The sequence below is a fragment of the Phyllopteryx taeniolatus genome, unplaced genomic scaffold (genome assembly GCF_024500385.1).
Source record: "Phyllopteryx taeniolatus isolate TA_2022b unplaced genomic scaffold, UOR_Ptae_1.2 contig_24, whole genome shotgun sequence".
NCBI lineage: Eukaryota > Metazoa > Chordata > Actinopteri > Syngnathiformes > Syngnathidae > Phyllopteryx > Phyllopteryx taeniolatus.
Window position 1 is genome coordinate 7,607 of NW_026903162.1, and position 72,089 is coordinate 79,695.

Below are 72,089 nucleotides of genomic sequence, written 5' to 3' on the forward strand. Positions count from 1 at the left end.
CAAAAAACTGCCTGTAACTAGTATAAAGGTGAGAGTTCTACTCTAAATAGCCAGAGATTTTACTGGGAAAGCATCCTTTTTGAAGTTATTGGTCAAAATAGAAAACGTGTACAGCAGGCGCTGAAAAGCGTTTTTAAGCAATAAAAAACTGCAAATGTGTGTAAAACTCCAACCAAAGCTTTGGGACTCAAAAAACTGCCTGTAACTAGTATAAAGGTGAGAGTTCTACTCTAAATAGCCAGAGATTTTACTGGGAAAGCATCCTTTTTGAAGTTATTGGTCAAAATAGAAAACGTGTACAGCAGGCGCTGAAAAGCGTTTTTAAGCAATAAAAAACTGCAAATGTGTGTAAAACTCCAACCAAAGCTTTGGGACTCAAAAAACTGCCTGTAACTAGTATAAAGGTGAGAGTTCTACTCTAAATAGCCAGAGATTTTACTGGGAAAGCATCCTTTTTGAAGTTATTGGTCAAAATAGAAAACGTGTACAGCAGGCGCTGAAAAGCGTTTTTAAGCAATAAAAAACTGCAAATGTGTGTAAAACTCCAACCAAAGCTTTGGGACTCAAAAAACTGCCTGTAACTAGTATAAAGGTGAGAGTTCTACTCTAAATAGCCAGAGATTTTACTGGGAAAGCATCCTTTTTGAAGTTATTGGTCAAAATAGAAAACGTGTACAGCAGGCGCTGAAAAGCGTTTTTAAGCAATAAAAAACTGCAAATGTGTGTAAAACTCCAACCAAAGCTTTGGGACTCAAAAAACTGCCTGTAACTAGTATAAAGGTGAGAGTTCTACTCTAAATAGCCAGAGATTTTACTGGGAAAGCATCCTTTGTGAAGTTATTGGTCAAAATAGAAAACGTGTACAGCAGGCGCTGAAAAGCGTTTTTAAGCAATAAAAAACTGCAAATGTGTGTAAAACTCCAACCAAAGCTTTGGGATTCAAAAAACTGCCTGTAACTAGTATAAAGGTGAGAGTTCTACTCTAAATAGCCAGAGATTTTACTGGGAAAGCATCCTTTTTGAAGTTATTGGTCAAAATAGAAAACGTGTACAGCAGGCGCTGAAAAGCGTTTTTAAGCAATAAAAAACTGCAAATGTGTGTAAAACTCCAACCAAAGCTTTGGGACTCAAAAAACTGCCTGTAACTAGTATAAAGGTGAGAGTTCTACTCTAAATAGCCAGAGATTTTACTGGGAAAGCATCCTTTTTGAAGTTATTGGTCAAAATAGAAAACGTGTACAGCAGGCGCTGAAAAGCGTTTTTAAGCAATAAAAAACTGCAAATGTGTGTAAAACTCCAACCAAAGCTTTGGGACTCAAAAAACTGCCTGTAACTAGTATAAAGGTGAGAGTTCTACTCTAAATAGCCAGAGATTTTACTGGGAAAGCATCCTTTTTGAAGTTATTGGTCAAAATAGAAAACGTGTACAGCAGGCGCTGAAAAGCGTTTTTAAGCAATAAAAAACTGCAAATGTGTGTAAAACTCCAACCAAAGCTTTGGGACTCAAAAAACTGCCTGTAACTAGTATAAAGGTGAGAGTTCTACTCTAAATAGCCAGAGATTTTACTGGGAAAGCATCCTTTTTGAAGTTATTGGTCAAAATAGAAAACGTGTACAGCAGGCGCTGAAAAGCGTTTTTAAGCAATAAAAAACTGCAAATGTGTGTAAAACTCCAACCAAAGCTTTGGGACTCAAAAAACTGCCTGTAACTAGTATAAAGGTGAGAGTTCTACTCTAAATAGCCAGAGATTTTACTGGGAAAGCATCCTTTTTGAAGTTATTGGTCAAAATAGAAAACGTGTACAGCAGGCGCTGAAAAGCGTTTTTAAGCAATAAAAAACTGCAAATGTGTGTAAAACTCCAACCAAAGCTTTGGGACTCAAAAAACTGCCTGTAACTAGTATAAAGGTGAGAGTTCTACTCTAAATAGCCAGAGATTTTACTGGGAAAGCATCCTTTTTGAAGTTATTGGTCAAAATAGAAAACGTGTACAGCAGGCGCTGAAAAGCGTTTTTAAGCAATAAAAAACTGCAAATGTGTGTAAAACTCCAACCAAAGCTTTGGGACTCAAAAAACTGCCTGTAACTAGTATAAAGGTGAGAGTTCTACTCTAAATAGCCAGAGATTTTACTGGGAAAGCATCCTTTTTGAAGTTATTGGTCAAAATAGAAAACGTGTACAGCAGGCGCTGAAAAGCGTTTTTAAGCAATAAAAAACTGCAAATGTGTGTAAAACTCCAACCAAAGCTTTGGGACTCAAAAAACTGCCTGTAACTAGTATAAAGGTGAGAGTTCTACTCTAAATAGCCAGAGATTTTACTGGGAAAGCATCCTTTGTGAAGTTATTGGTCAAAATAGAAAACGTGTACAGCAGGCGCTGAAAAGCGTTTTTAAGCAATAAAAAACTGCAAATGTGTGTAAAACTCCAACCAAAGCTTTGGGACTCAAAAAACTGCCTGTAACTAGTATAAAGGTGAGAGTTCTACTCTAAATAGCCAGAGATTTTACTGGGAAAGCATCCTTTGTGAAGTTATTGGTCAAAATAGAAAACGTGTACAGCAGGCGCTGAAAAGCGTTTTTAAGCAATAAAAAACTGCAAATGTGTGTAAAACTCCAACCAAAGCTTTGGGACTCAAAAAACTGCCTGTAACTAGTATAAAGGTGAGAGTTCTACTCTAAATAGCCAGAGATTTTACTGGGAAAGCATCCTTTTTGAAGTTATTGGTCAAAATAGAAAACGTGTACAGCAGGCGCTGAAAAGCGTTTTTAAGCAATAAAAAACTGCAAATGTGTGTAAAACTCCAACCAAAGCTTTGGGACTCAAAAAACTGCCTGTAACTAGTATAAAGGTGAGAGTTCTACTCTAAATAGCCAGAGATTTTACTGGGAAAGCATCCTTTTTGAAGTTATTGGTCAAAATAGAAAACGTGTACAGCAGGCGCTGAAAAGCGTTTTTAAGCAATAAAAAACTGCAAATGTGTGTAAAACTCCAACCAAAGCTTTGGGACTCAAAAAACTGCCTGTAACTAGTATAAAGGTGAGAGTTCTACTCTAAATAGCCAGAGATTTTACTGGGAAAGCATCCTTTGTGAAGTTATTGGTCAAAATAGAAAACGTGTACAGCAGGCGCTGAAAAGCGTTTTTAAGCAATAAAAAACTGCAAATGTGTGTAAAACTCCAACCAAAGCTTTGGGACTCAAAAAACTGCCTGTAACTAGTATAAAGGTGAGAGTTCTACTCTAAATAGCCAGAGATTTTACTGGGAAAGCATCCTTTGTGAAGTTATTGGTCAAAATAGAAAACGTGTACAGCAGGCGCTGAAAAGCGTTTTTAAGCAATAAAAAACTGCAAATGTGTGTAAAACTCCAACCAAAGCTTTGGGACTCAAAAAACTGCCTGTAACTAGTATAAAGGTGAGAGTTCTACTCTAAATAGCCAGAGATTTTACTGGGAAAGCATCCTTTTTGAAGTTATTGGTCAAAATAGAAAACGTGTACAGCAGGCGCTGAAAAGCGTTTTTAAGCAATAAAAAACTGCAAATGTGTGTAAAACTCCAACCAAAGCTTTGGGACTCAAAAAACTGCCTGTAACTAGTATAAAGGTGAGAGTTCTACTCTAAATAGCCAGAGATTTTACTGGGAAAGCATCCTTTGTGAAGTTATTGGTCAAAATAGAAAACGTGTACAGCAGGCGCTGAAAAGCGTTTTTAAGCAATAAAAAACTGCAAATGTGTGTAAAACTCCAACCAAAGCTTTGGGATTCAAAAAACTGCCTGTAACTAGTAGAAAGGTGAGAGTTCTACTCTAAATAGCCAGAGATTTTGACTGGGAAAGCATCCTTTGTGAAGTTCATCCATCCATCCATTCTCTACCGCTTATCCGGGTCGGGTCGCGGGGGCAGTAGCTTCAGCAGGGACGCCCAGACTACCCTCTCCCCAGCCACTTCATCCAGCTCTTCCGGGGGGATCCCGAGGCGTTCCCAGGCCAGCCGAAGGATGTAGTCTCTCCAGCGCGTCCTGGGTCGTCCCCGGGGTCTCCTCCCGGTGGGACATGCCCGGAACACCTCACCAGGGAGGCGTCCGGGAGGCATCCGAATCAGATGCCCCAGCCACCTCATCTGGCTCCTCTCAATGCGGAGGAGTAGCGGCTCTACTCTGAGATCCTCCCGGATGACCGAGCTTCTCACCCTATCTCTAAGGGAGAGCCCGGACACCCTGCGGAGGAAACTCATTTCGGCCGCTTGTATCCGGGATCTTGTTCTTTCGGTCACGACCCACAGCTCATGACCATAGGTGAGGGTAGGAACGAAGATCGACCGGTAAATTGAGAGCTTCGCCTTTCGGCTTAGCTCTTTCTTTACCACAACGGACCGATACAAAGTCCGCATCACTGCAGACGCTGCACCGATCCGCCTGTCGATCTCCCGTTCCATTCTTCCCTCACTCGTGAACAAGACCCCAAGATACTTGAATTCCTCCACTTGGGGCAGGATCTCATCCCCGACCTGGAGATGGCATGCCACCCTTTCCCGACTGAGGACCATGGTCTCAGATTTGGAGGTGCTGATTCTCATCCCAGCCGCTTCACACTCGGCTGCGAACTGCTCCAATGAGAGTTGGAGGTCACGGCTTGATGAAGCCAACAGAACCACATCATCTGCAAAAAGCAGAGATGCAATACTGAGGCCACCAAACCGGACCCCCTCTACGCCTCGGCTGCGCCTAGAAATTCTGTCCATAAAAGTTATGAACAGAATCGGCGACAAAGGGCAGCCTTGGAGGAGTCCAACCCTCACCGGGAACGAGTTCGACTTACTGCCGGATATGCGGACCAAACTCTGACTCCGGTCGTACAGGGACCGAACAGCCCGTATCAGGGGGTTCGGTACCCCATACTCCCGAAGCACTCTCCACAGGACTCCCCGAGGGACACGGTCGAACGCCTTCTCCAAGTCCACAAAACACATGTAGACTGGTTGGGCGAACTCCCATGCACCCTCGAGGACCCTGCCGAGGGTGTAGAGCTGGTCCACTGTTCCACGGCCAGGACGAAAACCACACTGCTCCTCCTGAATCTGAGATTCGACTTCCCGACGGACCCTCCTCTCCAGCACCCCTGAATAGACCTTACCAGGGAGGCTGAGCAGTGTGATCCCCCTGTAGTTGGAACACACCCTCCGGTCCCCCTTCTTAAAAAGGGGGACCACCACCCCAGTCTGCCAATCCAGAGGCACTGTCCCCGATGTCCACGCGATGTTGCAGAGGCGTGTCAACCAGGACAGCCCCACAACATCCAGAGCCTTTAGGAACTCCGGGCGAATCTCATCCACCCCCGGGGCCCTGCCACCGAGGAGCTTTTTAACTACCTCGGTGACCTCAAACCCAGAGATAGGAGGGCCCGCCTCAGAGAACCCACACTCTGCTTCCCCATGGGAAGGCGTGTCGGTGGAATTGAGGAGGTCTTCGAAGTATTCTCCCCACCGACTCACAACGTCCCGAGTCGAGGTCAGCAGCGCCCCATCCCCACTATACACAGTGTTGGTGGTGCACTGCTTTCCTCTCCTGAGACGTCGGATGGTGGACCAGAATTTCCTCGAAGCCGTCCGGAAGTCTTTCTCCATGGCCTCACCGAACTCCTCCCATGCCCGGGTTTTTGCTTCAGCGACCACCAGAGCTGCATTCCGCTTGGCCAGCCGGTACCCATCAGCTGCCTCAGGAGTCCCACAGGCCAAAAAGGCCCGATAGGACTCCTTCTTCAGCTTGACGGCATCCCTCACCGTTGGTGTCCACCAACGGGTTCGCGGATTGCCGCCACGACAGGCACCGACCACCTTACGGCCACAGCTCCGGTCGGCCGCCTCAGCAATGGAGGCGCGGAACATGGTCCACTCGGACTCGATGTCCCCCGCCTCCCCCGGAACATGAGCAAAGTTCTGTCGGAGGTGGGAGTTGAAACTCCTTCTGACAGGGGATTCTGCCAGACGTTCCCAGCAGACCCTCACAATACGTTTGGGCCTGCCACGTCGGACCGGCATCTTCCCCCACCATCGGAGCCAACTCACCACCAGGTGGTGATCAGTTGACAGCTCCGCCCCTCTCTTCACCCGAGTGTCCAAGAGATGCGGCCGCAAGTCCGATGACACGACCACAAAGTCGATCATCGAACTGCGACCTAGGGTGTCCTGGTGCCAAGTGCACGTGTGGACACCCTTATGCTTGAACATGGTGTTCGTTATGGACAATCCGTGACGAGCACAGAAGTCCAATAACAGAACACCGCTCGGGTTCTGATCGGGGGGGCCGTTCCTCCCAATCGCGCCCTTCTAGGTCTCACTGTCATTGCCCACGTGAGCATTGAAGTCCCCCAACAGAACAATGGAGTCCCCAGCGGGAGCGCTCTCCAGCACCCCCTCCAAGGACTCCAAAAAGGGTGGGTACTCTGAACTGCTGTTTGGTGCATAGGCACAAACAACAGTCAGGACCCGTCCCCCCACCCGAAGGCGGAGGGAGGCTACCCTCTCGTCCACCGGGGTGAACCCCAACGTACAGGCGCCGAGCCGGGGGGCAATAAGTATACCCACACCTGCTCGGCGCCTCTCACCATGGGCAACTCCAGAGTGGAAGAGAGTCCAACCCCTCTCGAGAGGACTGGTACCAGAGCCCCAGGTGTGTGTGGAGGCGAGTCCGACTATATCGAGTCGGAACTTCTCGACCTCACACACCAGCTCGGGCTCCTTCCCTGCCAGAGAGGTGACATTCCACGTCCCTAGAGCCAGCTTCTGTAGCCGGGGATCGGATCGCCAAGGTCCCCGCCTTCGGCCACCGCCCGGCTCACACTGCACCCGACCCCTATGGCCCCTCCCACAGGTGGTGAGCCCATGGGAAGGGGGACCCACGTTACCCTTTCGGGCTGTGCCCGGCCGGACCCCATGGGTGCAGGCCCGGCCACCAGGCGCTCGCCTTCGAGCCCCACCACCAGGCCTGGCTCCAGCGGGGGGCCCCGGTGGCCCGCGTCCGGGCAAGGGAAAACGAAGTCCATTGTTTGTCGTCATCATTAGGGGTCTTTGAGCCGTGCTTTGTCTGGTCCCTCACCTGGTGTGTAATGTTGATTTGACCTAAACTTATGTCAGTGGCCAATCCTTGAATTCCCCCTAGAGTAGAGGTCATTGGTGTTTTAACTTTTGTCTAAAATGCTAGAGAATTATTTGAGCTGGGATGGGCTCCAGCATGCCCGCGACCCTTGTGAGGATAAGCTGTACAGAAAATGGATGCATGGCAAGGGAAACCTGAGTCCATTTTTTGTCATCATCATAAGGGGTCTTTGAGCCGTGCTTTGTCTGGTCCCTCACCTAGGACCTGTTTGTCATGGGTGACCCTGCTAGGGGCATAAAGCCCCAGACAACTTAGCTACTAGAATCATTGGAACACACAAACCCCTCCACCACAATAAAATGACAGCTCAAGAAGGGGATTACCTAACACTATTATTTTTAACACCGTCTGCATATAACAACACCATTAAAGCATTGAGATTTTTTACAGTGCGAAGTCAGCTCCACTTCTGCAGAGCATCAACAAATTGAGATAGACTCTTGTTTTTCCTCCATATTAAAATCTTTCATAAAAGGCAAAAATTTATATAATCTGACAAAAAAAACAAGAGTGAATTTCTCAGGTAAGAGCGAAGCTGACTATGTCATTGTCCGCCATGCCATTTTAACAAACGGTCTTCAATTCAAAAGTGCCACTATTTCTTTTGAATCCAAATAAAAGTTCTTCATCGACATTTGACATACTCCAAAAGTCTCATCTTTTAACGCAAAAAGACCATTTAAACCTGTATCAACGCTTAGTTTTCCTGTTCTTTATCTAGATTGTCAACTGTTTTGACGCACAGCGCAGTCGAGGACATCCTGGCCTTTCCAATGATCTCGTGTTTGGGTGGCTTCGAAGCGGCTGTGCTTTCTTCCTGAGACAAAATGGAGAATGCAGCAAAACACAAATGCCAGGAAACGAGAAATGGAAAGTTAAATATTACAAAGATAATGTTTTTTTCAACAAAGGCAATCATATATTATTGTTTATGAACATGTTATGAGTCATAATTTGGAGTCAGAGTTCTGTTGAACTATTTGTTCGTAAAAATTAGAGCCCTTTTATAAATGTCTACTGTAATGGACATGAGGATGATTTGATAGTGTTAGCTCATAGCTAAATAGCTTTCAAGTTCTTTGTTTACATTCCATTTTCTGCCCCAAAACACAGTTCTTTGTGGGGTTATAAACAGATAGATAGCGAGATAGCGAGATAGATAGATAGCTAGATCCTCTGTGGGCCAAGACCAGCACGTATGATAACTCGATAGATGGATACTTAAGATAAGTAATAGTAAGTAATAAGATAAGTAATAATAAGTCAAAAAATGACAAGGAACAGGTTCTTCAGGTTGAGAAACTCACTGAAGATTGTCAATGACCTGGATGTAACAGAGGAAAGACATTATTTGGAGAGTCAGGCCTCTTCTGGACAGAGTAAGGCGAGGCTGCCTTAGCTTCCCGAAACCAGGAAAAGTCTGCATCGATGAGCAAATGATCCCTTTTACAGGCCGCTGTCCCATCAGGCAATTTGTTCCATGTAAGCCATACCCTACAGGCTTAAAGGTATTTGTCCTTGCTTCTCCTGATGTTGGACCGTATATCAAGGGAAGAATACATTTGCTGGTCAAAGGTTGAGAATTGGGGCAGCGGCAGTACTACGCAGGGTTGAAACTGTTCCCACAGGAAGTCCGCTGTACTTCGACCGCTACTTCACGTAAATTAACCACATAGATGAATTGCTGACCAAGGGCCTTCCGGCAATTGAGACCATAACAAAAAAACGTGTCCCAAAGCCATGTCGGTTGACTGATGACAAAAAATTGAAAAGAGAAGAGACGGGATCGTCAGTGATGATAGTCAGGAGAAGTCCAGAGTTGGCAATAACAAATTGGTTTGACAACAAGCCAGTTTTGATGGCTTCTACTGCACACGGGAAAAATCCTGAAGATGTCTGCATCAGATGGTCGAACAAAGACAAAGAACAGATCCAGGTCCAAGTGAGAAGACCCGCATTCATCAAGGAGTACAATGACAACATGGGTGGTGTGGACCTCTGTGCTCATTCGGTGAATACTGAGCTTTTATCGCATGGCAAGCAGAACCAAGAAATGGACCATGCGTGTGATTACTTATTTCTTTGATGTTGCCATTACAAATTCCTGGATCCAGTACAAGTCTGACATCAAAGTGCTTAACCGATCTGAAAAAAACTGAACAGTTCCTGGACTTGAAACTGCATCAGGCAAATGGCCTGCTGAACTACCTAGATCCTGACAATGCTGACAAGAGGGTAGAGGAGCATGAGGTAAGTGAAGAAGAGAATTCCACAACGAGAATCATCGTTAAGAAAATATGGGGCCAGGCACTTGCCAGAAATGGAAGACTGCAACCATGCAGAGAGGTGCCTAAACCAAGGTTTCAAGGGCAAAACATACATGCGATGCATAAGTTGCAAGATGTTCCTCTGCCTTACAAAGAAGAGAAACTGCTTCCTGGAGTACCATAACTAAGAACTTATTCATGAAGAAAAGAGGAAGCTGAGGAGAAGCAAACACATTGAAACCTGTGCTCCTTAGGCCTCCTGACTTGAGAGGACAAACATGTTAAAGCTCAAGTCTGTATGATATAATAGCCTTTTTGTTTCACAGTTGAACAGAAACACAGGCCAAATGTGCTGTTTTTTTAAAAAAAGATTGATATTTTTGATTTCATTTCAGCCTGTTATAATTTTGTTGTGTTATGGTAAAATCGTTCTGCTGTCAACTACAGTAGACATGCTATAAAATCAAAATTAAAAATGTTTTTTTTAAATCTCTAAATTGTGAGTTGTTGTTTTTGCTCCAAGGAGTCAGGAAATCACAATATAAATCAATTGAAAGACACTTTTTTTCCTTGATTCTCAGGAGGATATAGCGCATTTCATACACAAGCTAACTTAATGTGCTTTACATGACTAAAAGCATTTGAAAACAGTAACAAAACAGCTTATAAACATTTAAGCCATGCTAAATTACCACACAACTACATCACTATGGAATACAGAGTGTTCATTTTCATTAACCAACAATCAGGGAAAAGCGCAAACGCAGTCCCCCACTACCAGAAATTATGCAGTCGAGATTCCCACATTTGGGGAATTCGCAGGGGTCAGTACAACCAGAGTGCAATGGTTGAGCCTCACCCTGGGTGAACCACCTTCTTGATCACGGTGTCTCCTCTGCCAGGTAAGTATGAGTTGGACTGGGCACGAGCACACAAGTCATTCACGCGCACGCTATCTCAAGCGACGGTGTCATCATGAGCATGTGAACAACCACACCCACAACGGAACATACGCTAGATGAAACGCTACTGTGTGCTAATACATGAAGAAATATGCTTCTTCCAAACGTATTGTGATAGTCTGCTGGGTACGTCTGGCAGAAACCTGATCAAATGATCGTGTTCCTTGGTCAAGTGGTCCACGTCGATCCATTAGAATGCGGAGATTAACGCATATCCTTTAGCCATGTATTAAGTCTGAAACATCCATCCATCCATTTTCTGAGCCGCTTCTCCTCACTAGGGTCGCGGGCATGCTGGAGCCTATCCCAGCTATCATCGGGCAGGAGGCGGGGTACACCCTGAACTGGTTGCCAGCCAATCGCAGGGCACATAGAAACAAACAACCATTCGCACTCACAGTCATGCCTGCGGGCAATTTAGAGTCTCCAATTAATGCATGTTTTTGGGATGTGGGAGGAAACCGGAGTGCCCGGAGAAAACCCATGCAGGCACGGGGAGAACATGCAAACTCCACACAGGCGGGGACGGGGATTGAACCCCGCACCTCAGAACTGTGAGGCTGACGCTCTAACCAGTCGGCCACCGTGCCGCCAAGTCTGAAACAACCAAAGAAAGAATTTTTATTTGTAAATTATTTGTAATAACAATCGGTTGCTGGTATAATGTTGTGGCCACAAGCTGAATAGCTGTTTGCTCAACATTTTGACGAAAAAACATCAATGACTCTGCCTCGCTCAACTACTTCCTGTTTTTTTCTTTGCTAACTGACAGTAGGACTCTAGCGCCATCGTCGCAGAGGAGGCGAATTACACCCCTTCCACTAATTTGGTTACACAACGTTCAAATTTGTCATGTGATAAGTGTTAATAATCGATTAAAGACATGCCAGAAACGTCAAAAGACATGAATATTTGCCATTAAACATTTCAACTTATATCCAAAAACAGTAAGCATGCTCTGCACAAGAATTCATGCAAAAAAAAACAGCAGAGTGAAAGCAAAACCAACCACTCGTGAAATATTTAACTATTTTTAACCATTATTACTGAAAACATACAAAAAGTAAACAAATGTAGTTTGGTTATAATACTTAAATATAATAATCTTAAGAAATGTATGGTCACGAGTCGGCCCCGTGTTTCACAATTAGTTTTACCTGTTGATGTGAAGTGACATCATATCCAATTTAGCATCCTTAAAATCTTCTGACTAGTCACTCGGAGGTTGACAACTTACAGGAGTCTTTCTTCCGTATTAAAATTGTCTTTCAGTCGTTGAAGGCGAAAATGCAATTTTATCATCTAATTTGTTAAGCTAACCTAACTTGACCACTCGTTTTCAAAAGTGATGTTCAGGTCACCTGGGACATCTCAGTGTTCTTATGTAAGCGCTAAATGAGTGTTTCTATTGGACAATGACTTCCTTATTAAATTATTTTTAAAAAATATATATTTTGTGAGTCTTCATTGTTAATTAATTCATATTAAAATGTGCAAGTGCACATAATGTCAAAGAGAGAGCACTGAAGACATTCAGAATTTTTTTTTACAAATAGTGAGGAAATTAAGCAAAGAAGAAGAAGAATCACCTTAATTGTCATGAACATGCACAAAATTTGTTCTCTGCATTTTACCCATCACAGTGAACACACAAACTTGTTAGTGGAACACACTGGAGCAGGGGGGAACTGAAACGCCATGGGAGCAGTTGGGGTATCACTGTCTTGCTCAAGGACACCACAGCCGTGAGTCCGGGGGATGTTGGCGGATGCTCCGGTCGGGGTCTTGAATCAGAATCAGAATCATCTTTATTTGCCAAGTATGTCCAAAAAACACACAAGGAATTTTTCTCCGGTAGTTGTCTGCGACCCATTGAATCCCGAGAGCGACCAACCCCCGAAATGAGATTCATTGGTTTTACACTACATTCTGCACTTCATGTCATATGATTGTTGGGTGTGCACGGTTAAGCATTTCATTACTTTGACCAAGTTGTGGGTGTGCAACATTCCTGGAGGTACTGCAATACCAGGTCGATGCGTGGAGTGGACGGACCAAGCCCCTATTCCATCTCCCAGTTCCAAAAATAAATTTAATATATGGTCCCCGGATAGGAGACGTATCAGATATTAAACTGATAAGAACAGATCACTTTCTTTTCCCTTTTGAGCAATTTAATTGTTACTTCCAACAGAATATTACATGAGCTCTTTCAGTAGCGCGGGAATGCTGGAGCCTATCCCAGCTATCGTCGGGCAGGAGGCGGGGTACACCCTGAACTGGTTGCCAGCCAATCGCAGTGCAATTTGTAACTTATTTCTGAATAATTGGTAAAGTCTTCAGTGCTCTCTGACATTATGTCCACTTGCACATTTTAATATGAATTCATTAACAATGAATAATCACATTCAGCAATGGAGGCGCGGAACATGGTCCACTGGGACTCGATGTCCTCCGCCTCCCCTGGAAGAGCAAAGTTCTATCGGAGGTGGGAGTTGAAACTCCTTCTGACAGGGGATTCCGCCAGACGTTCCAAGCAGACCCTCACAATACGTTTGGGCCTGCCACGTCGGACCGGCATCTTCCCCCACCATCGGAGCCAACTCACCACCAGGTGGTAATCAGTTGACAGCTCCGCCCCTCTTTGCACCCGAGTGTCCAAAACATGCGCCCGCAAGTCAGATGACACGACCACAAAGTCAATCATCGAACTGCCACCTAGGGTGTCCTGGTGCCAAGTGCACGTGTGGACACCCTTATGCTAGAACATGGTGTTCGTTATGGACAATCCGTGATGAGCACAGAAGTCCAATAACAGAACATCGCTCGGGTTTTGATCGGGCCGTTCCTCCCAATCACGCCTTTCCAGGTCTCACGGTCATTGCCCACGTGAGCATTGAAGTCCCCCAGCAGAACGATGGAGTCCCCAGCGGGAGCGCTCTCCAGCACCCCCTCCAAGGATTCCCAAAAGGGTGGGTACTCTGACCTGCTGTTTTGTGCATAGGCACAAACAACAGTCAGGACCCGTCCCCCCACCCGAAGGCGGAGTGAGGCTACCCTCTCGTCCACCAGTGTGAACCCCAACGTACAGGCGCCAAGCCGGGGAGCAATAAGTATACCCACACCTGCTCGGCGCCTCTCACCGTCGGCAACTCCAGAGTGGAAGAGAGTCCAACCCCTCTCGAGAGGACTGGTACCAGATCCCAAGCTGCGTGTGGAGGCGAGTCCAACTATATCTAGTCGGAACTTCTCGACCTCACACACCAGCTCGGGCTCCTTCCCTGCCAGAGAGGTGACATACCACATCGCGAGAGCCAGCTTCTGTAGCCGGGGATCGGATCGCCAAGGTCCCCGCCTTCGGCCGCCGCCCAGCTCGCACTGCACCCGACCCCTATGGCCCCTCCCACAGGTGGTGAGCCCATGGGAAGGGAGACCCAAGTTACCCTATAGGGCTGTGCCCGGCCGGGCCCCATGGGTCACCAGGCGCTCGCCTTCGAGCCCCACCTCCAGGCTTTTGCCTGGAGGTTGTGCTCGACATGATAATCACAGATGAGTCACATATGGACACGCCAAACAACAATTATGAAACGAATGTCAACTGTGTTGTTTTTCAACGTTTGTATCGAAAGAATGTTTCCTGATCCTCATGTTTTTTGGTCACGTGGTCCACGTCGATCCAATAGATTTAGCCGTGTATAAAGTCTTAAACAACCAAAAAATTAGTTTTTTGTAATAACAATTGGTTGTTGGTATAATGTTGTGGCCACAAGTTTTGTTATTTATTTGTTAATTTATTTTTGTTGTGGCCACAAGCGGAATAGCTGTTTGCTCAACATTTTGACAAAAATAAATCAATAGCCTTGCCTCAGTCAACTACTTCCTGTTTCCAGCTTTGCTAATTGAAAGTAGGACTCTAGCGCCATCGTCACTGAGGAGGCAAATTACACCCCTTCTACGAATTTGGTTACCATCCATCCATCCATTTTCTGAGCCGCTTCTCCTCACTCGGGTCGCGGGCGTGCTGGAGCCTATCCCAGCTATCATCGGGCAGGAGGCGGGGTACACCCTGAACTGGTAGCCAGCCAATCGCAGGGGACATACAAACAAACACACATTCACACCTACGGGAAATTTAGAGTCTCCAATTCATGCATGTTTTTGGGATGTGGGAGGAAACCGGAGTGCCCGGAGAAAACCCACGCAGGCACGGGGAGAACATGCAAACTCCACACAGGTAATGTATGGTCACGAGTAGGCCTCGTGTGTCTCAATTAGCTTTCCCTGTGGATGTGAAGTGACATCATATCCAATTTAGCTTCCTTAAAATCTTCTGACTGGTCACTCGAAGGAGGTTGACAACTTACAGGAGTCTGTCTTCCGTATTAAAATTTTCTTTCAGGCGTTGATGGCGAAAATGCAATTTTGTCATTAATTTGTTAAGCTAACCTATCTTGACCACTCGTTTTCCAAAGTGATGTTCAGGTAACCTGGGACATCTCAGTGTTCTTACGTAAAGGCTAAATAAGTGTTGCTGTTGGAAAATGACTTAATCATAAAACGCTAAAAAATATATACTTTTGGTGATTACTAATTGTTGATTAATTCATATTAAAACGTGCAAGTGCACATAATGTCAGAGAGCACTGAAGACTTTATCAATCATTCAGAAAGAGAAGTTACAAATTGTGAGGAAATTAGAACGTCTCACATTCACTTACGAAAACGAGAAACTGTATTTGCTAGGAGATAGTGGAGACTAACTCTGGCAAGCGGATTCAACATTTAAAAGCGAAATTTTACGAATACGGAATCAAGATGATAGATATCAATAACGTGTGATTAGCTGTAATTACACTTTGAAATCCCAATTTGTATGCGGGTATCAAAAATCAGAACCATCCTTGAGTTTTACTCGTATTATGAAGCAAAGTTTTTAATATAATGTTGGGACAATATCATTAATATAAACTCGAACGACCAATCGACAACGATGTCTTTCATACTACATCCCACTAGGTGTCAGTCGCGCCCTATTGACTTTTCCTTATTTCACATTAAAACAAAATCAATGAGGAAAAAAATGATGATGTATCTCTATCTTTTATCTCTTCAGTGCCACTGTCTCTAATTCGTACATCATGGCTGGCCTCACCACTGTTTTATAAACTTTGCCCTTCATCCTAGCAGGATGCCTCTTCTGTTACATAACACACCCTGACACCTTCCACCACCCGTTTCAACCTGTTTGGACCCGTTTCTTCACTTCCTGACCACACTCACCATTGCTCTGGACGATTGACCCCAAGTATTTAAAGTCCTCCACCCTTGGTATCTCTTCTCCCTGTAGCCTCACTCTTCCCCCACCACCCCTCTCATTCATGCACGTATATTCTGTCTTACTTCGGCTAATCTTCATTCCTCTTCTGTCAGCCTATCCATCACCACTGCAAAAAGGAAGGGGCTCAGGGCTGATCCCTGATGCAGTCCCACGTCCACCTTAAATTCGTCTGTCACACCTGCAGCACACCTCACCACTGTTCTGCTGCCCTTGTACATGTCCTGTATTATTCTAACATACTTCTCTACCACTCCAGACTTCCACATACAGTTCCACAGTTCCTCTCTGGGTAATCTGTCATAGGCTTTCTCTAGATCTACAAAGACACAATGTAGCTCCTTCTGACCTTCTCTGTACTTTTCCATCAACATCCTCAAGGCAAATAATGCATCTGTGGTACTCATTCTAGGCATAAAACCATACTGTTGCTCGCAAATACTCACTTCTGTCCTGAGTCTAGCCTCCACTACTCTTTCCCATAATTTCGTTGTGTGGCTCATCAACTTTATTCCTCTATAGTTCCCACAGCTCTGCACATCACTCTTGTTCTTAAAAATGGGCAACAGTACACTTTTCCTCCATTCCTCAGGCATCTTCTCACGCACTGGAATTCTATTGAACAAAAAACTGGTCTAAAACTCCACAGCCACCTCTCCGAGATGCTTCCATACCTCCACAGGAATGTCATCAGGACCAACTGCCTTTCCATTTTTCATCCTCTTTAATGCCTTTCTAACTTCCCCCTGACTAATTGTCACTTCCTAGTCCACCACACTTGCTTCTTCTACTCTCCCTTCTCTCTCATTTTCCTCATTCATCAACTCCTCGAAGTATTCTTTCCATCTACCTAGCACACTGCTGGCACCAGTCAACAATTTCCATTTCTATCCTTAATCACCCTAACCTGCTGCACATCCTTCCCATCTCTATCCCTCTGTCTGGCCAGCCTGTATAGATCCTTTTCTCCTTCTTTAGTGTCCAACCTGCCATACATGTCATCATATGCCTCGTTTGGCCTTTGCCACCTCTACCTTTGCCCTGTGTCGCATCTCAATGTATTCCTTTCGCCTCTCCTCGGTTCTCTCAGTGTCCCACACTGTGAGGTTCCACCACCAAGTCTCCTTCTCTTCTTTCCTGCCAGAAGATACACCAAGTACTCTCTTGCCTGCCTCTCTGATCACCTTGGCTGTAGTGGTCCAGTCTTCTGGAAGCTCCTCCCATCCATCGAGAGCCTGTCTTACCTCTTCCCGAAAAACTGCACAACACTCGTCCTGTCTCAGCTTCCGCCACATGGTTCTCTTCTCTGCCTTTGTCTTCCGAATCTTCCTTCCCACCACCAGAGTCATCCTACACACCACCATCCTATGCTGTCTAGCCACACTCTCCCCTACCACTACCTTACAGTCAGTAACCTCCTTCAGATAACATCATCTGCACAAGATGTAATCCACCTGCGTGCTTCTACCTCCGCTCTTGTAGGTCACCCTATGTTCGTGCCTCTTCTGGAAAAAAGTGTTCACTCCAGCCATTTGCATCCTTGTTGCAAAGTCTACCACCATCTGTCCCTCCAAGTTCCTCTCCTGGATGCCGTAATCACTTCTTTATCACCCCTATTTCCTTCACCGACATATCCATTACAATCTGCACCAATCACGACTCTCTCTCTGTCTGGGATGCTCAGAACTACTTCGTCGAGCTCCTTCCAGAATTTCTCTTTCACCTCTAGGTCACATCCTACCTGTGGGGCATAGCCACTAATCACATTATACATAACACCCTCAATTTCAAGTTTCAGCCTCATCACTCGATCTGATACTCTTTTCACCTCCAAGAAATTCTTAGCCAACTCTTCTTTTAAAATGTCCTCTTTTCCAATTTTTGTACGCTTTATTTTCTTTCTTTCGTTTACCCTTAGTGTTATGTTCTTGTTGTAGTTCGTAGTTGTAGTTGTGTGTTTCATTAAATATATCATCAAATTCTACTCGTGGTCGTATTTTGTGTGCGTTCTGAATGTAAGTCAAAATGTCGTAGTGTGTAGCAACCTTCAGATTCTAAGACTGATTAAAAATGTTTGTCGGCATTTCGCCTGAAGTTAAACTTGAAAAATTTGAGACATTAGTTTGATTTTTAACAATTAAATCAAAATTACGATAAACCGGAAGTAACGCAAAAGTCGCTCCCGCCTTATTACTTTATCCTAAATTAATTACAATTATTATTTCATACACAATCGCTACAGTATTGATGCAACCCGCGTGAGGAGATTTCAAGTTTTGAATTCAGAACACACAAAAATACAAGCTATTTCAGTAAAATCGACACGTCGCCCGCCATCTTGGGTTAATCTTACTATTTTCACGTTTGCAAGCATTTACAACGCTGTGTCTACGGTACGGAATGCTGCTCAACACAGATTACGTTTGACATGCCACACAGGTTGCAAAACTAGAGTTTTAATTCCTTTGTGTGGGGAGACAACACGTGGCATCTGCGGCGGCCGCCATTTTGTCTCTCTGCTTTGTGTATTGCAACCACGAGGCTTCGCCATGTGGTGGTTCGCGTCACACTTAGAGGCCTCCGTAGTCCGCCATCTTTGGTGTCCACGTGACATCATGTGGCTCTTCTTCGGTTGGTCTTTGCGGTCGACTGCCACCTCATGGACGTTTGCATCATGACGTAACCTGTGACCTCCCCCCTCTCGAAGTTAGCCATTAGCCACCTACCCGCTAGCAAGCTACTGACGATCGCCTACAAAGACGCCCGACCGATCGATGATTATGACTTTGGGAACAATAAATTTAGCTTGTCTGTTGCACCACATTATGATTTTCTGCTGTTTTGCGAGTGCTTTTTTGACTAGTTTTAACCACGCTGCGCGCCGCGATTGCTTTTATTAATTTAAAAGCTTCAGTTTGTGATCGCTTTCAAAACGCCGAGAGCCGCGATTGGTTTCATTAAGTTAAAGGTTTATTTTTTCATTTTCTCTCGTTTGCAAAACGGCTAAAGCCATTCAATCCAACCGCGCAACGATCGCGATTGTGATGAATTGAAACGTCGCTCGTTTGCTTCAACACAACCGCAACAATTGTACGATTGAAGCGTTGTGCCTTTTTTATTTTGAACCAATTTTGAGACTTACAACGGGAGAGTATGACAAACTTGAGCAACGAAGGCCCTGCATCACCCAAGCGATAAACGCCATCTTCCGTTCGCGTACGTGCACTGCACATTACAGTAACCACATTTAGTAGTTTAATTAGTTGCTTGTCTATTTTTAATCACTTTGGGTGACACGTGCCAAATTGTTGAACATTTGCTGGAAAAAACTGACACCTGGTCCGGTTCGCTCGAACGCGACAAGCCCAAAAGTCAGGTATCCTCCTTCGCAACCCCACAAGGGATCGCTAACAAAGAATTGGGTACGACTGCACATGCTATCCTTGAGATCATCCGCAGCTTGGCGAATAATGTGAAGCAAGACCCACGACAGCCCCTGCTTGGAGGCCACGTCCCCGAGCTCGGCCAGCCCGCCGTGATGGTCTGTTCTGACTCCGACGTCTCCAAATAGTGATGACAAGCGTCCCGTCCAACTGACTGGGCAAGCGCATAACTGACCACTGCGATGACCAAGGAACACCCATTATTAAAATCAAAATTCGCGGACCAAAACCCAGTTCCACAATCCGACCGTGCCCTGTGACTCACTGAATGACTTCAGCAACCTCCATCCATACATCCATTTTCTGAGCCGCTTATCCTCACAAGGGTCGCGGGCGTGCTGGAGCCTATCCCAGCTATCTTCGGGCAGGAGGCGGGGTACACCCTGAACTGGTTGCCAGCCAATCGCAGGGCACACATAAACAAACAACCATTCGCACAAACAACCATTCGCACTCACATTCACAGCTACGGACAATTCAGAGTTGTCAATTAACAATTAATTAAAAAGACAAGCAGCCATTTCGGCGTCTTCTCAGTAAACTCACCGCTAATGACTCATCAGGGAAATTTTACTTGATTACCACACTTGAACGTACGTTCCAACATGACGGACTCGTGGATACTGCAGCAGACATCACTGTCATGTCCGAGGACGTGTTTGACCTACTGCATGACAAAGTACAGCAAGACAGCCGTACACTTAACCTTCAACACTGTGAAATGACAATTCGCCCCCTTGCTTTGGTGAACAGCCACTTAAGCTCGCAAGTGTGGTTGCACTGGACAATAGGGCCACATTCCATCATTCATCCGGTGTTCGTGTCACCTGTCAAGTCAGTACCTTTGGTCATTGGACAAGATCTGCTAAGTCGTTTCATGCCATTAATTGACGACGCTAGACGCGACATTTATGCACAGGTGTGCCGGCCCCTGAAGCGGCCAGAACACAATAGAGAATTCTCCCAGTGCTACGCTCTGAGCCTCCTGGATGCGTCGCCGCTACCAAAATCGCAACCAGATGACAGCTTGACGAAAGGGATGTGCCCACAGGAAACGTTGAAGATGTCCACCAGTGGGTGCTCTCACGACCATTCTTCCAAGCTTTCGAGACCACAAGACGGTGAGATGGAAAACTGCGCCCTATGATATATACGCATATTACGTATATATCTGGACCTCATTGGTCCATCCATTCAGCTTTCACTCTAACCTTGATTGTGTCTTTCTTGATTAGCTGGCCGTCACTCTCGGTGCCATCTGTTTTCCCACCCGGCCCACCCTTTTATTTCCAAGGCAACGCCTGGAACCCAACTCTTCTGGTGCACCTGCAACGAACACTTGGGTTGTGCAATTCCACAGTGGTCTCCATCACCTTCTGTTGTCATGTGTCGACTTGAGCTGCTTGAAGGCTCCACCCCTCTGCTCTCCTCACTGACCTTCATCTTCACTCTTCAAAGGGACACCGGTCGATGGAACCTTGGTGATATCCTCCTCCTCTTCCTCTTCGATGTGGGGGCACACTTCTTCCTCTTCTTTTTTAATCAAAATGGGCTCCTTCCTCTTTGATGTGGTGGACCTCTTCGTCCTCCACTTCCTCTCTAATGTGAGGGGGCTCTGGCTCCTGCCGCTCTGTACGAAGATCTTCAGTGATGTCAGCAAGACAGAAGAAGACAACCCACGTGAGGAGATTTCAAGTTTTGAATTCAGAACACGCGGCACGGTAGCTGACTGGTTAGAGCGTCTGCCTCACAGTTCTGAGGACCAGTTTCAGTTTCAGTTTATTTTTGAAAGGGGACAATGCAATTTCATAAAACACATGAAGTACACATGGTTAAAAAAGCCAGAATTAGCCAGAAGGCTAGTTTTCATCTGTAGTCCCCTGGCCATGATGTAAAAAAGCAGTAAAATACATCTACAAGACAATATAATACAGGATACATAATCAAACTATACTATTAAGAGAGAATAAAACCATAATTCTTTTGATCATAACAAAAAGACAACATAACATACTTGTCTTTTAGTGTTGGCAGCTATAGGTGTTAACTAGCCACATTTTCAGTTTTTTTGTGAAGGCCTTGTATGTTGTAAGCAGTTTAACCTCCTTAGGTACTGAGTTCCACTCACCAGCGCTCCTCACTGACCAGGCTGACTTACTGAAAGTGCTCCTGCGCAGAGGAATGAGACAGTCACCTCTGACAGAGCCTCGAGTGACACGCTCAGAGCTGTTTCTTTGGCTGATGAACTCAGCCAGAGGAGCTGGGGCCAAATCATGGAGTACTTTATAAATCAAATTTAAATCTGCAAATATGTGAAGACGGTCCCAGTTTAAAAGACTGTATTTTTTTAAAATTGCACAGTGATGATAGTGCCTTGGTTTTTTATCCATCACTTTAATTACTTGTTTGTACAAAACTTCCAATGTTTTTTTTGCATTCTGACCAGCCTGGGACCAACTGGTTATGCAATAGTTAAAGTGACTAAGAATCATCGAATGCAGGTAAATTTTTGCAGCTTCAGTTGACATTTCATTCCGAATTGCATGAAAATTTGCGAGGTATAATTTGATATTTTTACACAATTTGTCAATATGGGCTTTAAAGGAAAGCTGTGAATCTATTATTAACCCAAGATATTTGTATTGGCTGACAATTTGCATTTTTTCTCCATTAACAAGTATGTAGGGGTCAGGTAATACTCTATTTGTTTTAGTGAAATACATGCCTACAGTTTTAGAAACGTTTAGCTGTAGACAGCACTCCTGCAACCAAGTTGTGACACAGGACATTGTATTAGTGAGTTTAGCAGCAACAGTATCTTTGGAGCGACCATGAACAAAGAAAACTGTGTCGTCTGCATACATTACGCACTCTGCTTCAGAGCAAACAGTGGGCAAATCGTTGATATAAAGACTAAATAAAAGGGGGCCCAATATTGATCCCTGAGGGACTCCAGAGGTTAGCCTAAGAGACTCTGATCTGCAGTTGTTAACTGATACAGATTGTGCTCGGTCATGCAGATATGATTCAATCCAGCTCACAGCTTTGCGAGAGAAGTTAAATTTTGAGAGCTTGGTAAGAAGAACAGAGTGATTTACTGTATCGAAAGCTTTCCTGAGGTCCAAGAACACCGCCCCTACAACTCCACCCTTGTCGAGAGAAGATTTTATTTTCTCAATGAAGAGGCATGTAGCCATTTCAGTGGAATGCTTGGATCTGAAACCAAACTGCATGGCGTGGAGAGAGGGGGAGCTGCTGATTAAATAATGGACAATCTGCTCTGACACCCATTTTTCTGCAACTTTGGAAATGGCCGGAAGAATGCTTATAGGTCGTTAGTTATTCAGAGAAGTTGAGTCACCGGATTTAAAGACAGGGGTAACAATAGCAGATTTCCAGGCCTTTGGAAAGTGACCAGATGAAATTGAAAGATTAATGATTGAGGCAATAGGAGGAGCAAGAGTTGAACCTAGATCTTTGAGCATGCTCGTGTCCATTCCAAAAACATCCTTTGCCTTAGATGGTTTGAGTGAATGAATTAAATCGATAACTTTGGTCTCAGTAATATTTGTAATAGTAAAGAACTGCGTTGTAGACAATGCAGGGTATTCCTTCATTTGTTTTACTGCAAACTTAGAAGAGATTTCTGACACAGATTCAATGAAGTAGTTGTTAAAAGCATCAGCCATCACTTGAGGTTCCGTCAGGATGTTTCCATTTAATTGAATTTGCATTAGTTTTGTTTTGTTATTTTGTGTAACACCCAATAGTTTTTTAAAATAATTCCAGGTTATTTTTGAATTTCCCTTCGCACTATTCAGAGCAGTAATTAAAAAGTCAGCTTTAGATTTTCTTATTTCTTTCACTACCCTATTTCTCATTGAGATAAAGTGCTGTCTATTGTATCCTGATTTGACCGACAAATTCAAGGAATGATCGCATTCTTTCATCAGTTTCAGAATAAATGTGTTTAACCAAGGAAGGCCATTCTTTCTAGCTTTTAGTTTAATTATCCGTGTAAATTGTATAATAATTTATTGTATTTTGATGGCAAATTTAGAACAATCCTCATCTAAATTTTTACCAGCGAGTAATACATCCCAGTTTACTTCTTGGATGGAATCTTGGAAATTTTGTTGTTCATGTTTTGGTATCCTATTGGATTCAGTGGTGGCCAAGGGTTTGAAGCGCTTTTTATTTAATTTTCTTGAAACCATTATAAGATTGTGATCAGACAATCCTGTGAGCATATTGTATGGCTTCAAGATCCTTTCTGGCCTATTAGTAAAGGCTAGATCAATCTGAGTTCGGGTGGAGTTTGTAATTCTCGTAGGGCCATTAAAAACCTGAGTCATATCCATATCATCCATAACCCTTTTCAATTTTTTCCTAACTTTGTTAACTTCCCAATTAACATTTAGGTCACCCATTATTATCACCTCTTTTGCAAGATTGAGTTGTTTCAGTAACATTTCCAGCTTTTCATAGAAAGCGGCATTTGATGAGGGAGGCCTATAAATAACTACAAGAATAAAAGACATTTGCTGTGACAAAGAAACAGTTAGTCCAAGAAATTCTAATCCATTCTCATCTGTAACATGTATTTCATTACAATTAAAAGTGTCCTTGGCATAAATCATAACACCTCCTCCCTTAGAACCCTGTCTGTCGTTTCTAAACATTTTATAACCAGGTACAGATAATATTGCTGAGGGCGAAGATTCATGGAGCCATGTCTCAGATAGGCAGAGGAAGTCAATATCTGAGTCAGTGAGAAGGTGATTGACCTGATCACTTTTCGTTAAAATGCTTCGTATATTTCAGTGTGCACAAAGAATGCCTTTTGGTTTGCGTGTTGAGTCCCATATTAATTTAGAGTTATTAACGGTTTGGAACGCCCTCCATTTCCGGTGCTTTAGTATTGCGGGGTTTGGCAGCCCCCTGTTTCTTTTATTGGCAATGTTTGCATGTAGCTTTACGCTGCCAGCTTCCGCATCAGCCGTCGGTGGTGGTGGTGGAGGCCCAGCCGTCGGTGGTGGTGGTGGTGGAGGCCCAGCCGTCGGTGGTGGTGGAGGCCCAGCCGTCGGTGGTGGTGGTGGAGGCCCAGCCGTCGGTGGTGGTGGAGTAGGCCCAGCCGTCGGTGGTGGTGGTGGTGGAGGCCCAGCCGTCGGTGGTGGTGGTGGAAGCCCAGCCGTCGGTGGTGGTGGTGGAAGCCCAGCCGTCGGTGGTGGAGGAGGCCCAGCCGTCGGTGGTGGTGGAGGCCCAGCCGTCGGTGGTGGAGGCCCATTGGCACACATGATAACACAGCAAGACAAGAAGAAACCGCGTCAAAAAGGTTGTTTGGAATCATACGCCAAATATTGAGCCATTTTGACAAGAAAGCAGTTGAAGAAGTTGCGACTTTTGCGAGGACCAAGAAAAGCCCAACTGGCTGGCTGACTGTCGACAAGTTCCCAAATACAGAGTGGCGTCCAAACACCAGAAAGTTTACCTTGCCTGTGCGCGGCAAGAGGAGGACGCGTTTCACATCGGCGGACTTCGCTCCCTCGCCAAAAGGTCCGCCGCGCCGGCCGGTTCCCTCACACCTGGGCGATGGGTTGTGCTCTTCGAAGAGGAAACCGACACTTCGAGTTCATCCAGACAGAAGCGCTGCAAGTTCCCGGGCGCAGGCTCAAACTCAAGATGGTTGTCCTGTAGCACAGTGGATTTTAGTACATTTATTTTAGGGTAGCTTGTTGTTTTATTTCAGAGTATATGGTTCTCTATAGATTCTTGCTCTGTTTAAGAGTCGATTATTCTTCGATTTCAACGTAGATAATTATGTTTGCAGTGGATATTTGTTCTATTTCTTTGTATTTTCTTGTTTCCGATAAGATTGTTGTTGTTAACAGTGCTCTTTTGAATACATTATTGTTTACGCCTTCTTTTTTTCTTGTATTATCCGGGGCTTGCTTCGAGTTGTCAGCGATCACCATCGACGTCAATGCCTTTGCTCGTCTTTAAGAAGTCATCGTTTCTTTACATTGGACCTCGCAGCCCGACCCGCCCCCCTCCCCCCCCCAAAAAAATAACTCCAATTAGAGTCCCCAGAAAAGTGACCGGAGGCCAGATTGAATGTCCGGCGCAAGTGGACGCGCATACTTCTCTGCCACTCCAGACTTCCACATGCAGTACCACAGTTACTCTCTGGGGACTCTGTCATAGGCTTTCTCTAGATCTACAAAGACACAATGTAGCTCATTCTGACCGTCTCTGTACTTTTCCATCAACATTACTCAAGGCAAATAATGCATCTGTGGTACTCTTTCTAGGCATGACACCATACTGTTGCTCGTAAATACTCACTTATATCCTGAGTCTAGCCTCCACTACTCTTTCCCAAAACTTCATTGTGTGGCTCATCAACTTTATTCCTCTAAAGTTCCCAGAGATCTGCACAACACCTTTGTTCTTAAAAATGTCCACCAGCACACTTTTCCTCCATTCCTCAGGCATCTTCGACAAATGACTGAGAACTATGTGAATTTCTTGGGTAGCCCCTCACTTACACTCTGGTCCTGTAGATGTTTATAATTTACATAGCCACTCCCACCACACTTCAGTTGTACAGCCGGGTCTACGACCCCCTGTCCTGCAGGCTTCCACTCCTGTCCCTGTCCTGTCCAATCCTGTCCTATCTTGTTGTATCCTTACCTCGCAGGGTGTAGCACAACTGACCCATACAACACTCGATTCTGCGTAATTGTACTATATTACTTTCCTCATCTTGTTAACAGCTAGAGTTTCATCTTTTGTTGTCTTCTTTTCCTATATTATTTAGCTACCTTTTCACTCTGTCTCCTTTTTTTGTTTCTGAAATTGCCCTTTAAAAACTTTGCTCTATTTGACTGAACGATTGTAATTCTCAATAAATATCCATTTGAATACAAAGAAACCACATCTCAAGAATGGTTAGCATAAACATTGAATCTGTATCTGGGTGGTAGGCGCCAGTGAGAATTTAAATCACGACCCCTGGTTTACAAGACCAGTGCTCTTGCCCCTGAGATATGAGCCCTTCTGTTAGCATTTTCGCTCATGAGCTATCACCTAATTTTACAAAATGAAGAGCAAAGCTTGGAAATGTCTGTGATCAGCTTGTTAACCATAGTGCTAATGGTAGGTTAGCAAGGGATGACAGAGTATGTCATGGCTTTTGACATGTGCAAATTGACTATTCAGGAAGCTGGTTTCCTACCTTGTCTAGCGTCATGTATAACAAATAGGAAACTACACTTCAGGCCTCAGTGAGAATTGAACTCACGACCCCTGGTTTACTAGACCAGTGCTCTAGCCACTGAGCTATGAGGCCTTTCTTTTGTGGTTAGAGTTACCATGTTGGTTAACTAGTTAACAGCAACCAAGTGGGCAAATGCATTGTCAGCTTGTTAAGAAACAAAGTATCAAGGAATTTAATTGTCTTACCAACACACATTTACACATTTTTGGATTCATACGCGACCAAGACGCGGAGTTAAACGCGGATCCGATCGATGACGTCATTGATCGGATCGGCGACTTATGACATGAAAGCCGGCCAGCATAAAATGCTAATTATCGGCCGATAACGATAACACCGATCAGATCGGCGGAAATTCTACTTTTAAACAAAATAATTTATTCTTTTCAATTTATATGAAAGTGGGTCGCGATTTTGCAACATTAGCCACATGCAAGCTGAATGTACTGCTGAACTGAATGTTCTGTTAGCCACAAGTGATTCGTTCGTTTAACGAGTCCTGTCTTGGCACGAGTGACTCAGGTGGAATTTCATTGTGAACTAGTACGATGAGTGATTCGTACTAGTGCAAGGAACGACATATGCAGTGAACGTACTCGTGAGTGATTATAACCGTTCTTCCTTACGGGACAGCTTTCACGAGCATCCGTTTCTCCAACCTAAACGGCTAATGTTGGGTCAGTCAAGCACATGAAAACATCCATCCATCCATCCATCCATTTTCTGAGTCGCGGTCATGCTGGAGCCTATCCCAGCTGTCATCAGGCAGGAGGCGGGGTACACCCTGAACTGGTTGCCAGCCAATCGCAGGGCACATAGAAACTAACAACCATTCGCACTCACAGTCATGCCTACGGGCAATTTAGAGTCTCCAATTAATGCATGATTTTGGGATGTGGGAGGAAACCGGAGTGCCCGGAGAAAACCCACGCAGGCACGGGGAGAACATGCAAACTCCACACAGGCGGGGACAGGGATTGAACCCCGCACCTCAGAACTGTGAGGCTGACGCTCTAACCAGTCGGCCACCGTGCCGCCCACATGAAAACAAACACACATATTTAAAATAAATGTAAATTCATAATAAATGTATGCATGCATACAGACATATTCCCCGGTGTCTCTAATGCAATAATTATATCATTTTAATTAATAACAACACAACTGCAATTAAGCTTACACAGCACTTCTAAAACCACTCAGACACTTTACAGTAAACAGATGAATGTATTTAATACAAAATCATGAGTGAAACAGGTTGATGTTTTCAGACAATAAATTTAACTTTTCACAACAAGAGAAAGCTCTGCTTTCACAGAGCATCAAATAATTGAGATAGACTCTTGTTGCTCCTCCCCACAAAAATCCTTAGTAAAAGGGGAAAGATTTATGCAACCTGAAAAGAAACAAGAGTGAACTGCTTTTGTCACAGCGAAGCGGGCTATGTCATTGTCCGCCATGCCATTTTAACAGACGGTCTTAAATTCAAACAATTGGACTTTTTTTTAACACTAATAAAACAAAATCCACCTACATTTGACATACTCCAATATTCTCATCCTGTCACGCAAAAAGACAATGTAAACGTGTATAGATGCTCTGTGTTGCCGTTTTTTTATCAAGATTGACAACCGTTTTGATGCACGGCATTGTGGGAAGGTGACACATTTCATGTCATCTGATTGATTGGTGTGTTCTTTTGAGTTTATGATTATTTGGACAATCTTGTGGGGGTGCACCGTTCCTGGAGGTACTGCAATACCAGGTTGATGCGTGGAGTGGACAGAATCAGAATCAGAATCAGAATCAGAATCAGAATCAGAATCATCTTTATTTGCCAAGTATGTCCAAAACACACAAGGAATTTGTCTCCGGTAGTTGGAGCCGCTCTAGTACAACAGACAGTCAATTTACAGAACACTTTGGAGACATAAAGACATTGACAAAAAACAATTGTGCAAAAAGATGCAGAGTCCTCTAGCACTTAGAGCAGTTCGAATGGCTAATATCGCAATAGTCCGGTGCAATGACCATTGTGCAAAGGGCACTGAGACTTCAAGGAGTGTATGCGGTTTAAAGTGACGAGTAGTGCGATAATCAGGGACAATGGTTGTGCAAATGTTACAGATACTCCTCAATCAGTGTGCAAATGGAGCAGATGCTACTCTGGCATGAGTGGCCAGTATATGCAAATAGTGCAGCACGGCGAGACAACTACAGTGAGTGCACGAGTAATACATAATTGGCCCCACAGAAATGTGACAACGAACTCAAGTCAAAAAATTGCCAGCTTGTTGTAATGGAATTATAAGTTAGCTGTTTAAGAAGTTGATTGCAAGAGGGAAGAAGCTGTTGGAATGTCTACTAGTTCTAGTTTGCATTGATCGGTAGCGCCTACCTGAGGGAAGGAGCTGGAAGAGCTGGTGACCGGGGTGGGGAGGGTCCGGGAGGATTTTGCACGCCCATGTCTTAGTTCTGGCAGCGTGCAAGTCCTCAAGGGTGGGTAGGGGGGTACCGACAATCCTTTCAGCAGTTTTGATTGTCCGTTGCAGTCGGAGTTTGTCCTTTTTTGTAGCAGCACCAAACCAGACTGTGATGGAAGAACACAGGACTGATTCGATGACCGCTGTGTAGAACTGTCTCAGAATCAGAATCAGAATCATCTTTATTTGCCAAGTATGTCCAAAACACACAAGGAATTTGTCTCCGGTAGTTGGAGCCGCTCTAGTACAACAGACAGTCAATTTACAGAACACTTTGGAGACATAAAGACATTGACAAAAAACAATAACAAACAACAATTGTGCAAAAAGATGCAGAGTCCTCAGTTCGAATGGCTAATAACGCAATAGTCCGGTGCAATGACCATTGTTCAAAGGGCACTGAGACTTCAAGGAGTGTATGCGGTTTAAAGTGACGAGTACTGCGATAATCTGGGACAATGGTTGTGCAAATGTTACAGATACTCCTCAATCAGTGTGCAAATGGAGCAGATGCTACTCTGGCATGAGTGGCCACTATATGCAAATAGTGCAGCACGGCGAGACAACTACAGTGAGTGCACGAGTAATACATAATACAGAAATGTGACAACGAACTCAAGTCAAAAAATTGCCAGCTTGTTGTAATGGAATTGTAAGTTAGCTGTTCAAGAAGTTGATTGCAAGAGGGAAGAAGCTGTTGGAATGTCTACTAGTTCTAGTTTGCATTGATCGGTAGCGCCTACCTGAGGGAAGGAGCTGGAAGAGCTGGTGACCAGGGTGGGGAGGGTCCGAGAGGATTTTGCACGCCCTTGTCTTAGTTCTGGCAGCGTGCAAGTCCTCAAGGGTGGGTAGGGGGTTACCGACAATCCTTTCAGCAGTTTTGATTGCCCGTTGCAGTCGGAGTTTGTCCTTTTTTGTAGCAGCACCAAACCAGACTGTGATGGAAGAACACAGGACTGATTCGATGACCGCTGTGTAGAACTGTCTCAGCAGCTCCGGTGGCAGGCCATGCTTTCTCAGAAGCCGCAGGAAGTACATCCTCTGCTGGGCCTTTTTGAGGACGGAGTTGATGTTGGTCGCCCACTTCAGGTCCTGGGAGATTGTAATTCCCAGGAACTTGAAGGTCTCGACGGTTGACACAAGGCAGCTGGACAGCGTGAGGGGCAGCTGTGGCGAAGGATGCCTCCTGAAGTCCACGATCATCTCTACAGTCTTGAGCGTGTTCAGCTCCAGGTTGTGTCGGCCGCACCACAGCTCCAGCCGCTCCGCTTCCTGTCGATATGCAGACTCGTCACCGTCCTTGATGAGGCCGATGACAGTGGTGTCATCTGCAAACTTCAGGAGTTTGACAGTCGGGTTCGCTGAGGTGCAGTCGTTCGTGTAGAGAGAGAAGAGCAGCGGAGAGAGGACACAACCTTGGGGCGCCCCAGTGCTGATGCTGCGTGTGGATGAGGTGGCCTCCCCCAGCCTGACCTGCTGTGTCCTGCCCGTCAGAAAGCTGTAGATCCACTGGCAGATGGCAGGTGAGACGCTGAGCTGGAGAAGCTTGGATGAAAGGAGTTCAGGGATGATGGTGTTGAACGCTGAGCTGAAGTCCACGAACAGGATCCTCGCGTAGGTCCCTGCACTGTCGAGGTGTTCTAGGATGAAGTGCAGTCCCATGTTGACTGCATCATCCGCAGATCTGTTCGCTTGGTAGGCAAACTGCAGGGGGTCCAGCAGGGGACCTGTGACACTCTTGAGGTGGTCCAGCACAAGACGTTCAAAGGACTTCATGACCACAGATGTCAAAGCGACAGGCCTGTAGTCATTCAGACCCGAGATTGCAGGTTTCTTGGGGACTGGGATGATGGTGGAGCGTTTGAAGCAGGATGGAACTTCGCACATTTCCAGTGATCTGTTGAAGATCTGAGTGAAGACTGGCGCGAGCTGGTCCGCGCAGACTTTGAGGCAGGATGGAGACACGTGGTCCGGGCCTGCCGCTTTGTTAATCTTTTGTTGTTTGAAGATGCGTCTCACATCCTGTTCATGGATGGTTAACGCAGAGGTCAGAGGTGTGATTGTGGTCGCGGGTGCGGCCGGGTTGGTGTGTGGTGTGAAACTGTCCTTTTCAAATCTGCAGTAGAAGGTATTCAAGTCGTTGGCTAGTGTGCTATTGTTCTCAGCTTGGGGGGATCGTCGCTTGTAATTAGTCAGCGACTGGAATGCATGCCAGACTGATTTAGAGTCGTTTGCGCTAAACTGTTTTTCCAACTTTGCTGTATAGATCCTCTTTGCAATGTTAATTTCTTTGGTCAGCTGGTTTCTAGCTCGATTATACAGGGCCCTGTCCCCACTCTGATATGCGTCCTCCTTAGCTTGGCGAAGCTGCTTAAGTTTAGCAGTGAACCACGGCTTATTGTTGTTGAATGTGCGAAATGATTTTGTTGGAACACAGACCTCTTCACAGAAACTGATATAGGATGTGACAGTGTCCGTATACTCATCCAGGCTGCCAGCTGAATTTTCAAAGACACTCCAGTCTGTGCAGTCTAAGCAGCTTTGAAGTTCCATCTTGGCTTCATTTGTCCACTTTTTGACTGTTTTCACTGTAGGCTTCGCACATTTAAGTTCTTGCCTGTACGTCGGTATTAAGTGAATTAAGCAGTGATCAGACGAGCCCAAGGCTGCACGAGGTATAGCATGGAATGCGTTTTTTACCGTGGTGTAGCAGTGGTCTAAAGTATTATTTTCCCTGGTAGGACAGTCGATGTGCTGCTTGTATTTAGGGAGTTCGTGGTTGAGTTTAGCTTTGTTAAAGTCCCCGAGAATAATGAGGGGTGAGTCGGGGTGTTTTTTTTCAATTTCGTTGACTTGATCGGCGAGCGTTAGCAATGCGGCGTTCGTGTTAGCTTGAGGCGGAATATAGACGCCAGCGAGAATGAATGATGCGAACTCACGTGGCGAGTAGAATGGTTTACAATTTAAGAATAGCGACTCCAAATGCGGGCTGCAGTGTGTGCTGATCACCGTGACGTCCGTACACCATTTTTCGTTGATATAGAGGCATATCCCGCCACCCTTTGTTTTCCCCGATGATTCCATGTCGCGGTCCGCTCGATGAATGTGGAAACCGGGAAGCATAATGCCGGCATCAGGTACAGCGTCGCAGAGCCAGGTCTCCGTGAAGCACATGGCCGCGGAACGTCCGAAGTCTTTACTTGTCTTTAACAGAAGATGAAGCTCGTCCATTTTGTTGGGTAGGGAGCGTACGTTCGCGAGGTGGATCGACGGGAACGCCAATCTGTGTCCTCTCTTGCGGAGTTTCACCTGAATGCCGGCTCGCTTCCCTCTGTGGCGCCGCTTCCGTCTCCATGCGGCGAAAACCGCGGACGCCGCTCCGGTGAGTAACTCGGGGAAAAAACTGAGCGGATATTCTAAAGTTGGTGACAGAAAGTCTGGAGTAGACTCCTTGATGGTTAGCAGGTCTCCCCTTGTGTAAGTGAGTCGTGTAAGGTCTCCAAAGACGGACGAAAAACACAAAAACAAAGACAATACTAGAGAGCGCGTTACCGAGGCGACCACACTGGTAGGCGCCATCTTGCTTCTCAGCAGCTCCGGTGGCAGGCCGTGCTTTCTCACAAGCCCCTATTCCATCTCAAGGAAGGCCATTCTTTCTAGCTTTTAGTTTAATTATCCGTGTAAATTGTATAATAATTTATTGTATTTTGTTGGCAAATTTAGAACAATCCTCATCTAAATTTTTTACCAGCGAGTAATACATCCCATTTTACTTCTTGGATGGAATCTTGGAAATTTTGTTGTTCATGTTTTGGTATCCTATTGGATTCAGTGGTGGCCAAGGGTTTGAAGCGCTTTTTATTTAAATTTCTTTTGACCATTATAAGATTGTGATCAGACAATCCTGTGAGCATATTGTATGGCTTCAAGATCCTTTCTGGCCTATTAGTAAAGGCTAGATCAATCTGAGTTCGGGTGGAGTTTGTAATTCTCGTAGGGCCATTAATAACCTGAGTCATATCCATATCATCCATAACCCTTTTCAATTTTTTCCTAACTTTGTTAACTTCCCAATTAACATTTAGGTCACCCATTATTATCACCTCTTTTGCAAGATTGAGTTGTTTCAGTAACATTTCCAGCTTTTCATAGAAAGCGGCATTTGATGAGGGAGGCCTATAAATAACTACAAGAATAAAAGACATTTGCTGTGACAAAGAAACAGTTAGTCCAAGAAATTCTAATCCATTCTCATCTGTAACATGTATTTCATTACAATTAAAAGTGTCCTTGGTATAAATCATAACACCTCCTCCCTTAGAACCCTGTCTGTCGTTTCTAAACATTTTATAACCAGGTACAGATAGTATTGCTGAGGGTGAAGATTCATGGAGCCATGTCTCAGATAGGCAGAGGAAGTCAATATTTGAGTCAGTGAGAAGGTGATTGACCTGATCACTTTTCGTTAAAATGCTTCGTATATTTAAGTGTGCACTAAGAATGCCTTTTGGTTTACGTGTTGAGTCCCATATTAATTTAGAGTTATTAACGGTTTGGAACGCCCTCCATTTCCGGTGCTTTAGTATTGGGGGGTTTGGCAGCCCCCTGTTTCTTTTATTGGCAATGTTTGCATATAGCTTTACGCTGCCAGCTTCCCCATCAGCCGTCGGTGGTGGTGGTGGTGGTGGTAGAGGCCCAGCCGTCGGTGGTGGTGGTGGTGGAGGCCCAGCCGTCGGTGGTGGTGGTGGTGGAGGCCCAGCCGTCGGTGGTGGTGGTGGAGGCCCAGCCGTCGGTGGTGGTGGTGGAAGCCCCTATTCCATCTCACAGTCCCAAAAATGAATTTAATATATGGTCCCCAGATAGGATACATATCAGATATTAAACTGATAAGAACAGATACTACACTTGATCTTAGCCAAAAGGCCGAGAAGCGATGCCGACATAACACCAGAAAAGACGACCTCATTCTCCAGCCTACACGCCAAAGTTATGGTGGCACATATCGACATGATAATCACAGATGAGTCAGATATGGACACGCCAAACAACAATTATGAAACGAATGTCAACTGTGTCGTTTTTCAACGTTTATATTGAAAGAATGTTGTCAGATGCTCGTGTTCCTTGGTCACGTGGTCCACGTCGTTCCATTAGAATGCGGACATTAACGCATATCCTTAAGCCGTGTATTAAGACCGAAGAAAATAATGAGTTATTTTGAAATGAACACATATTTTGAAATCAATGGCTCTGCCTCGGTCCAATACTTCCAGTTACCTGCTTTGGGAACCGACAGTAGGACTCTAGCGCCATCGTCGCAGAGGAGACAAATTACACCCCTCCCACTAATTTAGTTTAACAATTTTAGTTTAGTTTGTTGCTGTTCCTCATGTTGTAAGCCTTAATAATCGAATAAAAACATGCCAGAAACGTCAAAATCCTTGAATATTTTCCATTAAACATTTCAACGTATACCCCAAAACAGTAAGCATGCCCTGCCCAAGAATTAATGCAAAAAACGACAGAGTGAACGCAAAACCAACCACTTGTGAAGTACTTAACTATAATCAACCATTATGACTTGACAACACACAACAATAGAAAAAGAAAATCCATATTCGTAAACAAATTTAGTTTGGTTGTCATATATAGTATGTAGTATAGTATAATAGTCTTAAGGAAATGTATGGTCACGAGTAGGCCCCGTGTTTTGCAATTAGCTTTACCTATTGATGTGAAGTGACATATCCAATTTTGCTTCCATAAAATCTTATGACTGGTCACTCGAAGGAGATTGACAACTTAGAGGAGTCTGTATTAACATTTTGTTTCAGTTGATGAATTTTGTCATCTAATTTGTTCAATTTACCTAACTTGACCGCTCGTATTCCAAAGTGATGCTCAGGTCACCTGGGAGATCTCAGCGTTCTTACGTAAAGGCTAAATAAGTATTTCTATTGGACAATGACTTCATTATAAAACTCTAAAAATATGTATTTTTGGTTATTATTCATTGTTAATGAATTCATATTAAAATATGCAAGTGGACATAATGTCAGCGAGCACTGAAGACTTTACCAATTATTCAGAAATAAGTTACAAATTGCCCTGCGATTGGCTGGCAACCAGTTCAGGGTGTACCCCGCCTCCTGCCCGACGATAGCTGGGATAGGCTCCAGCATTCCCGCGACCCTAGTGAGGAGAAGTGGCTCAGAAAATGGATGGATGGATAATTATTACAGTGTAGAATTTTAAACAACTTTTCTATGACTTCTGTAATTTACTTTGCCCTCATTTCAATGTTTAATTGATGTGAAAGATAAAACTGTGCTCCCTCCTTAAAGAGCTGATGTAATATTCTGTTGGCAGTAACAATGAAATTGCTCAAAAGGGAAAAGAAAGTGATTTGTTCTCATCAGTTTAATATCTGATACGTCTCCTATCCGGGGACCATATATTAAATTGATTTTTGGAACTGGGAGATGGACTAGGGGCTTGCTCCGTCCACTCCATGCATCGACCTGGTATTGCAGTACCTCCAGGAACAGTGCACCCCCACAACTTGGTCAAAGTAATGAAATGCTTAACCGTGCACACCCAACAATCATATGACATGAAGTGTACAGAATGTAGTGTAAAACCAATGAATCTCATTTTGGGGGTTGGTCGCTCTCGGGATTCAATGGGTCGCAGACAATTTACGTGCATTGTTATTCTGATTTTCGGTACAGTACGCAGGCGTATTAAGTTCCCACATGGAGCATAGTTGAAAAGTGACAAGAAATGTTGCTTCCTTGTTCTCTCGGTAAACAAATACAGAGCAGCCCAATCTAGCTGGTGGACGTCTTGGCAGGCAATATGACTTTGGCGGTACAGCAAACTCATCTGAAAGGGCATTTACAAATATAATATACTGTACATGTATAAGTAGGTCGCGACTTTGCAACATTAGGAACATGCGGGTGACAAAAGTTGAGAACCACTGAAGAAGGCTTTTCTTCACCTGCGTAAAAAAACATCCAATTGTATCTGTGTCGGATTGGGGTTCAATCCCCGGCCCCGCCTGTGTGGAGTTTGCATGTTCTCCCTGTGCCTGCGTGGGTTTTCTCCGGGCACTCCGGTTTCCTCCCACATCCCAAAAACATGCATGCTCGATTAATTGACGACTCTAAATTGCCCGTAGGTGTGAATGTGAGTGTGAATGGTTGTTTGTTTGTCTGTGCCCTGCGATTGGCTGGCAACCGGTTCAGGGTGTACGCCGCCTCCTGCCCGATGTTAGCTGGAATAGGCTCCAGCACGCCCGCGACCTTAGTGAGGAGAAGCGGTTCAGAAAATGGATGGATGGATAAGACGAATGCGTTATTTCGTTAAGAACTACTTCCAATTATGTTTACATTCGATTTTCTTTAATTAGTCAAATCATTGGTCTCTCTTAAACCCCAATGGGTGGTTTATTTGTTTCTGGGTGTGAATGACCTCACTTTCAACTTATTTGATTGTCTCTCGATGCCGCTGTGCATTATGTAACCATTTCCTGTCTCAATTTCATCTTTTATTGTGATGAACATGCATGCATGCACACAAAATTTGTTCTCTGCATTTAACCCATCACAGTGAACACATACACGTTAGTGGAACACACAAGAGGAGGGGGGAGCTGAAGCACCCGGGGAGCATTTCGGGGTATCAGTGTCTTGCTCAAGGACACCACAGCCGTGAGTCTGGGGGATGTTGGCGGATGGTCCAGTCAGGGTTTTGAACCTAGGTCCCCCACGGTGGCAGGTGATGATCTTAACCATTGGTTCACAGCTGCCGGCTTTACAACATTAGAAACATGCGGGTGACAGTTGACAACCACTGTTAAGACCACTCGCCTGCTTGACTATGAGCCAAGGTTGTCATGCATAATAGGTCACAGTCGGTGGCAGTAGTTTTTTTAGACGCACATCAAACTGTTGTACCCAAAAGTGTCATCAGTGTGTGACATTCGACTAGACGAATGCATTATTTTCTTCAAGTCCTCTAATTATGTTTACATTTTTTAGATTTTCTTTAATTAGTTAAATCATGCCAGCACGGTGGTGTGAATGTGAGTGTGAATGGTTGTTTGTATGTGCCCAGCGATTGGCTGGCAACCAGTTCAGGTTGTACCGCGAATGGGTGGTTCATATGTTTCTGGGTGTGAATGACCCCACTTTCAAGTTATTTTATCGTGTCTCGATGCCGCTGTGCATTATGGGTATCCATTTACTGTCTCAATTTAAACTGAAATTCTCAAATAAGAAGCATATTTGTTCATGTATTAGCACACAGTAGCGTTTCATCTTGCGTATGTTCCGGCTTGCCCCTTATGTGTATGGTTGTTCACATGCTCATGACGACAAATGTGGGAATCTCGCCTGCATAATTTCTGGTAGTGGGGGACTGCGCTCGCGCTCTCCCCTGATCATTGGTTAACAAAAAAGAAGACAGTAAGCATGGTACTATGTTACCAATAAGGATCAGTGTTTGAGTGTACTGAATCATTCAAAGCTCTTCTTCAAAAACATTTGTTCACATTCAGTTCTTTTTCACATTCATTCAAGTGCTTTCTTATTCAGTTAATGATCCATCCCCGAAGATCACATTCACCCAACACATTCACTGAAGGACTATGTTGTTGTTGTTGTCATGTATTGTAAACTAGGAAAGGCGGGGACATTATTTATTTACAAAAACAAAAAGGCTAAATAAAGACCTACCTATCTCTCTCTCAGAAACCACCTGAACACCCGCTTCGGTCGTGACCCGTGAACATGCGTTCATCGAGTTCAGCTAGCGACCATCCTTCCGTCTCCCCTGACGTCCAGCTAGGCTCTCGCCACCCGGCGTGACTTTTCTGCATCCACCGCGGTGGACAGCATCGCTGACACCAGCACCTGTGCTTCCTGTTTACCCACCTTAATGTTATTGTTATCAAATCAGTGTTAAGCGTCTTTGAGTGTCTTGAAAAGCGCAATAGGTTTGATCTATTATTATTATTATTGTTATTATTGATTAAAAAGCTAAAAATGGGAACGTCAACCTCGCCAATATGGCCACTAAGTAGGCACGTTGGTTCGCCGGGCTGTTACAGCGAGCTTACGTGTCTAGTCTTCATAATTATCATATTACCATGAGCATATTACTCCAATTCTAAAGTATTTCCACTGGCTCCCAGTCAGCTGTAGAATAGATTTTAAAGTTCTGTTACTGGTCTATAAATCACTAAATGGTTTAGGTCCTGAATACATGAATTAAATTTCTGGCATGTCTTTAATCGATTATTAACACTTATCACAAATTTGAACGTTGTGTAACCAAATTAGTGGAAGGGGTGTAATTCGCCTCCTCTGCGACGATGGCGCAAGAGTCCTACTGTCAGTTAGCAAAGAAAGAAACAGGAAGTAGTTGAGCGAGGCAGAGTCATTGATGTTTTTTCATCAAAATGTTGAGCAAACAGCTATTCAGCTTGTGGCCACAACATTATATACCATACCATTATTATATTATATATTATATATTATATATTATATATTGGCGGCACGGTGGCCGACTGGTTAGAGCGTCAGCCTCACAGTTCTGAGGACCCGGGTTCAATCCCCGGCCCCGCCTGTGTGGAGTTTGCATGTTCTCCCCGTGCCTGCGTGGGTTTCCTCCGGGCACTCCGGTTTCCTCCCACATCCCAAAAACATGCATGAATTGGAGATGCTAAATTGCCCATAGGCATGACTGTGAGTGCGAATGGTTGTTTGTTCCTATGTGCCCTGCGATTGGCTGGCAACCAGTTCAGGGTGTACCCCGCCTCCTGCCCGATGACAGCTGGGATAGGCTCCAGCACGCCCGCGACCCTAGTGAGGAGAAGCGGCTCAGAAAATGGATGGATGGATGGATATTATATATTATATATTATATTATATTATTATACCATAACATATTATACCAGCAACCGATTTTTATTCCAAATAACTCATTATTTCTTTGGTTGTTTCAGACTTAATACATGGCTAAAGGATATGCGTTAATCTCCGCATTCTATTGGATCGACGTGGGCCACGTGACCAAGGAACACGAGCATCTGACAACATTATTTCGATATAAACGTTGAAAAACAACACAGTTGACATTCGTTTCATAATTGTTGTTTGGGGTGTCCATATGTGACTCATCTGTGATATGTGCCACCATAACTTTGGCGTGTAGGCTGGAGAATGAGGTCGTCTTTTCTGGCGTTGTGTTGGTATCGCTTCTCGGCCTTTTGGCTAAGATCAAGTGTAGTATCTGTTCTTATCAGTTTAATATCTGATATGACCCCTATTCGGGGACCATATATTAAATTGTTTTTTGGAGCTGGGAGATGGAATAGGGGCTTGCTCCGTCCACTCCACGCATCGACCTGGTATTGCAGTATCTCCAGGAGCGGTGCACCCCCACAACTTGGTCAAAATGAATATCAATTGAGCAATCAATTCAATGACTTGAACTATATTTAATGCACTGAACAGAAGGAAAACAAGTGACTCTCAACTCTGGGGTTTGTCTGTTACTCTCACTTTCATTATTGTACAGAGGTGTATTAAGTTTGGACATGGAGCATTGGAGAAAAGTGACAAGGAATGTTGTATGCCTCTCCCCAGCCACTTCATCCAGCTCTTCCGGGGGGGATCCCGAGGCGTTCCCAGGACGAAAACCACACTGCTCCTCCAGAACCTGAGATTCGACTTCCCGACGGGACCTCCTCTCCAGCACCCCTGAATAGACCTTACCAGGGAGGCTGAAGAGTGTGATCCCCCTCTAGTTGGAAAACAGACTCCGGTCCCCCTTCTTAAAACGGGGGACCATCACCCCAGTCTGCCAATCCAGAGGCACTGTCCCCGATGTCAACACGATCTTGCAGTGGCGTGTCAACCAGGACAGTCCCACAACATCAAGAGCCTTTAAGAACTCCGGGCGAATCTCATCCAGGCCCGGGGCCTTGCCACTGAGGAGGTTTTTAACCACCTCGGTGACCTACACCCCAGAGATAGGAGAGCCCGCCTCAGAGAACCAGACTCTGCTTCCTCATGAGAAGGTGTGTCGGTGGAATTGAGGAGGTCTTCGAAGTATTCTCCCAACCGACTCTCAACGTCCCGAGTCAAGTTCAGCAGCGCCACATCCCCACTAGACACAGTCTTGATGGTGCACAGCTTCCCCTGCCTGAGACGCCGGAGGGTGGACCAGAATTTCCTCGAAGCCGTCCGGAGGGCTTTCTCCATGGCCTCACCAAACTCCTCCCATACCGGAGTTTTTGCTTCAGCGACCAGCAAAGCTGCATTCCACTTGGCCAGCCCGTACCCATCAGCTGCCTCAGGAGTCCCACAGGCCAAAAAGGCCCGATAGGACTCCTTCTTCAGCTTGACGGCATCCCTCACCAAAGGGTTCGGGGATTGCTGCCACGAAAGGCACCGACCACGTTATGGCCACAGCTCCGGTCGACCGCCTCAGCAATGGAGGCGCGGAACATGGTCTGCTCGGACTCGATGTCCCCCGCCTCGCCCGGAACATGAGCAAAGTTCTGTCGGAGGTGAGAATTGAAACTCCTTCTGACAGGGGATTCTGTCAGACATTCCCAGCCGACCATCACAATACGTTTGGGCCTGCCACGTCGAACCGGCATCTTCCCCCACGCCAAGGTCCCTGCCTTCTGACACCGCTCAGCTCGCACTGCACCCGACCCCTATGGCCCCTCCCACAGGTGGTGTACCCATGGGAAATAGAATGAATGCTTTTTGTCTAAAACGTCGCCAAGATTGTCATGTGCAATTGCTCAGAGTTGGTGGCAGTAGCAATTTGAGATGCGCAGCCAACTGTTGGAACCGTAAGCGTTTTTAGTGTCTGACATTCGACGAGACGAATGCATTATTTTCGTCAAGAACTATTTGTAATTATGTTTACTTTCGATTTTTTTTAACTAGTCCAATCTTTTCTCTTACATCCGAATGGGTGGACTCTAAATTGCCAATAGGTTTGAATGTGAGTGCGAATGGTTGTTTGTTTCTATGTGGCCTGCGATTGGCTGCCGACCGGTTCAGGGTGTACCCCGCCTCCCGCCCGAAGATGGCTGGGATAGGCTCGAGCAGCCCCCGACCCTCGTGAGGAGAAGCGGAAAAGACAATGGATGGATGGAGGGAGGTTAATATGTTTCTTGGTGTTAATGTATTAGCACACAGTAGCGTTTCATCTAGCGTATGTTCCGGCTTGCCCATTGTGTGTATGGTTGTTCACATGCTCATGATGACACCGTCGCTTGACATAGCGTGCGCGTGAATGACTTGCATGCTCGCGCCGTGTGCAACTCATACTTACCAGGCAGAGAAGACACCATGATCGAGAAGGTGGTTCACCCAAGATGAGGCTCAGCCATTGCACTCCGGTTGTGCTGAACTCTGCGAATTCCCCAAATGTGGGAATCTCGACTGCATAATTTCTGGTAGTGGGGGGCTGTGTTTGCGCTCTCCCCTGATCATTGGTTGAAAATAATTAGGATGTTGCTTGTTGTAAAAGCTGGAGTGTGCATCATATGATGCTATGGTACTGCAGTATGATGTAATTTCTAGCATACATGGGTTTGCTCTGAGTAGTAGAACCAGTTAGTAATGACAGGATGAAGCTTCATAACATCGTAACGCTTCGGTCATTGGTTCGAGTCATGGTCCATTTCTTGATGCTTCATGTGCGCACGAAACCACCTGCCGGCCATGTGTATAATCACAGGCAACTGTATCTTCCGCCACGTATTGTGTGATGCATTGCAATATGGCGTTTGTTGTGGCTCTTGGAAATGACTTATGAATGACAAAAAAAATCTTTGATCAAATATTATGTCGACATGAATTAATAGAGTTGACTTATCCAAGATGGCGCCTACCAGTGTGGTCGCCTTGGTAACGCGCTCTCTAGTATTGTTTTTGTGTTTTTCGTTCATCTTTGGAGACCTTACACGACTCACTTACACAAGGGGAGACCAGCTAACCATCAAGGAGGCTACTCCGGACTTTCTGTCACCAATTTTCGCAAATCCGCTCAGTTTTTTCCCTGAGTTACTCACCGGAGCGGCGTCAGCGGTTTTCGGCGCATGGAGACGGAAGCGGCGCCACAGAGGGAAACGGGCCGGCATTCAGGTGAAACTCCGCAAGAGAGGACACAGATTGGCGTTCCCGTCGATCCACCTCGCGAATGTATGCTCCCTACCCAACAAAATGGACGAGCTGCATCTTCTGTTAAAGACCAGTAAAGACTTCGGACATTCCGCGGCCATGTGCTTCACGGAGACCTGGCTTTGCGACGCTGTACCCGATGGCGCCGTCATGCTTCCCGGCTCCCACATTCATCGAGCGGACCGCGACATGGTATCATCGGGGAAAACAAAAGGCGGCGGGATATGCTTCTATAGAAACGAAAAATGGTGTACGGACGTCACGGTGCTCAGCACACACTGCAGCCCGCATTTGGAGTTGCTATTTTTAAACTGTAAACCATTCTACTCGCCACATGAGTTCGCATCATTCATACTGGCTGGAGTCTACATACCGCCTCAAGCTAACACGAACGCCGCACAGCTAACGCTCGCCGAACAAGTCAACGAAATTGAAAAAAAACACCCGGACTCACCCCTCATTATTCTCAGGGACTTTAACAAAGCTAAACTCAACCACGAACTCCCTAAATACAAGCAACACATCGACTGTCCTTCCAGGGAAAATAATACTTTAGACCACTGCTACACTACGGTAAAAAAACACATACCGTGCTATTCCTCGTGCAGCCCTGGGCTCGTCTGATCACTGCTTAATTCACTTAATACCGACGTACAGGAAAGAACTTAAATGCGCAAAGCCTACAGTGAAAACAGTGAAAAAGTGGACCAATGAAGCCAAGATGGAACTTCAAAGCTGTTTAGACTGCACAGACTGGTGTGTCTTTGAAAATTCAGCTGGCAGCCTGGATGAATATATGGACACTGTCACATCCTATATCAGTTTCTGTGAAGAGGTTTGTGTACCAACAAATTCATTTCGCACATTCAACAACAACAAGCCGTGGTTCACTGCTAAACTTACGCAGCTTCGCCAAGCAAAGGAGGACGCATATCAGAGCGGGGACAGGGCCCTGTAGAATCGAGCTAGAAATCAGCAGACTCAAGAAATTAACATTGCAAAGAGGAACTATGCAGCAAAGTTGGAAAATCAGTTTAGCGCAAACGACTCTAAATCAGTCTGGCATGCATTCCAATCACTGATTACAAGCGACGATCCCCCCAAGCTGAGAACAATAGCACACTAGCCAACGACTTGAATACCTTCTACTGCAGTTTTGAAAAGGACAGTTTCACACCACACACCCACCCGGCCGCACCCACGACCACAATAACACCTCTGACCTCTGCGTTAACCATCCATGAACAGGATGTGAGACGCATCTTCAAACAACAAAAGATTAACAAAGCGGCAGTCCCGGACCACGTGTCCCCATCCTGCCTCAAAGTCTGCGCGGACCAGCTCGCTCCAGTCTTCACTCAGATCTTCAATAGATCTCTGGAAATGTGCGAAGTTCCATCCTGTTTCAAACGCTCCACCATCATTCCAGTCCCCAAGAAACCTGCAATCTCGGGTCTGAATGATTACAGGCCTGTCGCTTTGACATCTGTGGTCATGAATTCCTTTGAGTGTCACAGGTCCCCTGCTGGACCCCCTGCAGTTTGCCTACCAAGCAAACAGATCTGCGGATGATGCAGTCAACATGGGACTGCACTTCATCCTAGAACACCTCGACAGTGCAGGGACCTACGCGAGGATCCTGTTCGTGGACTTCAGCTCAGCGTTCAACACCATCATCCCTGAACTCCTTTCATCTAAGCTTCTCCAGCTCAGCGTCTCACCTGCCATCTGCCAGTGGATTTACAGCTTCCTGACGGGCAAGACACAACAGGTCAGGCTGGGGGAGGCCACCTCATCCACACGCAGCATCAGCACTGGGGCGCCCCAAGGTTGTGTCCTCTCTCCGCTGCTCTTCTCTCTCTACACGAACGACTGCACCTCAGCGAACCCGACTGTCAAACCCCTGAAGTTTGCAAATGACACCACTGTCATCGGCCTCATCAAGGACGGTGACGAGTCTGCATATCGACAGGAAGCGGAGCGGCTGGAACTGTGGTGCGGCCGACACAACCTGGAGCTGAACACGCTCAAGACTGTAGAGATGATCGTGGACTTCAGGAGGCATCCTTCGCCACAGCTGCCCCTCACGTTGTCCAGCTGCCTTGTGTCAACCGTCGAGACCTTCAAGTTCCTGGGAATTACAATCTCTCAGGACCTGAAGTGGGCGACCAACATCAACTCCGTCCTCAAAAAGGCCCAGCAGAGGATGTACTTCCTGCGGCTTCTGAGAAAGCTCCGCCTGCCACCGGAGCAGCTGAGACAGTTCTACACAGCGGTCATCGAATCAGTCCTGTGTTCTTCCATCACAGTCTGGTTTGGTGCTGCTACAAAAAAGGACAAACTCCGACTGCAACGGACAATCAAAACTGCTGAAAGGATTGTCGGTACCCCCCTACCCACCATTGAGGACTTGCACGCTGCCAGAACAAAGACAAGGGCTTGCAAAATCCTCTCGGACCCTCCGCACCCCGGTCACCAGCTTTTCCAGCTCCTTCCCTCAGGTAGGCGCTACCGATCAATGCAAACTAGAACTAGTAGACATTCCAACAGCGTATTCCCTCTTGCAATCAACTTCTTAAACAGCTAACCTATAATTCCATTACAACAAGCTGGGAATTTTATGACTTGAGTTCGTTGTCACATTTCTGTGGGGCCAATTATGTATTACTCGTGCACTCACTGTAGTTGTCTCGCCATGCTGCACTATTTGCATATACTGGCCACTCATGCAGAGTAGCATCTGCTCCATTTGCACACTGATTGAGGAGTATCTGTAACATTTGCACAACCATTGTCCCAGATTATCGCACTACTCGTCACTTTAAACCGCATACACTCCTTGAAGTCTCAGCGCCCTTTGCACAATGGTCATTGCACCGGACTATTGCAATATTAGTCATTCGAACTGCTCAAAGTGCTAGAGGACTCTGCATCTTTTTGCACAATTGTTTTTTGTCAATGTCTTTGTCTCCAAAGTGTTCTCTGTAAATTGACTGTCTGCTGTCGTACTAGAGCGGCTCCAACTACCGGAGACAAATTCCTTGTGTGTTTTGGACATACTTGGCAAATAAAGATGATTCTGATTCTGATTCTGATTTATCATAACTTGACATGATGATGATGAATAGTTACATGATATCATTTGTCAATATTTATTTCAGCTTTTCAATTTTTGAAGGTGCGTTTGTGGATCAACGGGCAAGCGTGTGTATTTTTATACAAACATAACGCAGTTTTCAAGTTATTCTCACACACGCACACACACACTACAAAATAGATGATTGAGAGCTTGCCACTTTTTATTTGAACACTGTAATCATAAGATGGTTTTTGTATCTTGCTGACAGATGAGGAAGGCGATTTCTTTTCTTTTCCTTACTAATGACGGGGCTGACGGTTTTCCACCGTATTCAGCCACAGTCGGCTTTCCGGGGATTTCGGCAGGGTCGACTGTTGGATCCCCATAAAAATTACTCGCAGTCGAGTCATCATCCTGATAGGAAACTGCAGCACTGGCATCAGAGGATGTCAATATTGATTGGATCAAAGGCTTTTGACAAGTCCAAAACTAAGTGGTCACTTAGTGGAGGGTCTCTCCTCTTTGTCTCATTTGCATGTTTAGGTTACTCCATATTTTACCCTGTGTGCCTTTTCATTTTTTAGTGTGTGTGACCTGTCGTCCCGCGCACCCTGAGATGAAGCTCCGAAAGTGGATATTCTCTAGCTGGAGCTGTCGGCCTTGTCAAAACGGGCATTGTAAATAATTGGCAATAACAATTATGTTTTACTTTTCAAATAAACAGCTTGAAGCAAGCACAAGGGCGTGCAAAATCACGCCTCTTATTTGGAAAACCATGCAAGTGAGAGTGAGAACAGGTGGTAACGAACACGTTAATAAGTGTGTTTTAATAAGTTTAAATGTGCTTAAAGCATGTGAGATGTGAAAACCTTTTTTTTAACTACAATCCCAACATTGTGTTAAACAAATAAAAACAGAATACAATAATTTGCAAATCATGTTCAACCTATATTTAATTGAATACACTACAAAGACAAGATATTTAATGTTCAAACTGTTCAACTTTATTGTTTTTAGCAAATAATCATTAACACGCAACATAGGGTCATGTTTACCATTGTGTTACAACACCTTTTCTTTTAACAACATTCAAAAAACGTTTGGGAACTGAGGACACTAATTGTTGAAGCTTTGTCGGTGGAATACTTTCCCATTCTTGCTTGATGTACAGCTTCAGCTGTTCAACAGTCTGGGGTCTCCGTTGTCGTCTTTTACGCTTCATAATGCGCCACACATTTTCAATGGGAGACAGTTCTGGACTGCAGGCAGGCCAGTCTAGTACCCGTACTCTTTTACGACGAAGCCACGCTGTTGTAACACGTGCAGAATGTGGTTTGGCATTGTCTTGCTGAAATAAGCAGCAAAAGATGTTGCTTGGATGGCAGCATATGTTTCTCCAAAACCTTTAAGTACCTTTCAGCATTAATGGTGCCTTCACAGATGTGTAAGTTCACAGATGTGTAAGTTACCCATGCCAGTGGTACGTCAAACTGTATTTACTGACATTGGTTTTCTGAAGTGTTCCTGAGCCCATGTGGTGGTCACACATTGATGTTGGTTTTTGATGCAGTGCCGCCTGAGGGATCAAAGGTCACGGGCATTCAATGTTGGTTTTCGGCCTTGCCGCTTACATGCAGTGATTTCTCCAGATTCTCTGAACCTTTTGATGATATTATGGACCTTAGATGATTCCTAAATTCCTTGCAATTGTATGTTGAGGAACATTGTCCTTAAACTGTTCGACTATTTTCTCACGCACTTGTTCACAAAGAGGTGAACCTCGCCCCATCTTTGCTTGTGAATGACTGAGCAATTAAGGGAAACTCCGTTTATACCCAATCATGGCACCCACCTGTTCCCAATTAGCCTGTTCACCTGTGGGATTTTCCAAACAGGTGTTTGATGAGCATTCCTCAACATTCTCAGTCTTTTTTGCCACCTGTCCCAGCTTTTTTGGAAAGTGTTGCAGCCATAAAATTCTAAGTTAATGACTATTTGCTAAAAACAATAAAGTTTATCAGATTAAATATCTTGTCTTTGTAGTGTATCCATCCATCCATCCATTCATTTTCTACCGCTTATCCGAGGTCGGGTCGTGGGGGAAGTAGATCCCGAGGTGTTCCCAGGCCAGCTGAAAGACGTAGTCTCCCCAGCGTGTCCTGGGTCATCCCCGGGGTCTCCTCCCAGTGGGATGTGCCCGGAACACCTCACCAGGAAACATCCTTAACAGATGCCCCAGCCACCTCATCTGGCTCCTCTCGATGTGGAGGAGCAGCGGCTCTACTCTGAGATCCTCCCGGATGACCGAGGTTCTCACCCTATCTCTAAGGGAGAGCCCGGACACCCTGCGGAGGAAACTCATTTCGGCCGCTTGTATCCAGGATCTTGTTCTTTCGGTCACGACTCACAGCTCTTGACCATAGGTGTGGGTAGGAACATAGATCGTCCGGTAAATTGAGAGCTTTGCCTTTCGGCTTAGCTCCTTCTTTACCACAACGGACCGATACAAAGTCCACATCACTGCAGACGCTGCACCGATCCGCCTGTTGATCTCCCGTTCCATTCTTCCCTCACTCGTGAACAAGACCCCAAGATATTTGGATATCACCACATGGGCTCAGGAACACTTCAGAAAACCAATGTCAGTAAATAGAGTTTGGCGCTACATCTGTAAGTGCAACTTCAAACTCAACTATGCAAAGCAAAAGCCATTTATCAACAACACCCAGAAACGCCGCCGGCTTCTCTGGGCCCGAGCTCATCGAAGATGGACTGATGAAAAGTGGAAAAGTGTTCTGTGGTCCGACGAGTCCACATTTCAAATTGTTTTGGGAAATTATGGACACCGTGTCCTCCGGAAAAGAACCATCTGGACAGTTATGGACGCAAAGTTCAAAAGCCAGCATCTGTGATGTCTGTTTCATTGACCCTAACTTGAGCATTGGCTTGACTTTGAGCAACAGTAAGTGCTTAATGTTGGGGCAGCCATACGGACAAGATCAACTTGATATGCGTACACAGCGCCGTTATATGGTTGTTGCCGAGATCACTTCAAATGTACAAACTGTTTAATTGTGTGTTTGGAAGCTTCTGTTTTCTGACTGCGTTGAAGTGCAGTCGTTTGTGTAGAGAGAGAAGAGCACCGGAGAGAGGACACAACCCCAGTGCTGATGCTGCGTGTGGATGAGGTGGCCTCACCCAGCCTCACCTGCTGTGTCCTGCCCGTCAGGAAGCTGTAAATCCACTGGCAGATGGAGAAGCTTGGATGAAAGGAGTTCACGGGTGATGGTGTTGAACGCTGAGCTGAAGTCCACGAACAGGATCCTCGCATAGGTCCCTGCACTGTCGAGGTGTTCTAGGATGAAGTGCAGTCCCATATTGACTGCATCATCCGCAGACCTGTTTGCTCGGTAGGCAAACTGCAGGGGCTCCAGCAGGGGACCTGTGACGCTCTTGAGGTGGTCCAGCACGAGACGTTCAAAGGACTTCATGACCACAGATGTCAAAGCGACAGGCCTGTAGTCATTTAAACCCGAGATTGTAGCTTTCTTGGGGACTGGAATGATGGTGGAGCGTTTGAAACAGGATGGTACTGCGCACAGTTCCAGAGATCTATTGAATATCTGTGTGAAGACTGGAGCGAGCTGGTCCGCGCAGACTTAGAGGCAGGATGGGGACACATGGTCTGGGCCTGCCGCTTTGTTTATCTTTTGTTGTTTGTAGATGCATCTCACATCCTGTTCGTGGATGGTTAACGCAGTAGTAAGTGCGACTTGTTGGGGCAGTTTTGCTGTGCCAAGATCTGGTCCTGCTTATTCACAAATTGTCAGAACTCAACCCCCAGTAGAGTTTGTTATGAGGTTGAGGATGTCATTTTCATTACCAGTACATGAGCAAGGGCTAAATATTGTATTCACTGCTACTTGTTTGCTGCTTGCAAATTACTGACTTGAATTTTTCCTGCAGGAAGAATTTTTTGTTGGGGTAGTTTGGAATGGTATGTTAGTTTCTTTCGTTTTTCTGGAGCTGTTTTTCAATGCAATCCAATGTTTGACAACGGTCGTTTCTCTCTCCAATCCAATGTTTTGCAACAATGAATTGAATCGACTAATTTGTCAGCAAGATTACTCAAGCATAAGCAGAGACTTTTTCTTAAAGCAGTAAGTGCTACTTGTTGGGGTAGTTCTTATGGCACTTAGTGTTGCTGCAACCAAATCTGGTGCTGCCCATTTTAGCAGTAAGTGCTACTTGTTGTGGCAGTTTTGCTGTGCTAAGATCTGGTCGTGCTTGTTCACAAATTGTCAGAACTCAACCCTCAGTAGAGTTTCTCATGAGGTTGAGGATGTCCTTTTCTTTCACAGTACATGAGCAAGGGCTAAATGTTGTATTCACTGAGTGCTACTTGTTTTCTGCTTTTGCATGACTGACACATTTTTAGAAATGCTGATGAATTTCTATTGTGATGACTTCTCAAATGGAAACATCCATGTATTATGTTTTCATAAGTGCTTCTTTTTGGGGTTATCTCGGTTGTTAGTTTCCGGCAGACAACTGATACCAGTGATAACGATCACAGGAGTTGAAAACGACGATAGCCCATTCATCAAATGGGAAGAACTGCAACACATTCCTAACGTCCATACATCTCATGTAGAGTCGTTGGCATGAAAGACGGATTTGAATTTCAATGGCTGAAATCTCTATTTAAAGTGGTTACCATTGCATGATGCACAGCTTCTCAACCTTACGAAGGAGAAGGCAGACTGGCGAGGAAGGAATCATCCATTGACAAATCGGAAATACACAAGAAAAGAAAGACCTTCCAAAAAAGTCAGTTTTTATTGACCCTAACTTGAGCATTGGTTTGACTTTGAGCAAAACTAAGTGCTTCTTGTTGGGGCAGTCATACGGACAAGACCAACTTGATATGCATACACACTGCCGTAATATGGCTGTTGCCGAGATCACTTCAAATGTACAAACTGTTTAATTGTGTGTTTGGAAGCTTCTGTTTTCTGGCTTGAGTTGTTTTTCAAGGTAATGCAACATGTTGACACCAACCAAGATGAATGTGCTAATTTGTCAGCAAGATTCCTCGAAAATAAGCACTCACTCGTGTTCTTAAAGCACTAAGTGCTTTTTATTGTGGTAGTTCTGTTGACTTTTATACTATGTTTGGTAAATGTTGATGATATAAAATTACGATCACTTCAACTGGAAGCTTTTAATGTTTTTCTGTTCTAAGCGCTTTTCTCTTTTCGGTTGCCTCCGAAGTGAGATTTCTGGCATTCATTTAGGGTTGCATTCCTTTCTCACAAGTTTTGACATGAACATAACCAGAACAAATTACTGACTTGAATTTTCCTGCAGGAAGTGCTTTTTGTCGGTGTAGTTTGGACTGGGATGTTAGTTTCTTTGGTTGAGCTGTTTTTCAATGCAATCCAATGTTTGAAAACGGTCGTTTCTCTCTCCTATCCAATGTTTTGCAACAATGAATTGAATCAGCTAATTTGTCAGCAAGATTACTCAAACATAAGCACTGACTTGTGTTCTTAAAGCAGTAAGTGCTACTTGTTGGGGTAGTTCTTATGGCTTTCATACTACGTTTGGTCTAGACTGATGGGCCAACGAGCAAAGCATTCTGGGATTTGTAATATTAGTGGCGCATGTGCTATTTACTGGCGGGCCAGCTCTAATTGACATTTAATATGGTCTTGCGGGCCAAATATAATTACATCGTGGCCTGAGTTTGACATATTTGGTCTGCAGCCTCTCTGTCCTGATTCCACTTCACTGGCAGCACTATTCATGGTGTTCGCGCAGGAGCTCAAGGTCCAAGGTTTTTGTTTTTCAAGGCAGATGAATAAAAATAATAATAATAAAAAAAAAAAACAGGCCTTGTTCAGACTTTGTTTTGAAGAAAGTACCTTTCACATGTGAGGTGCACATGATCACCAATAAACAATGGTAACTTCCACTCCACTTGAGATTTACGTGACCAGCAAACCACGTACATCAGCTCCCTGACAAGCAAGAAAGTACAACAAAGAAGGTGTTTCCACCCAGTCTCAAACTGGGCACTTTTCACGTGTGAGGCGAACGTGATAACCACTACACTATGGAAACCGTGGTGGGTGTAGTACCCAAAAGCGGACATGGAGTAATTCATTGACCAGCCCACCGCAGAATTGAATATTTACAAATGATAAGTCTTAATGTAATATATTTAAGCATTGAAGTCAGAATTCTTTTGAGAGGACCAAGTGTTTTGAGCAGTTATCAAGCCAACCATCTTTTCTTTTTATTTCTACAACAAAGGTATTCCTACGGCCATTTGTTCATTTATTCGGGCCACCCTTGTCTTTTCGGACAATAACCTTTCTTTGTTTTACAACAGGGGTTTGGGTCTTCAAAGTATATATATATATATATATATATATATATATATATATATATATATATATATATATATATATATATATATATATATATATATATATATATATATATATATATATATATATATATATATATATATATATATACACAGAGACAAGTCAAAGATGCTTGCAATACACAAGGACTAAAGTATTTTACAATTTTGTATACCAAATGATTTGCATAACAAATGCATGGTCTGCTCTGTGTAATATTTTGCAATTTCTCACTGTGCCCGCCTGGAGTTAGGACTTGTCTGGATTTGCAGTTGTTGGTCCCTGGTGGTCTAGTGGTTAGGATTCAGCGCTCTCACCGCTGCGGCCCGGGTCCGATTCCCGGTCAGGGAATGTTAATTCTTAAGCCTATTTGGTCAAGTGTTGTTCAACATTGACTATGGATTGGGACATTGGGTTGACCTGGGTTTGATCCTCTCTTAATGCACCCCTATGGGTGGCACAACCCAGTGCAAACTGTAGTCCGGTCCCAAACCTGGATAAATGCAGAGGGATTCGTCAGGAAGGGCATCTGGCTTATAACTTTGCTCGACAAATATGAGCGTTCATCCAAAGAATCCCATACCAGATCGGTCATGTCCGTGGTTAACAACATCCGGCACCGTTGTCCTGCAGGGCGCCGGTGGAAATTCAGCTCCTATGGGTCAAAGACGAAGGCGGGTTTAAATTATTTTACCATGGTGTAGATGGGAAGAGAAATTGAGTAGGGGTTATTTTAAATGAAGAGTTAGCTGAGAATGTCTTGGAGGTGAAAAGAGTATCAGATCGAGTGATGAGGCTGAAACTTGAAATTGAGGGTGTTATGTATAGTGTGATTAGTGGCTATGCCCCACAGGTAGGATGTGACCGAGAGGTCAAAGAGAAATTCGGGATGGAACTTGACGAAGTAGTTCTGAGCAACCCAGACAGAGAGAGTCGTGATTGGTGCAGATTGTAATGGACATGTTGGTGAGGGAAACAGGGGTGATGAAGAAGTAAGGGGTAAGTACGGCATCCAGGAAAGGAACTTGGAGGGACAGATGGCGGTAGATTTTGCAAAAAGGATGGAAATGGCTGGAGTGAACACTTTTTTCCAGAAGAGGCAGGAACATAGGGTGACCTACAAGAGCGGATGTAGAAGCACGCAGGTGGATTACATCTTGTGCAGACAATGTAATCTGAAGGAGGTTACCGACTGTAAGGTAGTGGTCGGGGAGAGTGGGGCTAGACTGCATAGGATGGTGGTGTGTAAGATGACTCTGGTGGTGGGGAGGAAGATTAGGAAGACAAAGGCAGAGCAGAGAACCATGTGGTGGAAGCTGAGACAGGAAGAGTGTCGTGCGGCTTTTTGGGAAGATGTGAGACGGGCTCTCTGTGGACAGCTTTCAGAAGACTGGAACACTACAGCCAAAGTGATTAGAGAGACAGGCAGGAGAGTCCTTGGTGTACCTTCTGAGAGGAGACTTGGTGGCGGAACCTCACAGTACAGGAAATCATAGAAGGAAAGAGGTTAGCTTAGAAGAAATAAGTGGGACACTGAGAGGACCGAGGAGAGGCGAAAGGAATACATTGAGATGCAACGTATGGCAAAGGTAGAGGTGGCAAAGGCCAAATAAGAGGCATATGATGACGTATGCCAGGTTGGCCACTGAAGAAAGAGAAAAGGATCTCTACAGGTTGGCCAGACAGAGGGACAGAGATGGGAAGGATGTGCAGCAGGTTAGGGTGATTAAAGATAGAGCTTGAAATGTGTTGAGAGGCCCACTCCCTTTAAAGACGATGTGGAAGAGCACCCCCACATCAAACATGAAGTGGAGGAGGACATCACCAAATTTCCATCTACTGGTGTCCCTTTGAAGATTGAAGATGAAAGTCAAAGTTAGGAGAGCAGAGGGGCGGAGCCTCCAAGCAGAAGCTCAAGTCAACACATGACAGCAGAAGGTGATGGAGACCACTGTGGAGGATCACAAGTCGACGGCCTCTTAGCTCCACTGTCAGATCGTGATGACACGACGTCACACCCTCCTCACACTGATGATGATGATGGACAGTGTGAAGGTGATATGACATGTCACACCGAAAACAAACGATGGAAATGTTCTCTGTGAGAAAATATTTGCTTTTCAGAGTAATTTGAAACAACACATGAAAATACAAACAGAAGGGAAAGATTTTGCCTTCTCAGTTTGTGGTCAAAGATTCTCTGTGAAGGAAAGCTGAAAAATGCACACAAGAACCCACACTGGTGAGAAACCTTTTGCATGCTCAGTTTGTGGCCAAAGATTCTCTTATAAGTGTCAGGCGAAGATATAGAAGTGTGCTGGTGATAGCAGCGATGAAGAAGCTTGGAATGAAAAAGTAAATGTTTAATATTAAAGGAAATTACTATCATACTGATTGACAAAAATCTACATTCTTGTATTCTGTCTGCCATCTTTTAGTTTATCAATCTTTTAGTTTTCTTTGTTTCTGCTAAAAGGCTGCTGTGGACAAATGCTGAGAATTATCACTCGCGTCAAAATACTTTTGTCCATTGTTTTAAAATGAGCAAATGATTGATCGAACTAGATTGTGACGAGACTTTTGACTTAATAAAATACAATTCTTCAAACAGTGAGAGTCACTCAATTGTCTTGTATGTCAAAGCCATTTTCCCCTTTGAAAAGAATTGAAATGCCTTCAATCCATTCAAAACCCTCAAGAAACAAATGCTGGCAACACAAAGCAAAAAAATGGCACAAGCGACAAGGCCGAAGTGGAAAACCGCTAAACTGGGGCTGTTAGATAAATTGTAGAAGTTATCATTTATTTGCTGAGCTTGCATTAGTATAATGGACAATTTTAGATGTCTCGCCTTCAAAAAGAAGACTCAGCATCATCCGATGGAAGGGCGCCTGGACCAAGGACGTGATCGGATGTGGTCGGGTCGTGACAGGTGTTGGTTCAATATTATGTGTTGTGTCTTATTACTTAGAACACTATGTCTGGAAAAAACCCTCTTATAATCAAATATTTTGTGTTGTGTCTTATTGCTTAGAACATTATGATTTGTAAATCCCTCCTATTTCAAATAAAAGCAGGAGCGAGGGGGGGGGGATTGTTTAGAGCGTGTTGAGAGGCTGTGATCTGAACAATCTCCCATACGCCCTCCTCATGAGAAAAAGAAACCAGCGTCTTCATTCCTTTTGTGTCTATTTTTTATAATGTTGGGTAAGATAAATCCAACATTAAATTGGTCCTTCGAGCCGGATGTCAACACACCCGAGGATTCCAGTTGTGGAGCCGACTTCCAGTTAAGAGACCGTGGCCACGGCAAGTAAGACCCTTTTACGGGACTGGTCTTCGTCCTCCTCAACTGGGATCTGAAGGTTGACGACAATCCACAGGATTGAAGACGAGTGGTGAGTTAAATTTTAAAAAAATTTTGGGGAAAAAAGGATTAAAGAGTGAGTGAATTGCGCGACGAAGAAGTCTGCGGCAGAACAAACCTTGTGTAATACTAGTCACTGGCAAGTAGTCAGATGGACAACGGAATCCGATAAAATCCGTGGGGACGGCGGGGTCCTGTACGTACTTAAATTCCGTATTTCTGTGTTTCTGTGTTTACGTGTTTTCGTGTGTTTATAAAAACGTTATTAATATCGTGTGTATGTGTAAAAGTATGAATGTATAAGACGGGATTGTAAGTGACAACTGAGTTTGGAAGCAAAGGCAAGAATTATCCGCCCCAATTAGGGTAGAAGCTTGAGAATTACCAAAACTCAGACATTTATTGTCACCCTGTCATTTTTGAATAAAGTCAGTATTTAGGTCACTCTAGGTGCAAATGAACTGACTTCCAAATTCACAAAAATGGGAATAAATAACAGTAAACCGGATAAAAAAATAGACCTAACGTGTAAAGATTGGAAATATGTTCAACTACAAAACCATTTCAAAATAGAACATTTAAACACGTGGATAACCAAATACGGTTTCGCTGGCCAGCTAAATTCGCAAAAAATAGTTCAACTTCAAAACGAAATAAAGTGTCGACACAAAAATGATATATCACAAATACAAAAAGATGGATTTGACGACTTACTCTTCTGGTTAAACTGGACTAATGAGGATGTGAAAAAGGCCGTAGCCGGCATCACACCTTATCAACAACAGTTAAAAAATGCTTTACATGCGAATTCGAAAGAACACATTAACAGATGGGTAGATAAACATTGGATAAACCTAGCAACTGGCCCTCTGGAGGAATATGTTAATCATGCCCTCCACGCAGAAAGAGTGTTAGACAAAAAACAAAAAGAGAAGATAGATGTCTTCCTCGACGAAGAAGCAGAAATATACTATCAAGGCAGAGAGAGAGATAATTTTAGAGGACACGGCAGAGACCATGGGAGAGTAAGATATGGTAGAAATCGAAATTATTATGATAATACCATCTGTTGGTGCTGTGGAAACAAAGGCCACATTGCACGTGAATGCCCTAAAAAAAATAAAAAAATAAAAATAAAAGAGAATACGGACAAACTACTGCATGACTAGGCCAGCCTGTTTCCCAACTCAACAAATCCTCTTGTGTAAACATTACAGAGAATGAGGAGGTGGATTTCAATTTACAGGACATTCTGAGTTTGAACACTGAAAAACCTGAAATAACCTTGTAGAATGCCCATTTTCGAAGTCCCGGAGTGCCCTGTGAATTTGTTGGGAAGAGACGGCTTATTCCAACTAGGACTTGTACTCAAACATGAATTAAACATAAATTAAAAAGAGAGGACCTCGATGTAACACTGGAAAACAGAGAAAGTACATTCTATTACACAATCGATATCCCAGACAAACCACAGTTAAACATGGGAAAGGCCCTGTTGTCTGCAGCCTTGCAGCTTATCACAAAAAAAAAAAATAGAAGATAAAAAAGAATGTGATGAGCTGCAGTAATACAGAGAGCAGCATGCGTACCAATCCCATGCACATTGTTAAATTCATTAAGACCAGACGCTACTGTGTTTACAGTAGTAGACATAAGTAATGCATTCTTTACAGTACCAATAGAAAATAACAGTCAATTTTGGTTTGCATTCACATTTAAGAAAAAAAAAAAAAAATATATATATATATATATATATATACTTTTACTAGATTACCGCAAGGTTACTGTGAAAGTCTAACTAATTATTCACAAGTTATGACAACACGCATTTCTTCTGGCATCTACAGATGGAGAGACATGCAAGGATTCATTGACTTTACTGCATCATCTAACAGAAGAGGGACATAAAGTTAACAAAAAATAAATTGCAATGATTTAAAAGACAAGTTAAATATCTAGGCCATAATTTAAGTATAGGAGGAAAGACTATATTAGAAGACAGGAGAGCTATAGTCTTAAAAAATCCTAAACCACAGACGAAGAAACATATAATAATAATTTTTAGGTCTGACAAATTATTGTAGAGCATGGATTCCAAACTATGCAGAAATTGTTGCACCATTGTCAAAATTAATGTATAAAAACAACCTTAAAATGACATCACCTGTTTAATGGAGTACAGAGGCAGAAAAGGCCTTCTGTGACATTAAACAACATTTGGTATCCAGTGCTGCGCTAGGCCTTCCAAATTTAATGATAAAACATTCATTCAAATGGTAGATTGTAAAAGCTATTGCATGACCTCCATACATACACAACAATATGGTGATAAGATAAAACCAACAGCTTACTTTTCTGATAGCCAATATGAGTATTCCACAACAAGACCGTAATTATTGTGAAAAACAAAGTGCAAAACTACAAAATGAAATTTACATTAGCAAAGAAAAAAAAAAAAAAAAAAGGGATGGTGGCACAGATAGATTGACACTTAAAAAATAGCAGAGGGAAACACGTGGGTTCATTTAACAAACTGTAAAAGAGTCATTTCAGCTGAGTACTCAAACAGGGAAGGTGAGCAAAAGTCTGATAACGGAGCGGGAGCAGATGTGTAGATTCTGAAAACGCTTGCTGGTCAGTGAAGAAAAAAGACACCAACCCTTTTAGTGAGAACTCAGCAGAAAGGCACACCCACGTTGGTTATGAGATTCGCTAAGTTGTTACGTAGCAACTTTGGCTACTATGATGTTGGTTTTGTTTTTGTGGTACATGGGACGTCCCACCCTCAATGATAAAACCCATTTTTTAGATAGAAAATCACCTACCAACTGGACCAATATGACAAACCCAATAATACAAAATTTTGAATCATTAACTCGTGTCAAAAGGAGTACAGCTGATGATCAAAATTGTGGACATGGCTTCCAAACGCGGCAAAACGGTTTCATATTTTGTGCCCCCAAAATCAAACTGCTTTAATCATAATTCCATATGCGGCTCTCACCAATGATGCTCAAGAGAATGGGCAGAATTGGGGATTTGGATATGACTGGTATGCAACTATAGGCTTTGGATGGGAACACCTCATTGGTGAAACAAGTTATGATTGGTCCAGTTGGTCAAAAAAAAAAACAGCAAAAGAACATAGAAAGAAGTTTAACCTAAGCAAAACGGCTTGTGTTATATTGTGTATTGTATATTGTGTACTGTGTTATAGGAACAGTGTTAAACCAAAAATGCCATTGAAAACTTCAAAGAAAGGTGGACAAATTTTAATTTAATTTTAACAACATAACTACTGATGATTGGTTCCTTGTAAATCATGGGATCCTATATATCCCGTAAAAGAAGCAGATAAACACAAACCGATGTTTTCTACTTTAGTAGCACCAAATAATTTCACTTGTATAAACATGATTAATAAAGGGAAAAAAAAATTAGGACCACTGAACGACACACAGTGTAAAGTAATCTTAAAAGTCAAACCAAATTTTGTGCCAGTGTCACGGAGCGACATCTGGTGGTGGTGCGGAGATGATAGACTGTTTGATAGATTACCTAAAGATATATCTAGATTATGCGCTATTATCACTTTGATATTGCATGTGTCAGTATACCCTATGCCTGTTCAAGATTTAATGGAAAGGGCACCAATGTTTTTGTCCAATCTAAAAACATATACAAAAAAGAGATTTGTCATGGCAGGGGCAAAATAATCCAACATACATCAACGCCAGGTGTTCCTCGTGGGGGTTCCTAATCAATACAAATTGGGTGACCAGGTTGCAGGAGGATTTGAGTCTTTCATATGCTGGTGGTGTACGATTAATAAAAATGTTGATGGGATAAACTACATCCACTTCAATGTACAGAGATTAGGAAATTGGACTCAGAGTGGGTTGGAAGCTGTGCACGAGCAGCTCAAGGACGTTCCAAAGACCGCATAGCTGTCGACATGCTCCTCGCAAGAGAGGGAGGTGTTTGCGGTATGTTTGGAGAACAAACAATACTGCTTCAGATGGCAGCTTGACCAGAGCCATCGATGGTCTGCGGACCCTCAATCAACACTCCTTGTGGGACAGCTCGAATGGACGTTTTTGGTAAATATAAAACTGTTGGATTTATCTTACCCAACATTATAAAAAATAGACACAAAAGGAATGAAGACGCTGGTTTCTTTTTCTCATGAGGAGGGCGTATGGGAGATTGTTCAGATCACAGCCTCTCAACACGCTCTAACCAATCTCTCCCGTCGCTCCTGCATTTATTTGAAAATAGGAGGGTTTTTCCCAGACATAATGTTCTAAACAATAAGACACAACACAAAACATTGGACCAACACCTGTCACGTCCCCGACCACATCCGATCACGTCCTTGGTCCAGGCGCCCTTCCATCGGATGATGCTGAGTCATCTTTTCGAAGGCGAGACATCTAAAATCGTCCATAATACTAATGCAAGCTAAGCAAATAAATGATAACTTCTAGAATATATTTAACATTTCCCTCCTGTTTATCATGTATTTGCACAAATTCTCATATCATCTTACAGTCACTTCATTTCGATTTTTAATTGTAGAATCATTTTTATGAAACAAATACATTTTCACTCAGAGTAAACTTGTCATACATGAATGTTGTAGTTTAAACATCGTAATCACCTGGATCAGGAAACAAATCAGGTAAAACAACATCATCATCATCATCGTCATTATTATCAACCTCCAATAAAGGATAAATCTGCTCCATACGGTTCCATGTGGGTTATGGCTGTGGTGATTAATTTACTGATTAATGCCCGAATGCATGGGATACAACAACATCCACACAATGTCAGAATGGCTGCAAAAACAGCAATTGATATCAATATTGGTGAAATTAGGGTTTTATATTTACCAAAAACGTCCATTGAGCTGTTTCACAAGGAGTGTTGATTGAGGGTCCGTAGACCATCGATGGCTCTGGTCAAGCTGCCATCTGAAGCAGTATTGTTTGTTCTCCAAACATACCGCAAACACCTCCCTCTCTTGCGAGGAGCATGTCGACAGCTATGCGGTCTTTGGAACGTCCTTGAGCTGCTCGTGCACAGCTTCCAACCCACTCTGAGTCCAATTTCCTAATCTCTGTACATTGAAGTGGATATAGTTTATCCCATCAACATTTTTATTAATCGTACACCAACAGCATATGAAGTATTCAAATCCTCCTGCAACTTGGTCAGCTAATTTGTATTGATTAGGAACCCCACGAGGAACACCATGTATGTTTTATGTTGGATAATTTTGCCTCTGCCAGGATAAATCTCTTTTTTGTCAAGTATGTCCAAAACACACAAGGAATTTGTCTCCGGTAGTTGGAGCCGCTCTAGTACAACAGACAGTCAATTTACAGAACACTTTGGAGACATAAAGACATTGACAAAAAATAATTGTGCAAAAAGATGCAGTCCTCTAGCAGCAGTTTGAATGACTAATATCGCAATAGTCCGGTGCAAAGATCATTGTGCAAAGGGCGCTGAGACTTCAAGGAGTGTATGCGGTTTAAAGTGACGAGTAGTGCGATAATCTGGGACAATGGTTGTGCAAATGTTGCAGATGCTCCTCAATCAGTGTGCAAATGGAATAATACAATCTTGTGATAATTATGCCGGAACTATGCGCAACAAAGGCCTGGGACCCATGCAAACAACACAATCTTTTCTCGCTACATTTGCTGCTTGTTCCATCAATAGTAACCAATTGTTATTTTGTCCTGAAACTCCTGTGACAACAAGGAACCAATCATCAGTAGTTATGTTGTTAACCATTAAAATTTGTCTACCTTTCTTTGAAGTTTTCAATGGCATTTTTGGTTTAACACGGTTCCTATAACACAATACTACTTGGAAGTGGGGATCTTTTCCACCAGAATAGGCCCACAAGCTCACTATCAAACACATTGGGTGACTTGTATTTCAATATTAAACTATGGGCCGTTTTGCTTATGTTAAACTTCTTTCTTTGTTCTTTTGCTGTTCTTTTTGACCAACTGGACCAATCATAACCTGTTTCACCAATAAGGTGTTTCCATTCAAAACCTATAGTTGCATACCAGTCATATCTAAATCCCCAATTCTGTCCATTCTCTTGAGCATCATTGGTGAGAGCCGCATATGGAATTATGATTAAAGCAGCTTGATTTTGGGGGCACAAAATATTAAACCGTTTTGCCCCATTTGGAGGCCATGCCCACAATTTTGATCATCAGCTGTACTCCTTTTGATACGAGTTAATGATTCAAAAAAATGTTTTTATTATTATTATTGGGTTCGTCATATTGGTCCAGTTGGTAGGTGATTTTCTATCAAAAAAATGGGTTCTATCATTTAGGGTGGGACGTCCCATGTACCACAAAAACAAAACCAACATCTTAGTAGCCAAAGTTGCTACGTAACAACTTATCGAATCTCATAACCAACGTGGGTGTGCCTTTCTGCTGAGTTCTCACTAAAAGGGTTGGTGTCTTTTTTCTTCACTGACCAGCAAGCGTTTTCAGAATCTACACATCTGCTCCCGCTCTGTTATCAGACTTTTGCTCACCTTCCCAATTTGAGTACTCAGCTGAAATGACTCTTACAGTGTGTTAAATGAACCCACGTGTTTCTTTCTGCTATTTTTTAGGGCTGTAAAGTGTCAATCTATCTGTGCCACCATCCCTCCGGTTGAGACGTGACACAGCATGTCTCAATATAGCAGCCCATTTGAATAGTTTTTTTTTTTTTTTTTTCCTGTGCTAATGTAAATTTCATTTTGTAGTTTTGCACTTTGTTTTTCCCAATAATTGCGTTCTTGTTGTGGAATACTCATATTGGCTATCAGTATAGATTGTACCATCTTTATTTATCATTAGTTTGCATGCCTCGATTAATGCTACTAATTCAGCAGCTTGTTCAGCCAATTCCTGTCAATCATGCTGCGTGCATTCATCATTAAGGGTGTTAGTGTGGCTGGATTTAAGGTTGTGCATCGCTCAACAGTCAAATGTGGTTGTGATAGCAAGATGGCAATGCAAGATAAATGTCTTGCAGGTGATTTGCAATAGGAGAGCAGACACTGTATGTGGGACCTTTAGGGTGAACTGCTCTCTAGTTGAAAAATAAGCTATTGGTCTTAGCTTATCACCGTATTGTTGTGTAAGTACGGAGGTCATGCAATAGCTTTTACAATCTACCATTTGAATGAATGTTTTATCATTAAATTTGGAAGGCCTAGCGCAGCACTGGAGACCAAATGTTGTTTAATGTCACAGAAGGCCTTTTCTGCCTCTGTACTCCATTAAACAGGTGATGTCATTTTAAGGTTGTTTTCATATATTAATTTTGACAATGGTGCAACAATTTCTGCATAGTTTGGAATCCATGCTCTACAATAATTTGTCAGACCTAAAAATGATTATTATGTTTCTTCGTCTGTGGTTTAGGATTTTTTAAGACTATAGCTCTCCTGTCTTCTAATATAGTCTTTCCTCCTATACTTAAATTATGGCCTAGATATTTAACTTGTCTTTTACATCATTGCAATTTATTTTTGTTAACTTTATGTCCCTCTTCTGTTAGATGATGCAGTAAGGTCAATGAATCTTTGCATGTGTCTTCATCTGTAGATGCCAGAAGACATGCGTGTTGTCATAACTTGTGAATAATTAGTTAGACTTTCACAGTAACCTTGCGGTAATCTAGTAAATGTATATATATATTTTTTTTTTTCTCAAATGTGAATGCAAACCAAAATTGACTGTTATTTTCTATTGGTACTGAAAAGAATGCATTAATGCATTAATGCATTAATGTCCACTACTATTCCTGCAACGCGGCTATTTTTTGTGTATTTAACCAACCATTAAAGCCGTGTTCGGTTATCCCTGTCTCTAAATATAAAATTTTATCAGGATCCTGTTTTTTTTTTTCTTTTAAATTTAATTTAATGAACCTCCAACCTTTACACTGCAGTGTATTCCTGTTTTTTATTTTACTACTTCCTTTCCCCATTTGAAAGAATTTGGTTCAGTGTAATACTACCTAGGGTAGTCTAGAACACTGTTTCTTTTCAGTAGGACGGTGATTCAAATTTACTTTCTGTGGTAATTCTCACTTCAACTCTTTCGAGTGGAGAATTCTTGCCTTTGCATCCACAAAAGTCCACCGTTTACTTTCCCACTGTTTTGGTATGGAATGAAAAACCTAGTGGTTTCCCATTTCCCATTTACACTCTCATTCAAACAGTTTTCATTCACACTGGCTCGTCAGAGGACTCCGCCGTCCCATACGGAATTTAACTACGTCTGTCAACAGCTCATTAGAGGACTCCGCCATCCTATACGGAATTTAACTACGACGCCACGAAACTTTCCTAGTTTCTTTATTCTACCCGCCATTGACTAGTATCCACAGGGTTTATTAAACACGGAATTTAAGTACGTACAGGACTCCGCCGTCCTCGCGGAATTTCTGGACTCCGGCGTCCTTTTTCCTAAAAAAATTTTTTTAAATTTAACTCACCAGTCGTCTTCAATCCTGTGGATTGTCGTCAACCTTCAGATCCCAGTTGAGGAGAACGAAGACCAGTCCCGTAAAGGGTCTTACTTGCCGTGGCCACGGTCTCTTAACTGGAAGTCGGCTTCCACAACTGGAATCCTCGGGTGTGTTGACATCCGGCTCGAAGGACCAATTTAATGTTGGATTTATCTTACCCAACATTATAAAAAATAGACACAAAAGGAATGAAGACGCTGGTTTCTTTTTCTCATGAGGAGGGCGTATGGGAGATTGTTCAGATCACAGCCTCTCAACACGCTCTAACCAATCTCTCCCGTCGCTCCTGCATTTATTTGAAAATAGGAGGGTTTTTCCCAGACATAATGTTCTAAACAATAAGACACAACACAAAACATTGGACCAACACCTGTCACGTCCCCGACCACATCCGATCACGTCCTTGGTCCAGGCGCCCTTCCATCGGATGATGCTGAGTCATCTTTTCGAAGGCGAGACATCTAAAATCGTCCATAATACTAATGCAAGCTAAGCAAATAAATGATAACTTCTAGAATATATTTAACAAAAACCCTAATTACACCAATATTGATATCAATTGCTGTTTTTGCAGCCATTCTGACATTATGTGGATGTTGTTGTATCCCATGCATTCTGGCATTAATCAGTAAATTAATCACCACAGCCATAACCCCGATGGAGAAATCGTATGGAGCTGATGTATACTGTATGATGATAATGATGATTATGATGATAATGATGATTTTGCTTTACCTGATTTGTTACCTGATACAGATGATTACAATGTTTAAACTACAACATTCATATATGACAAGTTTACTCTGAGTGTAAATGTATTTGTTTCATAAAAATGATTCTACAGTTAAAAATCGAAATGAAGTGACTGTAAGATGATATGAGAATTTGTGCAAATACATGATAAACAGGAGGGAAATGTTAGATAAATTGTAGAAGTTATCATTTATTTGCTTAGCTTGCATTAGTATAATGGACAATTTTAGATGTCTCGCCTTCAAAAAGAAGACTCAGCATCATCCGATGGAAGGGCGCCTGGACCAAGGACGTGATCGGATGTGGTCGGGTCGTGACAGGTGTTGGTTCAATATTATGTGTTGTGTCTTATTACTTAGAACACTATGTCTGGAAAAAACCCTCTTATAATCAAAAATTTTGTGTTGTGTCTTATTGCTTAGAACATTATGATTTGTAAATCCCTCCTATTTCAAATAAAAGCAGGAGCGAGGGGGGGGGATTGTTTAGAGCGTGTTGAGAGGCTGTGATCTGAACAATCTCCCATACGCCCTCCTCATGAGAAAAAGAAACCAGCGTCTTCATTCCTTTTGTGTCTATTTTTTATAATGTTGGGTAAGATAAATCCAACAGGGGCACTGGTCGTCAAGGTAGTGTTGTACTTGGCTGACTTTGACCACAATGAAAAATAATCTGCATATCAAACAATGGATTGAGACTTTGGAACAGATTGAGTGTGGAACTGAAACAATGTCCAAGCATGAACCAAATGAAAAAAAAATACAAACAAATGACCTTTACAAAATACGAGGAGGAAATGTAATTTCCATAAAAATATAGATCAAAACAAATTTAAAAACAGACAATTAAAATACCCAAAAATATACAAGAACCCATCCCCACATATATAAACAAAAATAAACACAAAATCACCCACACATGGTAAATGGACTTCACATATACAGCAGTTCATCTACACTATCACAGTGCCCAAAGCGCTTTACAAAATTCACACATTCACACACCAATGGGCGGCTGCGACCATGCAAGGCGCTGCCAGGCCCACTGGGAGCAAATTAGGGTTCAGTGTCTTGCCCAAGAATATTTTTGGCCTTTTTAAAAGCCTTTTCTGCCAGTGAATGAATTTGCTTCTGAAATGGAGCTGCTGAATATTTGAAGCTGAAATGTTTGGATTTAATATTTTGATGTAAAAATAAAATCAGCGTTCGTAAAATCATCTGAATATGTTGAGTTTTGAAGGTGAAAATGGTACATTGAGTTTCGATTGTAAAAAAAAAAAAAAGGATTTGTCATTCAAATTGAAAATTCCAACACGCACCTTGAGCGACAATTCTACTTACTAAGGCCCGGAAGACACTAGGATTTTTCCAATCTTAAGATTTCATCTGCTGCAGAAAATTCTGGCATTTAACAGATTCAGTCGTGTTGCGTGTAGTGTGCTCTGATAAGCTCAACGCACCACACCACACACATAAAGATTCTCTTCCACCACGGGTCTGGAAACAATTCTGGAGAACGGCGATGTCCATAATGGACATGCTTTGGAAAATACTTTTTGCCGTCTGGGCAACCCACCTTTGTACAAAAAAAAACCATGACATCGGGTAAGATGTTTGTTTTTATTTACAGTTGTTCCTGAGTCAGGGCGCTTCTTGATTGGCTCCATTCTGTTTCACGTCACAATTCACGACGTCATGACTCGGGGAGATGGCTTTCCCCACACGCAGAGATTTCGTCAGAGTCGTAAATATTTTTCGGCCCAGACCCATTTTGGTCTATATTCTGGACAAATGCACTTAGCACATCTCAGATTTCAAGATAATCTCACAGTATAAATTTAAGACATAATCATAATAGTCTGGCGTTTGAGGTCCTCGGTGGGGACAGGGCAAAATTGGGACAAAAACAACCCGATTGTCTTTGTGTGTACGAGGCCTAACAGGGTCTTTTCTTCACCTCAAGTCTCTCTTTATTTAAACGATCTTGTCCTGCAGTCCTTTTGTTGGAGCCTGGGTGGTGCTTTGCTCTTCTCTCTCTCTCTCTCTCTCTCTCGCTCTCTCTCTCTCTTCCCCTCTCTCTCTTCACAGTAATCAGCACACCTTGGCCGCGCACCTATCATCAATCAGCCCTCATCATCACCTGCATAAAAGCCTGCCAGATCCGGCAAACTCTCGCCAGAGTATTGAAGTGTCTCCTGTGGTACAACGGCTCCCCAGTTACCAAGTAAGCTATGTAATTCATCATCATCATCTTCATCTTCATCTTCATCTTCATCTTCATCTTCATCATCTTCTTTCTGGCCTCTGTGTTTCTCCTTGTCCTCAGTGTTCCCTCCGTGTTACTCGCCAAGTAGATTTCTGCCGCCAAGCCAGCCGCCTATCCTCGTCACCGCCTGTCACACGTTCTCTGCCTGAACAACCTGCCAACACATCTCAAGGACCATCTCCATTCCCCTTTTCCATGAACTTTTCATCACAACCTCTCAGCCTCCATCTGCTCTTGGGTCCAGTCTAAATCCACTCGTGACAGATCTTCTCTTTTGCTTAATGGAGGACACCTATACCTCACCTTGTTTATTTACAACTTAAGAAAAACTCAATTTAGATGGTTCTGCCCCACCATCGCAAACGTCAGCCTGTTCTGCCCACACGGTTCATTGGAACTGCCCCGTTATTACCCACAGCCCCCCGACAGGCCTGTCGGACTTTCAATTGTGAAGGGCGATTTTGAAAAAGACTCCACTGATACAAGCTCGATGAACAAAGACAACTTTATTGGCCAACAAGCAATATACAGTGTCCGCCAACAACTGCAGCAGGTGGGAGAGTCCCATTCAATATTGGGGGCTCCGAAATCTGGAGGGACACCATGCCGTCTTCTGACGCCGTCATGCGGTCAGCTCCTTCCTGACTCTGAATATGGCTGACTGATTTGTCATAATATTTGAAGCTCCTGAGGTTATTATCAGTGTTTGAAAGGTATCCAGCATTTAATTTAAAAAAAAAATGAATTTTATCTTTATATGTCCAGACAAGGTAATTGAGAACAGATTCTCTTTTGCAAGGCTGACCTGGGAGCAGACAGTATAGTAAAACAAAGCAAAATAAAAGCAAATACAAAAAAATAGAAGAGAAACTGTACAGTGTGCTATAGTTACATAATATAATATTACATAATAAAATGTATGTCCATTTTATTCAGGATCACATGCAGTTTTCCATCTTACTCAAAGAGTTAAAGGTTTCTATTTCAATGAATCATTTGCTTGTTTAAAATAAACATCACAAAAAGCAGTGTTTTAGCACAAGTGCTAATTCTCAACCCTTGTTAACAGGAAGGAAGGACACAAGCAAGGTGAATGTATCCAATACAGCATTCTGAATTGGGTTTAACAACATATGCAAGGTTGTACACGAGTTCGCCAGGAATTGAATCTAGAATCTTCTGATCTGTAGTCAGATGCGTTATCCATTGTGTCACTAGCCCCACAAAGGTTTGGGGTCTCTGCAAGTCCCTGTGGAGTATTTTCACTGTCCCAGCAGCACCTGCAGCAAAAAGAAACTGCAGGAGTTCGCTCTTGCCGTGACCCAGATTTGAACCGGGGTTGTTGTGGCCACAACGCAGAGTACGAACCACAATAAAATCACGGCTTGGGTTGGTGGAGCCTATCTCTCAAAGTATTTTCTGTCATTTTGCTTAGTAATAGGGACCAATGCGTTAAAACCAGATGTGAATAACCCAACAGCAACAAATGGAAAATGGACTCTAGTGTGAGGATCATTTGAGTGTTTGCACCTCATTCAGCTGTTAAATGTGTAACTGCAGTATTTGTGCAGACGACCTCAAGTTTCTTCCTTCCTCCTGCTTTGTTGGGGCTGCCACGTGGGAAATAGAACAAGTGGTCAAAAGGGCTCAGAGAACCCAACCGGATCCCAAGACTGGACCTCCAGACCGGCTTTTCGTGCCCAATTTCACACGCTCTGAAGCACTTCAGTGGGCCCACAACTCCAACTATATTTGGAAGGATGTCAGGGCTGCCCTGGCTCGGTCAGCCGAAAGGAACTTAAGAGATCTTCATCGCTCCCCTACGCCTGTATACAAGGTGGCTAAGATGGTTTGGCTTTCCTCCCGTGACCTTTCTCTCCAGACCGAATCACGTAAGCTCACGCCATGCTTCAATGGTCCTTTTCCGATCACTAATGTCTTAAATCCCATCTCTATTCAGTTGAAGCTCCCTCATTCTCTCAAAATCCACCCGACATTTCATGTGTCTCTGCTCAAGCCTGTCTCCACCAGTACCCTTAGCCCTCCGGCCTTACCCCTCCGCCCCACATAATCAACAAGCATCTTGGTTTCACGGTGTTTGTTTTGGGGTTACTTGGCTGGCAGCTCCCCTTAGTGCATAGTGGACCGGTCTGGACAACATGACCCAGCAGCTTCCATAGTGTAGTGGTTATCAAGTTCGCCTCACATGTGAAAGGTACCTGGTTCGAAATTGGCTGGCTCTGTGTTTCTGCCATGATTAACTATGGGAAGAGATTTGTCTCAGAATGATTTCCACAAATATATACATGATTTACACATGTTTTTTAAATGTTGTGTGTACATTTATCATAACTTGACATGATGATGATGAATATTTACATGATATAATTTGTCAATATTCACTTCTGCTTGTCGATTTTTGAAGATGCGTTTGTGGATCAGCGGGCAAGCGTGTTTATTTTTATTCAAACGTAACGCAGTTTTCAAGATATTCTCATGCACACACACACTGTAAAATAGATGATTGAGAGCTTGCCACTTTTTATTTGAACACTGTAATAATAAGCTGTTTTTTGGATCTTGCTGACAGATGAGGAAGGCGATTTCTTTTCTTTTCCTTACTAATGACGGGGCTGACGGTTTTCCACCTTGTACAGCCACAGTCGGCTTACCGGGGATTTCGGCAGGGTCGACTGTTGGATCCCCATAAAAATTACTCTCAGTCAAGTCATCATCCTGATAGGAAACTGCAGCACTGGCATCAGAGGATGTCAATATTGATTGGATCATAGGCTTTTGACAAATCCAAAACTAAGTGGTCACTTAGTGGAGGGTTTCTCCTCTTTGGCTCATTTGCATGTTTAGGTTGCTGTATATTTTACCCTGTGTGCCTTTTCATTTTTTAGTGTGTGTGACCTGTCGTCCCCCGCACCCTGAATGAATCTCCGAAAGTGGAAATTCTCTAGCTGGAGCTGTCTGCCTTGTCAAAACTTGTAAATACTTGTAAATAATTGGCAATAACACTTATGTTTTACTTTTCAAATAAACAGCTTGAAGCAAGCACACTTGGCCTCTTATTTGGAAAACTATGCAAGTGAGAGTGAGAACAGGTGGTAACGAACACATTAATAAGTGTGTTTTAATAAGTTTAAATGTGCTAAAAGCATGTGAGATGTGAAAACCTTTTTTTTTTTTTTTTTACTACAACCCAATGTTGTGTTAAACAAATAAAAACAGAATACAATAATTTGCAAATCAAGTTCAACCTATATTTAATTGAATACACTACAAAGACAAGATATTTAATGTTCAAACTGTTCAACTTTATTGTTTTCAGCAAATAATCATTAACTTAGAATTTTATGGCTGGAACACGTTCGAAAAAAGATGGGACAGGGTCATGTTTACCACTGTGTTACATCACCTTTTCTTTTAACAACATTCAATAAACATTTGGGAACTGAGGACACTAATTTTTGAAGCCTTGTCGGTGGAATTCTTTCCCATTCTTGCTTGATCTACAGCTTCAGCTGTTCAACAGTCCGGGTTCTCCGTTGTCGTATTTTATGCTTCATAATGCGCCACACATTTTCAATGGGAGACGGGTCGGGACTGCAGGCAGGTCAGTCTAGTACCCACACTCTTTTACTACGAAGCCACGCTGTTGTAACACGTGCAGAATGTGGTTTGGCATTGTCTTGCTGAAATAAGCAGGGGTGTCCATGAAAAAGACGCTGCTTGGATGGCAGCATATGTTTCTCCAACACCTCTAAGTACCTTTCAGCATTAATGGTGCCTTCACAGATGTGTAAGTTACCCATGCCAATAGCACTAACACAGCCCCATACCATCAGAGATGCTGGCTTTTGAACTTTGCGTCCGTAACAGTCCGGATGGCTCTTTTCCTCTTTGGCCCCGAGGACACGGCGTCCATAATTTCCAAAAACAATTTGAAATGTGGACTCGTCGGACCACAGAACACTTTTCCACTTTGCATCAGTCCATCTTAGATGAGCTCGGGCCCAGAGAAGCCGGCGGCGTTTCTGGGTGTTGTTCATAAATGGCTTTTGTTTTTCAAGTTACACTTATGGATGTGGCTCCGAACTGTATTTACTGACTGGTTTTCTGAAGTGTTCCTGAGCCCATGTGGTGATATCCTTTAGACATTGATGTCAGTTTTTGATGCAGTGCCGCCTGAGGGATCGCAGGTCACGGGCATTCAATGTTGGTTTTCGCCCTTTCCACTTACATGCAGTGATTTCTCCATATGCTCTGAACCTTTTGATGACATTATGGACCGTAGATGATGAAATTCTGAAATTCCTTGCAATTGTATGTTGAGGAATATTGTCCTATTTTCTCACGCACTTGTTCAAAAAGAGGTGAACCTCGCCCCATCTTTGCTTGTGAATGACTGAGCAATTCAGGGAAGCTCCTTTTATACCCAATCATGGCACCCACCTGTTCCCAATTAGCCTGTTCACCTGTGGGATTTTCCAAACTGGTGTTTGATGAGCATTCCTCAACTTTCTCAGTCTTTTTTGCCACCTGTCCCAGCTTTTTGGAACGTGTTGCAGCCATAAATTTCTAAGTTAATGACTATTTGCAAAAACAATCAAGTTTATCAGTTTGAACATTAAATATCTTTGTCTTTGTAGTGTATTCAATTAAATATAGGTCGAACATGATTTGCAAATCAGGTGTGGTGTATACTTATTGCCCCCCGGCTTGGCGCCTGTACGTTGGGGTTCACCCCAGTGGACGAGAGGGTAGCCTCCCCCCGCCTTCGGGTGGGGGGACGGGTCCTGACTGTTGTTTGTGCCTATGCACCAAACAGCAGTTCAGAGTACCCACCCTTTTTAGAGTCCTTGGAGGGCGTGCTGGAGAGGGCTCCCGCTGGGGACTCCATCGTCCTGCTGGGATACTTCAATGCTCACGTGGGCAATGACAGTGAGACCTGGAAGGGCGTGATTGGGAGGAACGGCCCCCCCGATCAGAACCCGAGCGGTGTTCTGTTATTGGACTTCTGTGCTTGTCACGGATTGTCCATAACGAACACCATGTTCAAGCATAAGGGTGTCCACACGTGCACTTGGCACCAGGACACCCTAGGTCGCAGTTCGATGATCGACTTTGTGGTCGTGTCATCGGAGTTGCGGTCGCATGTCTTGGACACTCGGGTGAAGAGAGGGGCAGAGCTGTCAACTGATCACCACCTGGTGGTGAGTTGGCTCCGATGGTGGGGGAAGATGCCGGTCTGACGTGGCAGGCCAAACGTATTGTGAGGGTCTGCTGGGAATGTCTGGCAGCCATAAAATTCCAAGTTAATGATTATTATTTATCAGTTTGAACATTAAATATCTTGTCTTTGTAGTGTATCCATCCATCCATTTTCTACCGCTTATCCGAGGTCGGGTCGCGGAAGCAGTAGATCCCGAGGTGTTCCCAGGCCAGCCGAAAGACGTAGTCTCTCCAGCGTGTCCTTGGTCGT

The 72,089-nt window shown here is 43.8% G+C and overlaps 1 long non-coding RNA gene, 7 other non-coding genes and 2 pseudogenes across 8 annotated transcripts; 5 read left to right on the forward strand and 5 right to left on the reverse strand.

Moving 5' to 3' along the window:
* Positions 1–10,162: 10,162 nt before the first annotated feature.
* Positions 10,163–10,326, reverse strand: LOC133473370 (U1 spliceosomal RNA). Its single transcript, XR_009787054.1, has one exon. It is a non-coding gene; the product is annotated as a U1 spliceosomal RNA (small nuclear RNA).
* A 2,047-nt stretch (positions 10,327–12,373) lies between these two features.
* LOC133473367 (U2 spliceosomal RNA) lies at positions 12,374–12,552 on the reverse strand (annotated as a pseudogene).
* Positions 12,553–26,434: 13,882 nt separating this feature from the next.
* Positions 26,435–26,507, reverse strand: trnat-agu (transfer RNA threonine (anticodon AGU)). Its single transcript has one exon. It is a non-coding gene; the product is annotated as a tRNA-Thr (tRNA).
* A 1,230-nt stretch (positions 26,508–27,737) lies between these two features.
* LOC133473369 (U5 spliceosomal RNA) lies at positions 27,738–27,851 on the reverse strand. Its single transcript, XR_009787053.1, has one exon. It is a non-coding gene; the product is annotated as a U5 spliceosomal RNA (small nuclear RNA).
* A 5,816-nt stretch (positions 27,852–33,667) lies between these two features.
* Positions 33,668–33,853, reverse strand: LOC133473366 (U2 spliceosomal RNA). Its single transcript, XR_009787052.1, has one exon. It is a non-coding gene; the product is annotated as a U2 spliceosomal RNA (small nuclear RNA).
* Positions 33,854–35,297: 1,444 nt separating this feature from the next.
* On the forward strand, positions 35,298–35,476 carry LOC133473368 (U2 spliceosomal RNA; annotated as a pseudogene).
* A 3,702-nt stretch (positions 35,477–39,178) lies between these two features.
* Positions 39,179–39,369, forward strand: LOC133473372 (U2 spliceosomal RNA). Its single transcript, XR_009787056.1, has one exon. It is a non-coding gene; the product is annotated as a U2 spliceosomal RNA (small nuclear RNA).
* A 1,904-nt stretch (positions 39,370–41,273) lies between these two features.
* Positions 41,274–41,437, forward strand: LOC133473371 (U1 spliceosomal RNA). Its single transcript, XR_009787055.1, has one exon. It is a non-coding gene; the product is annotated as a U1 spliceosomal RNA (small nuclear RNA).
* A 10,487-nt stretch (positions 41,438–51,924) lies between these two features.
* On the forward strand, positions 51,925–51,996 carry trnae-cuc (transfer RNA glutamic acid (anticodon CUC)). Its single transcript has one exon. It is a non-coding gene; the product is annotated as a tRNA-Glu (tRNA).
* Positions 51,997–66,490: 14,494 nt separating this feature from the next.
* Positions 66,491–69,637, forward strand: LOC133473274 (uncharacterized). The gene is made up of 4 exons (XR_009787015.1): positions 66,491–66,556; positions 66,659–67,311; positions 68,227–68,490; positions 69,505–69,637. It is a non-coding gene; the product is annotated as an uncharacterized LOC133473274 (long non-coding RNA).
* Positions 69,638–72,089: the final 2,452 nt, after the last annotated feature.